This window comes from Schistocerca gregaria, chromosome 11, assembly GCF_023897955.1.
Source record: "Schistocerca gregaria isolate iqSchGreg1 chromosome 11, iqSchGreg1.2, whole genome shotgun sequence".
In the NCBI taxonomy this organism is placed as follows: domain Eukaryota; kingdom Metazoa; phylum Arthropoda; class Insecta; order Orthoptera; family Acrididae; genus Schistocerca; species Schistocerca gregaria.
Genome location: NC_064930.1, coordinates 97,045,845 through 97,117,933, shown reverse-complemented (window position 1 = coordinate 97,117,933; position 72,089 = coordinate 97,045,845). Strand labels below are relative to the sequence as shown.

The following is a 72,089-nucleotide window of genomic DNA, read 5'->3' as shown; positions in this document are numbered from 1 at the left end:
ATGTTGAACATAAAATGAATTGAGAAAGTGACTTGAGATTTCAGCTACTTGACTGAAAACAGATGCAGTCGATTAGCACAAATTTATTTTAACTCACGACCTTCAGTCATCACATTACACGGCTCTCCTACCAGGCAGTGGTAATAAACTGCGTTTGCATGGAGTAAAGCGTGATAACTCAAAAGTAATTCCTATCATCTGACCCAGGCGTAATGCGAAGAGCGAGAAGAATTCTACAATACACGACCCATGAAACCCTCCTGGAAACTTTGCCGCCATGACCCAACAAATTAATCGATGGCCAGAGTGGGCGCAATATCACCGAATACAGCGTGGTGGGGCGACGTCGTTTTGCAGGCGTCGGCCGACCTCGTGGTACTGCAAGGCTGTGCTCGTCTATTCACTCCTAGTTATCTTGCTCAGTACATAGCTGAACGAAAACTTTCTATCTAAAAGCTCAATCGTTCCGTTTGCATAGTCCTAAACTGCAGAGATGCTCACACTCTCCCTCAGGCAAGCTGAGTAAAGAACGCCACGTCCACACTCTAGGCAAACTGTGAACGGAAGACCCCTATGGAGATTTCTGCCAGTCCGCTCTTCGCCTCGGTTTCCCCTCCAGCAAAATCACTTCCGCCAATTGCAGCGCAAGTCGCGTTAATTATGCGTCGCTTCCCAGCGCCGACGAATGCCTGCTCTGGGAAGCGAACAAATTCCCAAAAAAATTCCCTTCCTCTCAACGTCTGCTATTTTCCTCCTCCCAGGCCACCCATCAAGTTTAGCATCTGCACAAAATACCAATTTTTTCGGAATTCTGACTCCCAGGAGAGTACTTCAAATTCCTCGGTCCTACGTTCCCATTGGAGGCCGGCGTATTTTATTCTGTTGCGCTTCACCTGATTTACTTCACTCTGGAGACCGTGAATTCAGTGTGAAGTTGATATAGTCATGAACACGCATATTTTGACCTCTGTTGACCACTCCACTGTAGCTTTGTGCAGCTTTCTCGCATGTTTCACTGAAAACAGGACGACGGACGTTTATCATCAGGCTTACAAGTTCAGCATGGGGTCAACCCCCACCCCCCCCTCTCACTGTCACTCATCTTAAGGCAGCTGGAGGCCACGTCCCATTACTGCTTTCTCAAAGCTTGAGCCTCCATAAGCTGCCTATTGTCGCTTCCCTTCGCCGCTCCCCAGATGTCCACAGTCAACTATGAATACTTCCCTGGGATAAACTAGCCACCAGTAAATTGACGCATTTCCACAAAGTTTTCATACCGTGTGAATTACTTTAAAACCATCACCTGACATTAATTATTCCAATACATCCATACTATACCCTCTACAAGATGCATTGTGCCTTGTCAGTCATTTATGTTCAGCCCTACTGTTCACTCAATGTGAGTTTGGTCATCTGTAATGACTTCATGTAAGGGGCAAAGTTCTTGCCATCTTACACATTTACTTTGCAAATGTGATTAATGTTCAAACTGGTGGCCTTCAGCATCAATACATTTCTGAGTACGAGTCACCACCGATTCCATAGATTGCACCAAAGTGTCTGACGAGATTTTTGCGCACACCACCTGAATCTCGTTCCGAAGTGTGTCCAGGTTACGTGGTTCACGTTTATACGCCTCATCTTTTACTGTGCCACATAAGAAGAAATACAGCGGCGTGAGGTCTGGAGAGCGTGCAGGAAACTCGATTGGTCCCCTGCATCCTGTACACTGGCCTGGCACATTGTGATCCAGGTATGCTCCTACCTCCCTACGACAGTGCAGTGGGGCGCCGTCTTGTTGGAAATAAAACTCATCGTTACCGTATAATGCACGAATGGCAGGGAATATGGCGTCAGCAAGCATTGTTAGGTACGTTTCTCCAGTAACAGTACCTTCAAAGAGGAAAGGCCCAATGAGTCCCCTTGCATACAGACCACACCACACATTTACACCAGGCAAATTCACAGCCTTTTCAACTGTAATGTGACGATTATCTTCAGCCCAGTACACACAATTGTGCCTATTGACAGCTCCATTGAGTCTGAATTGGGCTTCATCCGACCATATTATGCTACCCATAAATCCCGGTTCACGTCTCACCATCTCCTGAACCCATTCACAAAATTCTAACCTTCGATCTGGATCGTCGTCACTTAGCTGCTGCACCAGCCTCGGAATGTAGACACGAAACTTGCCTTTTTATTCAGAATCCGTAGCACACTACTAGCACTTAATTTCCTCTCACGTGCCGCTTGCCTTGATGAAGATTTTTGAGGCGAACGCTGAAGCAGTTCCAAGACCGCAGTTGTGGAATCGTCACTTGTAGCTGTACGAGGTCGCCCTGATCGACCTTTATGCACATCACACACTGTTCCATGAATTTCGAATTTGTCTCGTAGACGTGTAATTGTTAACCTTGAGGGTGGTTCTCTACCATACTCACTTCTCCACTGTCTTCGAGCCGCAGCTACACTCTCAAACTTACAGTACCACTTAATTATCTGCTTCCGCGCTTCAAACCTCAAACGCACGTCCGCCATGTTGCAGTTACTTCCTTGCCACTGCCGCCACCTGTTCAAGAAACATAACATTACTTTCTCACAGATATTTAACCTTATATAACGGGAAATAAATTGTCTATGACAGTTCAAATTGTGTACACATTTTTTTACGCACCCTGTATGTATACACCTGCAGTGTGGAACGGAAACGCCCTTTTGACTGTTCACCTACTGATAGAAGTCACTATAAATCTATCGTATACACAGAGTCGTCCATTGATCGTGAGCGGGCCAAATATCTCGCGAAATAAGCATCAAACTATATAAAAAAACAAAACGAAACTTGTCTAACGTGAAGGGGGAAATCAGATGGCGATATTGTTGGCCCGCTAGATGGCGTTTCCATAGGTCAAACGGATATCAACTGCGTTTTTTAAAATAAGAAACCCCATTTTTTATTACATATTCGTGTAGTACGTAAAGAAACATGAATGGTTCAGTTGGACCACTTTTTTCGCTTTGTGATAGGTGGCGCTGTAATAGTCACAAACATATGGCTCACAATTTAAGACGAACAGTTGGTAACATGTAGGTTTTTTACATTAAAATACAGAACGTAGGTACGTTTCAACATTTTATTTCGGTTGTTCCAGTGTGATACATGTACCTTTGTGAACTTATCATTTCTGAGAAAGCACAATGTTACAGCGTGGTTACCTGTAACTACCACATTAATGCAATAAATTCTCAAAATGATGTCCGTCAACCTCAATGCGTTTGGCAATATGTGTAGCGACATTCCTCTCAACAGCGAGTAGTTGGCCTTCCGAAATGTTCGCACATACATCGACAATGCGCTGACACATGTTGTCATATGTTGTCGGTGGATCACGATAGCAAATACCCTCAACTTTCCCCACAGAAAGAAATCCGGGGACGTCAGATCCGGTGAACGTGTGGGCTATGGTATGGTGCTTCGACGACCAATCCACCTGTCATGAAACATGCTATTCAGTACCACTTCAACCGCATGTGAGCTATATACCGGACATCCATCATGTTGGAAGTACATCACCATTCTGTCATGCAGTGAAACATCTTGTAGTAACATCGGTAGAACATTACATAGGAAATCAGCATACATTGTACCATTTAGATTGCCATCGATAAAATGGGGGCCAATTATCCTTCCTCCCATAATGCCGCACCATATATAAATGCGCCAAGGTCACTGATGTTCCACTTGTCGCAGCCATCGTGGATTTTCCGTTGCCCAATAGTGCATATTATACCGGTTTACGTTGCCGCTGTTGGTGAATGACGCTTCGTCGCTAAATAGAACGGGCGTGCAAAAGATCTGTCATCGTCCCGTAATTTCTCTTGTGCTCAGTGGCAGAACTGTACACGACGTTCAGAGTCGTCGCCATGCAATTAATGGTGCACAAAAATATGGTACGGGTGCAATCGATGTTGATGTAGCATTCTCAACACCGATATTTTTGAGATTCCCGATTCTCGCTCAATTTGTCTGCCACTGATGTGCGGATTAGCCGTGACAGCAGCTAAAAAACCAACTTGGGCATCATCATTTGTTGCAGATCGTGGTTGACGTTTCACATGTGGCTGAACACTTCCTGTTTCCTTAAACAACGTAAATTATCCGGCGAACGGCCTGGACACTTGGATGGTGTCGTCCAGGATACCGAGCAGCATACATAGCACACGCCCGTTGGGCATTTTGATCACAATAGCCATACATCAACACGATATCGACCTTTTCCGCAATTGGTAAACGGTCCATTTTAACACGGGTAATGTATCACGAAGCAAATACCGTCCGCACTGGCGGAATGTTACGTGATACCACGTACTTATACGTTTGTGACTATTACAGCACCCTCTATCACAAATCGAAAGAAGTGGTCCAACTGAAACATTCATATCTTTTTACGTACTACACGAATATGTAATAAAAAAATGGAGGTTCCTATTTTAGAAAACGTTGTTGATATCCGTTTGACCTATGGCAGCGCCATCTAGCGGGCCAACCATAGCGCCATCTGGTTTCCTCCTTCAAGCTGGACGAGTTTCGTTCTTTGCAGTTTTTGTGTTGGATGTGTATTTCGTGAGATATTTGGCCTGGTCACTATCATTGGACCACCCTGTATACTTACGCGAAATTTCTCGAAATACTGTAATTTGTAATAAATGTACGGTCCGTTGAGGTACGTTTATATTTGACAGTTGTTGGATGAGATATACAAATGTGTGCTGTATCGTGCATCTGTCTCATTCTGCGCGCCTTGTTGAAAGCGTCGAAACCCATACTCGAGGCCTGTGTAGTTACAGTAAAGACGTCAGAGAAGGAGACAAAAACCCTCTATCTGGGTTCGCGAGTGGATTTTGAGATGTGAAACTTCAGTGCCCACAGTCAATGTCACAAACAGGACGCTGGTGCGACCTATACTTGAGTACTGCTGGAGAGTTTGGGATCCGTACCAGGTCGGACTGAAAGAAGATATCGAAGCAATTCAGAGGCGGGCTGCTAGGTTTGTTAGCGCTAGGTTCGAGCGACACGTAAGTTCTATGGAAATGCTTCGCGAACTCAAATTGGAATCCCAGGAGGGAAAGCGACGTTATTTTCGAGAAATGCTATTTAGGGAACCGGTATTTGAAGCTGACTACCGATCGAGTCTACAGCCACGAATATACGCTGCCCGAAAGAACCACAAAGATGACACGATAAATCAGGGCTCATATAGAGGCACGCAGACAGCCGTGTTTCCCTCGGTCTCTTTGCGAGTGGAACAGGAAAGGAAACGGCAAGTAGTGGTATATACTACCCTCCGCTACGCACCGTACGGTGGCTTGCGGAGTATCTGTGTGGATTTAGAAGTATGCTGTGAGCTACATATCCGATTTTGTTACGAAACCGAGAGACACGGGAAGCTTTCAAGCATCTTTTTTATTCCGAATTTTGCCTCTCGACCACTTCGAGGAGCGAGTTTAAAGTTATTAGAAGTACAACCAGAAGAGACGTGTTTTTTCGCAAAATTCTTGCACCGTAGCGATGCGATAAAACACCTATAAATTTTCAAACCTTCGAATCTAATGTCTGAAAACTGTACATTATTTGTAGGAGAGGTGAGCCCTGTTGTGTTAGTTTGGTACTAGAGTGTTTTGAGACGCCAAGCGCACTTGGTGTGACGTCAGAGTTGCGAGCACGGCAGTCGTACAGTGGAGTAAGCGGCTCGTTCAGTCTCGCACCTCCAAGTTTGGAACAGCCAGTGAAAGCCTTCCGACATTTCGCATTCCTAAAAACGAGGGCTGTCCTAGGGCTGCGATACGTGGTTGGGATGACATGCGACAATAAATTGGTAAATCAAATGTTTCTGGGCACTATGGGACTTAACATCTGAGGTCATCAGTCCCCTAGAACTTAGAACTACTTAAAGCTAACTAACCTAAGAGCATCACACACATCCATGCCCGAGGCAGGATTCGAACCTGCGACTGCGGCAGTTGCGCGGTTCTGGACTGAAGCGCCTGGAACTGCTTGGCCACCGTGGCCGGCAAATTGTTAAATACTTAAGATGCCGAAATTAGTGTGAAAACGTTCCACATTATTTATACACAAAGAGAGACGCACTCTTTGCAGGTCGCAGAGACCTTGATCCGGCCGGCACTTATCTGGAAACATCAATGGGCACCTGGCAGTCAACACTGCAAACCTGTGATAAGCTGATAAGCGAGTCGCAGATATCGGATGTCGACACTTGCGCAATGGGGCCAGTAATTTGCGATTCTGCGTCGTTCGGAAATAGTGAGGGCCCAAGGAGAGAAACGGCTCCATATCGGGCGGTTTGGGAGACGGAGCAGCTGAGATGTGTGTGAGTGCAGGAGGGCTGCGTGTGGAGTAGCCTGGCTTTTGGGGGTGGGAGAGCGTGGGATACAGGGGGAGGGGGTCTGGCGGGGTGCGTGGGGGAGGCTCTGCAGGGGAGTCTGCAGTCTGACGTGGAGACCCTCTGACGGGATTAAATCCCCCTCTGAGACATTGCAAACGTTAACAAAATAACACTCACGTGAGACATCGTACTCTTCTATCATACACGACAGGTGGCTAATAACACACGCAGGCCAACGTGTACACCTTCTTACACTACAGAAATGCTGGGGTAGCTCATTGTAAGTTGTTTATTACCTTCTCAGGCATGGGCCTAGCTCAGAGAATTTTCGACTTGCTGAACACAGCACGATGTGCTGAAGGCGAAAGCTCTATAGAAACTACAGTCTACATGTGTCCTCCCCAACAAGCTACAATAGGTCGGTGATATTCTCGACACGCTAAACACTCTATCGGAGAACACCGCCTGCACTCTAAGATGATGAAGTGGCCTAGAGGAGACGGTAACTTCAGGATGACTGCAAGGAAACCTGGAACAAATCTGACGGTATTTTTTGCTTCATTTGCAAACAGAAACCTCTCTTTAAATAGGGATTAATGAAATAATGATACCTAGTAATCAGGAAAACAGTGTCATGTTAGCCAGTTTGCATGATAAACGATAGTATTTGTAGAGATACATTATAAAACTACGCGTACATCACTACTTCGCAAGCAACTGGAGAGTATTTCTGGGCTCACGGACTGACCCTCCCGTCTCCTCGTGCACTGGCGGGTGCCGCATGGGAAGAGCGGCCTTGGCTGAGACATGCACTGGCTCTGATTTATAGAATTTTCGCGCTCGCTGATATCGCGAGATGTACGTGACAGGAAGCATTCTCTCGGCATTTCAGTAGCAAACCTCTGTGAGATAGGCAGCACCTCTCCTGTAGCGTCTGCCGCTGGAGTTTGTTGATGATATCTGTACCTCTCGTGCACCGACTAAACGAACCCGTGACGAAACACACCGCTGTTCGTCGCACATTCTCTCTCTCTCTTCTATCAGACCTACCTAATGCGCGTCCCAGGTTGACTAACACCACTCAAGAACGGGTCGAACAAGCGCCTTATAAGCCAGGTTCTTCGCGGATACGTCGGCAGGAGTGGCCGTGCAGTTCTAGGCGCTACAGTCTGGAATCGCGCGACCGCTACGGTGCAGTTTCCAATCGTGCATCGGGCATGGATGTGTGTGATGTCCTTAGGTTAGTTAGGTTTAAGTAGTTCTACGTTCTAGGGGACTGATGACCTCAGAAGTTAAGTCCCATAGTGCTTAGAGCCATTTGAACCATGAGTTACATTTCCTTCTTGTTGTTGTTGTGGTCTACAGTCCTGAGACTGGTTTGATGCAGCTCTCCATGCTACTCTATCCTGTGCAAGCTTCTTCATCTCCCAGTACCAACTTCAGCCTACATGCTTCTGAATCTGCTTAGTGTATCCATCTCTTAGTCTCCCTCTACGATTTTTACCCTCCACGCTGCCCTCCAATACTAAATTGGTGATCCCTCGATGTCTCGGAACATGTCCTACCAACCGATCCCTTCTTCAAGTTGTGCCACAAACTCCTCTTCTCCGCAATTCTACCCAATACCTCCTCATTAGTTATGTGATAAACCCATCTAATCTTCAGCATTCTTCTGCAGCACCACACTTCGAAAGCTTCTATTCTCTTCTTGTCCAAACTATTTATGGTCCATGTTTCACTTCCATACATGGCTACACTCCATACAAATACTTTCAGAAATGACTTCCTGACACTTAAATCTATGCTCGATGTAAACAAATTTCTCTTCTTCAGAAACGCTTTCCTTGCCATTGCCAGTCTGCATTTTATATCCTCTGTACTTCGACCATCATAAGTTATTTTGCTCCCCAAATAGCCAAATAGCAAAACTCCTTTGCTACTTTAAGTGCATCATTTCCTAATCTAATTCCCTCAGCATCACCCGTCTTAATTCGACTACATTCCATTATCGTCGTTTTGCTTTTGTTGATGTTCAACTTACATCCTCCTATCAAGACATTGTCTATTCCGTTCAACTGCTCTTCCAAGTCCTTTGCTGTCTCTGACAGAATTTCAATGTCATCGGCGAACCTCAACGTTTTTATTTCTTCTCCATGTATTTTAATACCTACTCCGAACTTTTCTTTTGTTTCCTTTATTGCTTGCTCAATATACAGATTGAATAACATTGGGGAGAGGCTACAACCCTGTCTCACTCCCTTCCCAACCACTGCTTCCTTAAGATTCTTCAAATGAATCTCAGTCTGACGTCTGATTTTCCTGCTATTTGTTTCTTGCGGTCGTTCCAATTCAAGTCCCTCTGGATGCTTATCACCTAGATGCTGCTTTCCGTAACTGTCACCAACATTGTAGTTGTGCGATACGGAATTTCTTTTCCTACATACGCACAATGTCCTACATTTATTTACGTACAGGGCCAACTGCCAGAGCCTGCACCATTTATCACTGCTCTGCAGACGATTGTGGAAATAGATACTGCATTGCTACCGTGTTACAGACAACCGCACTACCTGCGAACAGTGAAAAAGAACTTCCGATGCTTTCTACTAGATCATTTACAAGCACTGCTAACAGCAACGAACCTATCTCTCTTCCTTAGGGTATTCCGAACATTACATGTGAGGATTGCGTTCCATTCAGAGTGAACGCACTCGCGAATCTGGTCCGATACTCGGTAATCTGGTATTTTTTCCACAAGGCGGCAGTATCAGATGGCTTCCTAAAGTCGAAGAACGCGGCATCAACCTCAGCCCCGTTGCCTACAGTGCTGTGGAGCTGACTTAGGAACAGGAAGAGCTTGGGAGTAACACTGTGCACTGGTATGAAATGAAAGAAGATGTAAATTAAAAGTTGGAAGAACTCCATTTAATTACCTGCATTTTTATGCTATAAGTGACAGAACTACTGACGGCCTTGGGAGAGCCAGTCCTCACAAAACTCTACCATCTGGTGAGCAAGATGTACGAGACACGCGAAATACCCTCAGACTTTTAGAAGAATATAATAATTCCAGTCCCAAAGAAAGCAGGTGTTGACAGATGTGAAAATTACCGAACTATCAGTTTAATAAGTCACAGCTGCAAAACATTAACGTGAATTCTTTACAGACGAATGGAAAAGCTGGTAGAAGCCGAGCTCGGGGAAGATGAGTTTGGATTCCATAGATATGTTGGAACATGTGAGGCAATACTGACCCTACGACTTATCTTAGAAGCTAGATTAAGGAAGGGCAAACCTACGTTTCTAGCATTTGTAGACTTAGAGAAAGCTTTTGACAATGTTGACTGGAAAACTCTCTTTCAAATTCTGAAGGCGGCAGGGGCAAAATATAGGGAGCGAAAGGCTATTTATAATTTGTACAGAAAACAGAGGCAGTTATAAGAGTCGAGGGTCATGAAAGGGAAGCAGTGGTTGGGAAGGTAGTGAGACAGGGTTGTAGCCTCTCCCCAATGTTATTCAATCTGTATATTAAGCAAGCAGTATAGGAAACAAAAGAAAAATTTGGAGTAGGTATTAAAATCCATGGAGAAGAAATAAAAACATTGGGGTTCGCCGATGACATCGTAATTCTGTCAGAGACAGCAAAGGACTTGGAAGAGCAGTTGAACGGAATGGACAGTGTCATGAAAGGAGGGTATAAGATGAACATCAACAAAAGCAAAACGAGGATAATGGAATGTAGTCGAATTAAGTCGGGCGATGCTGAGGGAATTAGATTAGGAAATGAGACACTTAAAGTAGTAAAGGAGTTTTGCTGTTTGGGGAGAGACCAAGAGCTGAATACACGAAGCAGATTCAGAAGGATGCAGGCTGCAGTAGGTACTGCGAAATGAAGAAGCTTGCACAGGATAGAGTAGCATGCCGAGCTGCATCAAACCAGTCTCAGGAGTGAAGACCACAACAACAACAACAACAACAACAACATATATGCATCTGACTGGTGGAAAATCATTAAACACAGCCACTGCTTGTAAACTTAGGCAGCGCGACCACAGGAGCCACACCTGTTGGGCGGGTTATGGTAGAGTCCAGTGCGACTGTTGGGAGCGACGAATGCGGCGCTGTTGTGCAGCGCTGCCCCAGGGTCTGGCATCGACATCTGGTGTAATGTCGCCGCAGGCTGCCACAATACGTTGTTTCATATCCTCTGGGGTCGTAAGCACATCACGGTAAACATTCTCCTTTAACGTACCCCACAGAACGAAGTCCAGAGGTGTAAGATCAGGAGAACGGGCTGGCCAATTTATGCCTCCTCCACGTCCTTATAGACGCCCGTGGCCCATGTTTGTTACAACACGCAACTGAACGTCGGAGGTTTCAAGCATCAACTTTAGGTTACAATATCTCCGGATGTAATTAACCTTTCACAATGCAACGAACGGCACTGATTACGTATTTATTTCTATGTTCAGATGTGCTAACAAGACTAACGTGGTTCCATTCTTAAAAAAAACGTAGCTTTGTGTTAAAAAAACATACTTCCGTGCATATATATATATATATATATATATATATATATATATATATCACGATTTCAGTTTCGTTTACGAACAACATTTAAAGCGGGTTTTACTTCCAAGCCTTTCGGCTGCTTTCGTGTAATCATGACGCGCAATTTGTAGTGCCGGCACTGCAATTGGTAGGCGTGTCTTGACCCCCCCCCCCCCCAAACGTTCCCCTCCCCTCGCCAGCCAATGCTTGCTTCCTCCTCTTCCTCACAACTCTGCCGTCTTACAGTATATGTATATGTATATGTACATTCCTGGAAATGGAAAAAAGAACACATTGACACCGGTGTGTCAGACCCACCATACTTGCTCCGGACACTGCGAGAGGGCTGTACAAGCAATGATCACACGCACGGCACAGCGGACACACCAGGAACCGCGGTGTTGGCCGTCGAATGGCGCTAGCTGCGCAGCATTTGTGCACCGCCGCCGTCAGTGTCAGCCAGTTTGCCGTGGCATACGGAGCTCCATCGTAGTCTTTAACACTGGTAGCATGCCGCGACAGTGTGGATGTGAACCGTACGTGCAGTTGACGGACTTTGAGCGAGGTCGTATAGTGGGCATGCGGGAGGCCAAGTGGACGTACCGCCGAATTGCTCAACACGTGGGGCGTGAGGTCTCCACAGTACATCAATGTTGTCGGCGGAAGGTGCACGTGCCCGTCGACCTGGGACCGGACCGCAGTGACGCACGGATGCACGCCAAGACCGTAGGATCCTACACAGTGCCGTAGGGGACCGCACCGCCACTTCCCAGCAAATTAGGGACACTGTTGCTCCTGGGGTATCGGCGAGGACCATTCGCAACCGTCTCCATGAAGCTGGGCTACGGTCCCGCACACCGTTAGGCCGTCTTCCGCTCACGCCCCAACATCGTGCAGCCCGCCTCCAGTGGTGTCGCGACAGGCGTGAATGGAGGGACGAATGGAGACGTGTCGTCTTCAGCGATGAGAGTCGCTTCTGCCTTGGTGCCAATGATGGTCGTATGCGTGTTTGGCGCCGTGCAGGTGAGCGCCACAATCAGGACTGCATACGACCGAGGCACACAGGGCCAACACCCGGCATCATGGTGTGGGGAGCGATCTCCTACACTGGCCGTACACCTCTGGTGATCGTCGAGGGGACACTGAATAGTGCACGGTACATCCAAACCGTCATCGAACCCATCGTTCTACCATTCCTAGACCGGCAAGGGAACTTGCTGTTCCAACAGGACAATGCACGTCCGCATGTATCTCGTGCCACCCAACGTGCTCTAGAAGGTGTAAGTCAACTACCCTGGCCAGCAAGATCTCCGGATCTGTCCCCCATTGAGCATGTTTGGGACTGGATGAAGCGTCGTCTCACGCGGTCTGCACGTCCAGCACGAACGCTGGTCCAACTGAGGCGCCAGGTGGAAATGGCATGGCAAGCCATTCCACAGGACTACATCCAGCATCTCTACGATCGTCTCCATGGGAGAATAGCAGCGTGCATTTCTGCGAAAGGTGGATATACACTGTACTAGTGCCGACATTGTGCATGCTCTGTTGCCTTGTCTATGTGCCTGTGGTTCTGTCAGTGTGATCATGTGATGTATCTGACCCCAGGAATGTGTCAATAAAGTTTCCCCTTCCTGGGACAATGAATTCACGGTGTTCTTATTTCAATTTCAAGAAGTGTATATACAAGGTGAATCACCTAACATTACCGCTGGATATATTTCGTAAACCACATCAAATACTGACGAATCGATTCCACAGACCGAACGTGAGTAGAGGGGCTAGTGTAACTGGTTAATACAAACCATAAAAAAATGCACGGAAGTATGTTTTTTAACACAAACCTACGTTTTTTAAATGGAACCCCATTAGTTTTGTTAGCACATCTGAACATATAAACAAATACGTAATCAGTGCCGTTTGTTGCATTGTAAAATGTTAATTACATCTGGAGATATTGTAACCTAAAGTTGACGCTTGAGTACCACTCCTCCGCTGTTCGATTGTGTGTATCGGAGAGCACCGAATTACGTAGAGATCCAAAGGGAACGGTGATGGACCTTAGGTACAGAAGAGACCGGAGCAGCACATTACGTCCACATGCTAACACCTTTTTATTGGTCTTTTTTAATTCCAAAACGTAATGTACTTTGTGGATAACCCTGGTACTTGAGCAGTCAGTCTCATGCCATGATACTCACTGCAATCAGACAGAACTGGCTGACAATCACTTGTGATACATCCACGACCATTCCACATCCAGTGCCAAAAGGTACTGTTTCACGTCGTTCGAACTGATACCGCAAGAACAATTTCAATCTCGGAGTGTCGAGTGAAATCCAGTTATCTAGTATATTGCGACATATCGCACGCCGGGGGAATAGAACGTTCCTCTGGGAACCGAAGCAAGACTCAAGTTTCACACGGAAATCGCAGTCTCCCCTCCACAACGGCTACAGGCCGGTCACGTGATCCCACCTCCACACGGGCAGGAGGTAACTGCCAGCGCTCCTGAGTTTACCTGAGTGTACTATGTTGCATTTCCCGCAAGGAAACAAACACACTCTCGACTGCTTTGTGTCTGTAAGCAAAACCAGCAAAGTACACTACAGCCAGATTGCACAGATTCTTTTCAGGTTTATACTACGACTTGTTTAAAAACGTACAGCCCAAAAAGAGACTAGAAGATTGACCTATCAAAAGTTTGCACTGTTTTTCCGTTTTGTTTCACAAAATAAATATTTTTCTTATTAATTTTCGCGTGTAGCGAACATGAGTTTCTACTGTGATGTTTTTATTGCTCAAATTAAAATGTCTGTGACCAAATTGCCGAAGGAGTCGGCTTTAATTTCGTGTACGGCAATTAAAAAGCTTAAGTTCGTGAAATTTCCACTTTAACGTGCTGTAACGAGTTGGCTATTTCGTTCTACATAAACATTTAGCAGACGCAAACAGTTCATTGTTCGTTTCGTTTCTTTATTAAAGTTGCCCTCTGCTGGTGTTCTTGTTAGATTTTATTCCGCACACTTCAAGCATTATGTTCATAATATATCCGTGTCTTAGGCTGATATAACATTTAATTCATAGTTTGGCAATACATGGGATATGACTTTTCAGAGTTTTACAGTCGGCTGAAGAATGAGTTTCCAACATTTTGTTCATTTGCTGCTCAAATAGGATACAATAATTATTGAACTGTCAATATTTTCCATACAGCCGTCGTCAGCAAACTGCTGAATGCTTTTAAAGCTTTGTACAATAACCACATATATTTGCTGCCATGACAAACTCTGTTACCATTATTATGAATTACCTTATCTACCTATTGCATATCCGAAATATGTGTGTGTTATTAGTTTCGGAAACTTGTTCTTTTGAATAACATTGCCCAGAAGGTATGTTTCTAGTACACACTTATATTTATCTAAAGACATTGAAAGTGACTTGTAAGCAACATGTTCAAAAATTGTAGACTCTGACAATTGCGGGAACCGAAGGGAGGATTGTGCAAGTGTGCTTACGCGGCAAGGAACACTTATGACCTCGGACGCGACAGATAAGCAGGCAGGCGTGACGTCACCCAGTAGGTGTATAAAGAGCGGCTGCCGCCACCCGCGTTCCCTTGTCTGACGTCACTCTTCTCTGCTCCGCTCCGCCTGCAGGGTGAGTAGCGCTACGCTGGAGCCCTGTATAGTCTGTCTGTAAACTCGAGAGCGACCAGCGCTTTTGGTGGGGGATTTGGCCTTTCCCGGAAGAACGCTGCCACCGGCCTACAGGGCCACCCAAAATCTGTCACCCGTTACCTGTCTAGAGGTGTAGATCGGCGTGCCATGATATACGGCGTTTCTGTTCGTATGATCTTAAAAGTGCGCGTCATTTACGACGGCGGCCGAGTTTAGGTTCATTCTGCGCATCTGACGTCACAAAACATAGTCAGCCAATGAACAGAGAACGATGTTGCCAGAGCTTGGCTGCAGTGCAGAGCACGGACGAGTGTCTTTAGTGACTGATGACCATAGCTGTTAAGTCCCACAGTGCTCAGAGCCATTTGAACCCATTTGAGTGTCTCCAGTTTTAGAAACGTTCAGTCAGAAATAAAGTAACTGAACAAAAGCAATGTCTTGATACCAGACTTTCTTTTACAGAAAGTTATGAAAAAGCCTTCTTTATACCATTTGCTTCATATACTATTAATTAATTAAACCAAACAAGCAATAAGCCTCCTAATTCGGGCGATAGCAGGAAAGGTGTTTGTATCATTCTCACTAACCGCTTTTTCACAATAAATAACAGCAGTAATTGTTTATTTCCTATTGTACTTCGACGAAACGTGAGTAATTCATAATCATAAGAACAGTGTTGCTCGGTATTTTGTGTGTTATATTAAAGTCCTCCGGGAGATACATGTTGAATAACAAGCTGCGTTAGCGTAGTGGTTAAAGTGTATGGCTGCTATGTGAAATGTTCTGAGTTCAAACCTTGTTCATTGCTTAATATTTAATTTATTTAAAAACAGTATCGAAGTGTCTTACTTCATGAATTCTATTCGTTTGAATGTAATTTTTTGAAATTTCTAATGGCAACTAAAATCGACCATAGAGAAAGTATACGCTATGGATAATGCAAACTTTGAAAACTCTTCAAAATTTCGTGCAAATGGTTTACTACATCTAATGCTGCACAATAACTGCGTTAAACATCGAAACAAAATTAAGTAATTTGTGGGGGGAAGGTATCAGTCAAGAAGATGTGTAAAAATCAAATTTTTGAGCCAAATAGATTTTGTGAAATCGAATGATAAAGTGTGTCAAAGCAGTCGAAACACCATGTGTCTGCAAAGGCGAGCAGTGCAATGATGATAAAATCGCACACATCGCGGAATGCAGGGAGCACGTCTCTGTAGCAGCGAAAGGGTTAATGCGGCCGTGGTGGCTTTACTTCACAAACTGCGCGCTCCCCCCTAAACATAAGTTTGCGGACTGTACTATACTACGGGCGCTGCTTCTCTTGGAGCGTACAACTGGCAACGCAGCAATCTCCCGCGTCTGGGCAGGCATGCGCGAGGGGCCAAGATAAAAGAATTCAACTATAGGTGGCAGTGTGGCAGTCAGTTAACTTTATATACTTACTGATATACTTCGATTTCTGGAAGAGATGTATAATCGTCTAGCATCGCAAGAAAATGTGCAGAATACGAGGAAGAGGAGGTATTTGCGGAGTAACGAGCGTTCGATGGCTTCTATGTTATTACATCGTGTATTAAAGAGGCGACCCAAGAAGAACTGTTGACTAATAGTTCCAGTCACAATCAAAGGGCTGCAATTTATGCAAACGTTAGCCTCGTCCTATAGGACGCATAAGGAAGGAACGCGAAAATAAGCGGCATGGTTTAGTGGAATCGCCACGATGGAAAACTAATAACCTTGGGAGGAAACCGATCGTTATAGACAGTTTCTAAATCACGTAAAAACCTTTGATGCTTAGGGAACATTAAATCTCTATCTCGGTCACTATTCATTTGATACTGAGACATATTGCTTGAAATTTGTGCGCAATAGCTATTCTAAACACTGCTGAAGTTTTCTTCGAAAAATGTACATCGATTGTGGACTTCTAAGCATAAAGCTTGGCGTAAGAGATGCATTCACGTATTAATATTTATTTTTTTGGTAAGAACTTTATTTGTTAATCTACAGCAATGTTATCCTCTTCAAAATATTCCCCATTACATACTATATACTTGTGCCAGAGCTTTTCCCAATTCCCGAAATGCTTTAGGAACTGTTTCTTCGGGGTAGTTAATAGATCTCTTAACTGTGTATTTTTAATTTCATCCATATTTGTAAAACCTCTGCTTTTTAAGGCCTGCTTTGAAATGTTTATACCACTTGTATGCCCTTGGTTCACTTATAACAGGCTCACCAAAAGCAATATTTAACATTTCTAAAAATTTCAACACTTCATTCCATTCCTATGACAAAATTTAATACAGTTTCTCTAATCTATTTTTATACAAAACAAATAATCGTTGATGCTACCAAAGCACATGTAACCTTTTTGACTGCTGACAACAGAGTAAATACCCAATGTGCATAACATTGTACATATACCTTTTAGACATGTTCACGAAGACAGTGACAAAAAATTTGTGCAGATCGGACTAATACAACATGCAAAATTGTAAATTTCTTCTTACTTTTTAAACACTCTTCGTGTTGCAAAAATTGTTAAGTTTCAATGCAGCCCTTCAAAGAAAACATCTACCTTTTAGTGGAAACACAAAGTAAGAACAAGCCTCAAACTGTACAGACTGACTGCATTATATGGGGTTCGTTTTACGAACAGCAATAGAGGAACATACATTCATATGAAGAGGCATTCGGTTCTATGTTCGTAGTAGAAGCCTGACTTGCGTTCTTATGTTAATATTATTGACTCTGTAGCGTTTTGTTTCGAAGAAGCTATCGTCTTTTGTTTTCCTTATAATCTTAACGCATTTATCTAAAAATGAATGCAGCCGAGACGTATCTGTACGCGGCACCGCCACAGATTTAAAGCGCGCTCCGCGGCAGCGCCGTTACTGCGTTGTGAAACAGCCTGTAGAAGCGCCCCGTGACGTAGCGGGGTTGGCAGAGTGGGGAATCGCCAGCTCGCTCTTCAGTAGAGATGCGCAAACAGAAACACGTAACTGTTTCGAAACAAATGAAACAGTACAACGTAATGTTTCGATACGCTGTTACGAGACAGTGAAACGTTTTGTGTTTTGTAATCTAATAAACCTACACATTTTATCATCCTGAATGTCTACTGTATAAGTATGTCCATACAAACGCAAATGAGATGCGAGAGCGTTACACTTGGGCGTCTTGGCAGTTTCGTATTTCCTGCAGCAAATGCGCTGCTTTCGTGTCGTGTGACTTTCATACTTTTCAATTGATTGAGGACGGCCATAGCTGAAGACAGAAGAGCCACCACGAACGGAACTGGAGGTGGGAGCGAACTGCAGAAACAACAGATATGCTACTGGGATTCCCACATTCCGTTAGTATGGGTAATATACCCATCCTGCTAATTTCCATGCACACAAAGGGAATCATTGTGGATAATAGGCACAGTGGCTATAGACTCACAATTAACGCCAAATAATTCGAATAAATAACAAAATATAACAGAAAAAAATTTTGTCTTTCAAGGTGTTTCGAACCGTTACTATAAATTCATCATGCTCCCCATCCCTACCCGTTCACCATTACGCTGATATGTCAAACAGATTGCTTGCAATTATACCTACATCAAATTTATGTATATGTCACTCTATGCCTTTTTTTATTCAAAATGTTGTAGGCTTACTTGCGTTTATTAATATGATTACTGTACATGGAAAGAGAAGCGTATGTTATAAAAACATGTAATTTAATCGAATGATTTGCATATATTTATTATTTTGAATGTGAATAGTATGTGTTTTATTGTTTGGTTAGTGTTTATGAAGCAGATGTTACGCCATTTCGTAATAGGACAGTCAGCTAGAAACGAAGCTTTATTTTCGGATTTCTTAAGCTTCATGACATTGCTTGTCAAAAAGATTACGACACTCTTGGAAGTGTCTCATGAAGTGTTATGTTGCCGGCCGCAGTGGTCTCGCGGTTCTAGGCGCGCAGTCCAGAACCGTGCAACTGCTACGGTTGTAGGTTCGAATTCTGCCTCGGGCATGGATGTGTGTGATGTCCTTAGGTTAGTTAGGTTAAAGTAGTTCTAAGTTCAAGGGGACTGATGATCTCAGAAGTTGAGTGGCATAGTGCTCAGAGCCATTTGAACCATTTTTGAACTGTTATGTTGTGTTTCAGTATCTGTGCCGAGCCCGAATCTCGTCCGACACAGAGCGGAATGGAACATCACTGTTTCGATACAATTAGTCCGTTCCAAGCACATATGGACTGAAGCAGCCTTATTTTGAAACAACAATACAGTTTCTGTGTCTGGCTCGAGATCGAATCTGGTGCAGTTATCCGAGAGAGGGGCGGAATGAAACACCACTGTTTCGAAACAGTGAACCACAGCCATTCCGAAACACTGAAACACTTCCACGTATCGATACACTGTATCGAAACATAGAAACAGTGGCCAAGTCTACTCTTCAGTTTACCGACAGACTGAATACAGGAGAATACCGCCAAGAAGGATCCTTTATTGTATTATTATTTGATAGCGGAACAAACACTGATAGCAGTTACTTCTGTAAAATATCTGGGAGTATGCGTGCGGAACGATTTGAAGTGGAATGATCATATAAAATTAATTGTTGGTAATGCGGGTACCAGGTTGAGATTCATTGGCAGAGTCCTTAGAAAATGTAGTCCATCAACAAAGGAGGTGGCTTACAAAACACTCGTTCGACCTATACTCGAGTATTGCTCATCAGTGTGGGATCCGTACCAGATAGGATTGACAGAGGAGATAGAGAAGATCCAAAGAAGAGCGGTGCGTTTCGTCACAGGTTTTTTTTTTTTTTTTTTTTTTTTTTTTTTTGTAAACGTGATAGCGTTACAGAGACGTTTAGTAAACTCGAGTGGCAGACTATGCAAGAGAGTCACTCTGCTACGCGGTGTAGCTTGCTCGCCAGGTTTCGAGAGGGTGCGTTTCTGGATAAGGTATCGAATAAATTGCTTCCCCCCACTTTTACCTCCCGAGGAGATCGGGAATGTAAAATTAGAGAGATTAGAGCGCGTGCGGAGGCTTTCAGACAGTCGTTCTTCCCGCGAACCATACGAGACTGGAACAGGAAAGAGAGGTAATGACAGTGGCATGTAAAGTGCCCCCCACCACACACCGTTGAGTGGCTTGCGGAGTATAAATGTAGATGTAGAACCTGCCGGCCGCCGCCATTTTAGGCCTACTGCGCAATGGCAGCCCTGTGGACGGAATTGTAAATTTCGCCTTTATGAAGAAGGGAACCGGCCTGGATATAACAGTGCGTTAAGTGAACAAATCAGTATCGTCATTAATCGTTACATCCTTGAGAACTCGGCATCTACTGTGAAAATTAATGAAAATTTCCTACTCTGTCACTGAGATATAGACGCTTATAAATATAACCAGCAGTAATTTTTTTCTCACGCTGACCTTTGTGAAAAGCATTACATGCTGTAATGACAGACTCCAGTCAAGGTCTTCCGAGGTACATACATGACTTACAGTACATATTAAAATACAAATGCATACTTCGAGTTGCATAATTCCCTTTTTAATGTTTGTTTGTTACAAATAATGGTAGTAATTTCTAATTAAAAATAAAAAAACACAAAATTACAAATTACCGGTGCATCAATTTAGCTAAAACATATGAAATACAATAAATTTCTTCTTGTTAAAATTCCTTTACTGCATTTCTCATACCAATACTTATACTACCACACTTTGCTTAGGCTTCCTACTGTACCTGGCAGTTATATTTCCTCAGAAGAATGTAAATTCGAGTCTTCAAAAATTCATCTACAACTCTGTCCACGACACTGTGATAAGAAGGAATATTCTGAATGAGTTCCCCGATTGATTTGTGTGCAACTGACTCCAGAGCTTGGAGGGACAACTTGGATTCCAGGAATAGTTTTTCATCCACACGAAAGACTTTATCTGTCATCTCAATAATGCGAAATATTTCTTGGGGAATGCATTCCAAGCTGTCTCGAGCTGCGTAATTTTTTAGCTCAGTGAGTCTTCGTACTGCTTCACATTCAGACTTATCCTTTGCTGAAAGTGATTCTCGGCACGCTTCACAAAGTAAATACTTTTGCTGCACTTGCTTTGCTGTCCTGCCTGCTATATAATGCAGAGACTGTGCTTCCCTGGGTGGCATTTCTTCAACATCGCTTACATGTGAATCAAGACTGCATCGTCTGTGCCTTCTGTTTCATCATATGTCCGTCTCTGTTCCAAGTAATCAACAAGATATTCAGCATCTTCTGTCTGATAACTTCGATGGCGACTGCGACGAAAATACTGTGACACAGCAATAACCTCGCAGTATCATCTTGAAACTGAGACAATCTGGAGCAGGATTACTGGCTCGAACCATACTGAAAAGGTTTTGCAAAGCATCCTGTGACAGCCTGCAAAACAGGACACACTGGAAACCTTTGTCGTTCAGAAGGTAACCCTGGACATTAACAGGTGTGCAAGTTGCTAGAATAAATCCAGATTGTACAGGTTTCCAGATACCCCTGTTCCCAATTTTCAAACAGCAAGATGACACTTTTAAGGAACTGTACAGCACCATCGTGTTTGTCCTTAACGGCTCTACTCATGGCAGCTTTCCTGTTCCTTTAGGTCATTAATTCAAACCAACGGAAAATTGTGGCAATCGAAAACGCTGTCCTTTATTGCATAATGTAACGCTGCTGCAATGCTGCAATTTAAAAGTGCGTAAGCAGGACCAACCTTAATTTTATCATAATGCCCTGGCCTTATGACATTATCTTTTAAATCCCAAGCAATATTATATTTCTTTTGCTTGTACAGTTTCTTGATAGGCTCAATCTAGACTACCGGTCCCGCCAAATTATTGTCTGCAATTCCTTGCCATGGTAGGATAATGTGGTCGGAATTAGTTAGGTGATTCCTCACATTCTTTAAGATATGAGCTACGTCAGGCATGAACAGATTCCGCTCTGGAGAAAATGGATGTTGGCAGAAATTCTTTGTTTCAAAAAAATGGTTCAAATAGCTCTGAGCACTATGCGACCTAACTTCTGAGGTCATCAGTCGCCTAGAACTTGGAACTAATTAAACCTAACTAACCTAAGGACATCACACACATCCATGCCCAAGGCGGGATTCAAACCTGCGACCATAGCGGTCGCTCGGCTCCAGACTGTGTCGCCTAGAACCGCACCGCCACTCCGGCCGGCCTTTGTTTCATTATAACGACCAGCAATAAATTACATTCGTGTCACAGTGCCTGATTTTCTCCACCCATATCTGACACAGTAACTTCTACCATCAGACCAAGCGCTTCACACTTCACGATTAGTTGTCACAGGAAAGACTTTAGTTCTTTACCTGAAATTGATTTCGCAGTGAAATGGTAACCAATTATTTGTTTCCATCGCGTACTTAGACCACCAAGCATAAATACCAGAGCATGACAAGCATGTTTTTCATACGAACCATTAGCTGCTGGAAGTGTTGGATAGCCAATTACGAATTTCTATGAAATGTGGCGTGAGACTCATCTCATCGATCATTATTGCAACATGTCTTTCAAAAGGATTCATGGTGTCTACTTTCACTTAAAGAGTGGATACGAAATCCTCCATAATACCTTGACTGGATGCCAGAGACTCAAGCTTCCTTTGTACAAGGTGCATTCAAGTTCTAAGGCCTCCGATTTTTTTTTTTCTAATTAACTACTCACCCGAAATCGATGAAACTGGCGTTACTTCTCGACGTAATTGCCCTGCAGACGTACACATTTTTCACAAAGCTGACGCCATGATTCCATGGCAGCGACGAAGGCTTCTTTAGGAGTCTGTTTTGACCACTGGAAAATCGCTGAGGCAATAGCAGTACGGCTGGAGAATGTACGACCACGGAGAATGTCTTTCATTGTTGGAAAAAGCTGAAAGTCACTAGGAGCCAGGTCAGGTGAGTAGAGAGCATGAGGAATCACTTCAAAGTTGTTATCACGAAGAAACTGTTGTGTAACGTCAGCTCGATGTGCGGGTGCGTTGTCTCGGTGAAACAGCACACGCGCAGCCCTTCCCGGACGTTTTTGTTGCAGAGCAGGAAGAAATTTGTTTTTCAAAACATTTTCGTAGGATGCACCTGTTACCGTAGTGCCCTCTAGAACGCAATGGGTAAGGATTACGTCCTTGCTCTCCCAGAACGTGGACACCATCATTTTTTCAGCACTGGCGGTTACCCGAAATTTTTTTGGTGGCGATAAATCTGTGTGCTTCCATTGAGCTGACTGGCTCCAGAAACAAAGCGATGCAGATTGAAAAATGGCATCCACGTCTCATCCATTGTCACAACCGACGAAAAGAAAGTCCCATTCATGCTGTCGTTGCGCGTCAACATTGCTCGGCAACGTGCCACACGGGCAGCCGTGTGGTCGTCCGTCAGCATTTGTGGCACCCACCTGGATGACACTTTTCGCATTTTCAGGTCGTCATGCAGGACTGTGTGCACAGAACCCACAGAAATGCCAACTCTGGAGGCGATCTGTTCAACAGTCATTCGGCGACCCCCCAAAACAATTCTCTCCACTTTCTCGATCGTGTCGTCAGACCGGCTTGTGCGAGCCCGAGGTTGTTTCGGTTTGTTGTCACACGATGTTCTGCCTTCATTAAACTGTCGCACCCACGAACCCACTTGCGAACATCCATAACTCCATCACCACATGTCTCCTTCAACTGTCGATGAATTTCAGTTGGTTTCACACCACGCAAATTCAGAAAAAGAATGATTGCACGCTGTTCAAGTAAGGAAAACGTCGCCATTTTAAGTATTTAAAACAGTTCTCATTCTCGCCGCTGGCGGTAAAATTCCATCTGCCGTACGGTGCTGCCATCTCTGGGACGTATTGACAACGAATGCGGCCTCATTTTAAAACAATGCACATGTTTCTATCTCTTTCCAGTCTGCAGAAAAAAAATCGGAAGCCTTAGAACTGGAATGCACCTCGTATAGTTTGTTTACTTGTTAATGATTGTCCCAGTTCTCTTACCGCATTATATTCAACGCTTCCACACGCTAAGCGATTTTTCAAAGCCTTCTTAATAGTTTCCGGTGACCACTTTGTCCCTCACATAGTTTTTTTCTGCAGTGCCAAGATCTGATCGTCGTTTCAAAAAGGTTTCACAGATGCAGCCATTGTATCAATTTTACCATTCGCACTGTGTAGTTGCTTCTGCAATAACTGGATTTTCCTTTTCAAACTTTCTAGTTCCGTTTCAGTGTCATTCTCAGGAGGCAATCGGACGTCAGAACTGTGAACATCTGGCAAAACTTCTTGAGGAAGTACGCAAACTTGCTAATTACCTGAGAAGAAATAATATTAATAATAATAACAAAAAATGTTTTGTCGAACTACAACGCGGGAAATTTAAGTTTCATAGAAAGATAGTAGTGAATAAGACAGTTTCTCTTTAGTTACATATATTTAAACAGTACCTAGCTCTGTCTGTGTAGTGTAAGTGCACTCAGGTTCCCTTTGCAAACCCCTGCCCTTTGGTGGCTTTCGTTCCTTGAGGTCGATGGCTAAATATCGCGGGTACCACATTAGGTTTCAGTTTTTTGACACCATCCTTACGATTTGATTCAAACTGATCAGGTGTGAAGTGAAGCTAAAAATGACAATCCAAATTACACTGTTAAATAAAGTTCGAAACTAATACATGTAAAGCAGTAAAGATGGCATTATGAGTAACTAACAAAATAAACCTTTTCAAATTGGATATACATGAAGTACCTCCATATTTGAAGATCTGATTCTTCAGGTTCCGTCTCTTATTCAATGGTGATGGTAGGCATTATTGTAAAAATGATGTGGATGTAGGTTTATTAATACTATCAATAACATTGTTAATGCGTTTAGAGGTATTTCTATATGGATATGAAATGATGTGGATGTAGGTTTATTAATACTATCAATAACATTGTTAATGCGTTTAGAGGTATTTCTATATGAATATTACTACGAAAATTTATAAAGTGAAGAAACATTTTTTTGGTTTTCAGGTGGACGTGGACCCAGGACCCACATATCATAAATCAAATGCTACACCGATTTTTTTTTAATAAATCTCTTTTTTTTGTTCTTCTTCGTTCGGTGCATTTGTTCATGGCGGAAGTCCTAAAACACCCATTTATGTTCGTAGTTGATCCATTAATTCAGTTTTTTTCATTACAGAGCGTAACTAACCCTCCGACCAAAAACACTGAGCTACCATGCCGGCGACTGAGCTATATTTGCAATGTTACATTGGGCTTTGTAATATGTAATACACATAATTATCCAATACAAATATAAGGTTCCTTACCTCACACAATTTAGCTGTTTTGCATTTTCTTCCAATACGGTGTAGCCACAGTTCGTGTCTTTTCGCAATCCTTTCGCGCCCTGTGGAAAGCTTGCTACCTCGAGCTGGTTTCGTATAACAATTTACAGCGCAGGATTGCAGCATTTTCACTATAGAATAGTGGAACTTGCCATGTTAAGCTCTTAATTTAGTACACAAAGAGTATATATATTTCCAACACCTGTAAATACTTAAAAATATCGGCTAGTTAATTCAGATTTGCCACTTACACTCACGTATTGCTTAGGCTGAAAATGGCTGTCCCCTTCCGCTGGCCTCAACCGACCAATAGCAGCCGCCGATTGTTGGCAATCCGCACATAAAAGGTTGGTGGCGCTCTCTCTCATACCGACTCCCCCTCCCTGATGATGTCCTACTCCCCTCCATCTACCCCTCCTACCAACTTTGAAAATCCCCATCCACCCCCCACCTCCCCGCTTCTAGGCGCTTCAGTGCGGAATGGCGCGACCGTTACGGTCGCAGGTTCGAATCCTGCCTCGGGCATGGATGTGTGTTATGTCCTTAGTTACGTTTTAAGTAGTTCTAAGTTCTAGGGGACTAATGACATCAGATGTTAAGCCCCATGGTGCTCAGAGCCCATCCACCCCCTGTGCTTTTTTCCCAAGGGTACACTCTCTCCCTTCTCTCCATACTCCCTTCCTCCCTCCCTCCTCTCCCCCTGGGCCACCGCTACCCTCCCTACCCTCTTTCCTCCCCCTCCCATCTCCTCTGCCACTGGAATCTACACCCTCCCCCTCTCCCTCCTCCCCCACCTTTTCCCGTTTTTTGGCAGGTCCCCGGAAACGTACACGTATAGTGAACTTTCGCGCGCAGGAGATCATAGCCTAGTGTTTGTGTGTGCCGTCGTGTTCGTGTTCGAGTGTTCCAGTGTTTAATCGTTTGTGCTCCATAGATCACGTGTGTCATCTGTATCTTCTCTGTGAGTGTTCACGTTTCTGAACGTTTTTATTTTGGGCACCACGGCCGTGAACGACTCCGTGTGCTTTAATTTTGTATGCCTACGTTTGTATACCCACCATGTCTGTTCTGCAAGTATCTCCTTTTGTATCATTAGTCATATCAGTGGCCGAAGAGAGGCGTAGTATGACCCTGCTGGACTACCTGTACCAGGTGTGAAAATGACAATAAAGGAAAAAAAACCACTCTCATCCCCCACGCTCATGAGGGCGGCTCAACTGCCTGTCGACAGCGACTCCCTCCACATGTGTACTCTGTGCGGCGCTCGGCCACAAGTGAAAGTGACGAAAATGGGGGCTGCAGAACGCCAAGCGTTTAGCGAACGTTAGGTTCTATGGCGCGGGTCGGTCGAGAAGTGAGTCATTTATATCAGAAAAATTCCCAGCTGGCGGTTGGCGTGCCAGAAAGAGACCAGAGCGATAACCCGAAGGTCCCGGTGTCGAGTCTCTACTTTGCAGCCTTTTTAGTTTTGTTCATTTTGTATGTCACACTGCGAATAAACCGGAATAAGACTGCAGAGATTGTATTTATTAATATTTTAATGAAACGCATGAAAACGAACGGGCAAGTAAAATTTGAGATTGCAAATATTAGTGCTTGCTGAAAAGTAATGCCTCCGATTTTTTTTATCTGAAAACTCTTGAAGTTCTTTAAGTAAATCAAAACTTTATAAACATTCTACATAACTAATACATGTCTACGTATCTACTAATCAACTCAGCCACCCTTGTGACGAACACAATTCTCCCAACAAGAGACCAGTTTCTCGACGCTGCCACTGTATAATGTTTGACTCTGTTGACGAACCCACAACATCAACTTTAGACGCACCGCTTCACCACTACCAGAGTCCGCACCTTGTGGCCTAGTGGCTAGCGTTGCTGCCTCTGGATCACGGGTACCCGGGTTCGATACCCAACCTCTACATGATTACTCTGCAATTCACATTTAAGAGCTTGGCAGAGGGTTCATCGAACCACAATAACACTATCTCTCTACCATTCCACTCCCGAACAGCACACGGGGAAAACGAACGCCTAAAGCTTTCTGTTCGAGCTCTGGTTTCTCTTATTTCATTTTGATGATCGTCCCTACCTAATTAGGTTGGGCTCAACAAAATATTTTCTCATTCGGAAGAGTTGGTGACTGAAATTTCGTAAATAGATCTAACCGCGACGAAAAACGTCTTTGCTTTAATGACATCCATCCCAATTCGCGTATAATATCTGCGACACTCTCTCCCCTATTACGTGATAATACAAAAAGAGCTGCCCTGTTTTGCACCCTTTCAATGTCCTCCGTCAATCCCACCTGGTAAGGATCCCACACCGCGCAGCAATATTCTAACAGAGGACGAACGAGTGTAGTGTAAGCTGTTTCTTTAGTGGACTTGTTGCATCTTCTAAGTGTCCTGTCAATGAAACGCAACCTTTGGCTCGCCTTCCCCACAATATTATCTGTGTGGTCTTTCCAACTGAAGTTGTTCGTAATTTTAACACCAAGGTACTTAGTTGAATTGACAGCCTTGAGAATTGTACTATTTGTCGAGTAATCGAATTCCAACGAATTTCTTTTGGAACTCGTGTGGATCACCTCACACTTTTCAGTATTTAGCGCCATCTGCCACCTGCCACACCATACAGCAATCTTTTCTAAATCGCTTTGCAACTTATACTGGTCTTCGGATGACCTTACTAGACAGTAAATTACAGCATCATCTGCGAACAACCTAAGAGAACTGCTCAGATTGTCACCCAGGTCATTTATATAGATCAGGAACAGCAGAGGTCCCAGGACGCTTCCCTGGGGAACACCTGATATCACTTCAGTTTTACTTGATGATTTGCCGTCTATTACTACCAACTGCGACCTTCCTGACAGGAAATCACGAATCCAGTCGCACAACTGAGACGATACCCCATAGGCCCGCAGCTTGATTAGAAGTCGCTTGTGAGGAACGTTGTCAAAAGCTTTCCGGAAATCTAGAAATACGAAATCAACTTAAGATCCCTTGTCGATAGCGGTCATTACTTCGTGTTGTCCTCGTCACTTCATAATCATCGTCATTCGTGATATTGGCTGAGTAAGGGAATTCGACTGTGTGGAATATTGGGACTTTGGACGGGAGCTGACGACCGAACAGTTGAGCGCCCAACACAACCAAATCGCATCATCCAACACCACTACCAGAGCTAAGCTCTCGACGGCGTTTCATTAAATTTCGCGAACAGATTAAAAAGTCGGGACTGTACGGAGTGAACTCATGGCGTCGGATGGTCGCAAGAGTCGCAGTGCTCGTGTGAGGTGTGGCATCGTCGCTCTGAAGGAGAGCTGACTCCGCGTGCGGACAGACTCTTCTGCAGTCAGACACTGAATCACACCATACTGTTTCTCACGCATTAACATAGTTAACATTACAAAGCGCCATGTCACACGCTGCAAATCAGAGCTCTCTAGCGGCAGAGCGTTGTAACATGCGTCAGCGAAGAGACAAACTGGACTGAGTAACATGTTTGACGTGTCATACATCAGCCGATGTTGAGAACAGATGAAAAAATTAGGAGGTGTTGCTTTTCTGCACGGTCTCGTAAGTTTCCTGGAATGGACTGTAAGGCATGCACGAGGAATTTGTATGTAAAATTAGATACTTTTATCATTTTACAGTTGATGCTTCATACGGCCTGGGGCGATATTAATCATGAAAACAGGAAAAGCAGTAATAGTCTCAGATTCTTACACATGCTACAGACGCCGACCTTTTTCAATTACATGCTTGTTTTAAGAATTTCAGAAAAAAACAAACTTGATTTAGATGCATTGTCGAAATAGGTCTGGACTGTAGAGTGACTCACACTACAGAATAGTAGAAACGTAACACGAAAACAATAAGAGAACTCACAATCAGTCTATAAGTTTACCCACTTGCAAACCTTCCAGTGTTTCAGACACATACGTGGCTTGTCTTGGTATAACCACAATCCTAGATCGAAGCATTAGTTGTACAAGTGTATAAAAAAAAGAAAATGTCTAACATAAACAAACTTGTCAGGTAGCATGACTTTGCCTCCGTGAAGGAAGTCACACAAGATGGACAACAAAGTTATAATGTGGTATAACACCTGTTAGTCGTCTATCAGAGGTGCTTTCGCTTGTGTGTAATGTCTATGTGACACGATTATCGGAATTGGAAAGTAGTGGAACATCGCATTAAATGCCAAGATCCCGTGATAATAGAGTTAATAACACCTACAGTACACTAAACCACACGTTCTGACGTCTAGTCGGTGAACTGCGTCCTCCGATACTGCAGTAGTGTTCCTGAACTGGCATAGCCCGCCACTGGAAACTGCGAAATATTGAGTCAGAAAATTCTCATTGATCCCAAGTTTGCGAGTTCCTTATGAGTGTCTTGAAGAACATGTGATTTGACATTGAGGCAGAAATAGTTTCCTATGTTTATCAGTTTTAGCTGTTATGTTAACGCTAAGATGTGTGTTTACACACACACACACACACACACATATATATATATATATATATATATATATATATATATATATATATCCGAATTTATATATATTTATTATATATTTATATATAGTTTTTGCTGTTATGTTAACGCTAAGATGTGTGTTTACACACACACACACACACACACACACGTATGTACCTACTCCGAATTGATATATATTTATTGTATATTTATTTATAGTTTTTGCTGTTATGTTAATGCTAAGATGTGTGTTTACACACACACACACACACATATATATATATATATATATATATATATATATATATATATATATATGTGTGTGTGTGTGTGTGTGTGTGTGTGTGTGTAAACACACATCTTAGCGTTAACATAACAGCAAAAACTATATATAAATATATAATAAATATATATAAATTCGGAGTAGGTATTAAAATCCAGGGAGAAGAAATAAAAACTTTGAGGTTCACCGATAACCTTGTAATTCTTTCAGAGACAGCAAAGGACTTGGAAGAGCAGTTGAACGGAATGGACAGTGTCATGAAAGGAGGGTATAAGATGAACATCAACAAAAGCAAAACAAGGATAATGGAATGTAGTCGAATTAAGTCGGGTGATGCTGAGGGAATTAGATTAGGAAATGAGACACTTAAAGTAGTAAAGGAGTTTTGCTATTTGGGGAGCAAAATAACTGATGATGGTCGAAGTAGAGAGGATATAAAACGTAGACTGGCAATGGCAAGGAAAGCGTTTCCGAAGAAGAGAAATTTGTTAACATCGAGTATAGATTTAAATGTCAGGAAGTCGTTTCTGAAAGTATTTGTATGGAGCGTAGCCATGTATGGAAGTGAAACATGGACGATAACTAGTTTGGACAAGAAGAGAATAGAAGCTTTCGAAATGTGGTGTTACAGAAGAATGCTGAAGATTAGATAGGTAGATCATATAACTAATGAGGAGGTATTGAATAGGATTGGGGAGAAGAGAAGTTTAGGGCATAGCTTAGTTAGAAGAAGGAATCGGTTGGTAGGTCATGTTCTGAGGCATCAAGGGATTACCAATTTAGTATTGGAGGGCAGCGTGGAGGGTAAAAATCGTAGAGGGAGACCAAGAGATGAATACACTAAGCAGATTCAGAAGGATGTAGGTAGGTTTCAGTAGGTACTGGGAGATGAAGAAGCTTGCACAGGATAGGGTAGCATGGAGAGCTGCATCAAACCAGTCACAGGACTGAAGACCACAACAATATATATATATGTGTGTGTGTGTGTGTTTAATGTGCAGTTCAGAGATTGTTTGACAGTGGATCTTCAGTCTCCATGTCTCTCTCATTCCAACCGCTGTGTTCCTCTGGTTCTTTCCCCATGGACAGATTCGCCAGTTATGGTTTCCAGGAGCGCTTTATGTCTCAACAGATAAGAGAACTAACATTCCTCCTGAGATTCTGTTTTGTCTGCTGCAGCTATAGGAGGTGGTTACGATGTCGACGTTTTAAACCAAAAGCACAAAGACATGCGGTTGCGTTGGTAAAATTCAGACACTTTTGTTTCCAGTGATCGTGTAGTCTAGTTGGCAAAACTACCGACATAAGGTATTTATCATCATTCCCTGACAAGATGACATTTGTTCGTCTAACTGAACGAATCTGCAGGTTGGCAGCTTCATAGCTTCTTGTACCCTAATGATGTGGTGCAGGTACAACCCCGCTGCCTCTGCGAGGCTTCGACGGCAGTCTTGCTGTATTTGTCGGACCTTCTGTGTCTAGTTTCACGCGTCCGTTTAAAGTCACGGATGAACACTTTCGGCTGTGTTAAGGGCGTGGCCGCTTCTGGCGACCCCTGTTTGCGTACATGGCGGTTGCTGTTCTCCAGTCTGGAGGTACTCGGCTGTCGCTGGAGCAGTGTCAGTGTGGTGTGTGTGTGTGTGTGTGTGTGTGTGTGTGTGTGTGTGTGTGTGTGTGGTCCATGTAACCACCACCAGCCCCACATTTTTTTTAATCTGACCTTTTTGAGGAAATAAAGTTACTATTTCCGCTGGCTGGACAACTGCCTTAAATGTTCATTCTCCTTTCTATGGATGAAAATTCAAATGTCTCTTTCAAGATTCGTGGACAGTTTCCCTCGTGGAGCAGTGTGATGGCAGCGTGGTGTGTCTGTGTGTGTGTGTGTGTGTGTGTGTGTGTGTGTGTGTGTGTGGTCCATGTAACCACCACCAGACCCGCACTTTTTTTTAATCTGACCTTTTTGAGGAAATAAAGTTACTATTTCCGATGGCTGGACAACTGCCTTAAATGTTCATTCTTCTTTCTATGGATGAAAATTCAAATGTCTCTTTCAAGATCCGTGGACAGTTTCCCTCGTTCACTTATATAACATATAAGAGTATAGAGCCAACCTTTCACCTTCATTGCTACACAGTCAGTGTAGGCTCGAACTGAGAAATTCTTCAGCGAAAATTAGACCTCGTTGTTGAGAAACTGTATCTTCGAGTGGTTATGTACTATTATCAGCACCATCTGCAACACCGACGTTCTGTGACTTCTGCTATAAAATGATAGTATATGTGTTAGTTGGAGGGCTCTGTGGCCGGCTCTGGCATATCGTGCTGTGTGTGGTCGGATGTTGTGCTGTTGGACTATTTGAGAAGTGTTGAGAACGAGTTGCAGGCTGCACACGTCTGCTTGCCATAGGCAGTTTTTGGCAGAAACATGCTCCAGGTTTTAGTAGATGGTTGATGCCATGTCTAAAACAACCCCATGCATGGCTACATCCACAACTATTGGTTAAATGAGGAATAATACAGATTCCAGCCATAAAATAAGGTTGTTTTCTTGAAGAACAGAAGTCAAGAGAATATGTTGTGATAGGCAGTAGAGCCAACACCGTGTTACTAGAGGAGACCGAAAGGCACGCATTTTAGCTCACGCAGGCTGGCGTGAGGTCTGGAACAGGACAAAGAAATTAGAATTTAGAAAAACGGACGTAGTTGGTGGAATACTTAACTTTAATACATTACTGACAAACGTCGCTCTTGACGGTACATGATTCACAATATCAATAGTAACTGAATATGGTGTCTTGCTAGGTCGTAGCAAAGGACGTAGCAGAAAGCTATGCTAAACTATCGTCTCGCGCAAATGAGAGGGTAATTTGTCAGTAAAGCATCGCTAGCAAAGTCGGCTGTACAACTGAGACGAGTGCTAGGAAGTCTCTCTAGACCTGCCGTGTGGCGGCGTTCGGTCTGCAATCACTGATAGTGGCGACACGCGGGTGCGACGTATACTACCGGACCGCGGCCGGTTTAAAGGCTACCACCTACGAAGTGTAGTGTGTGGCGGTGACACCACAGAATATCTAGTTGAACAATGTACTGCTCACAGTTCTTCACAACCTTCTTAACGTTTTGGTAGATGTCCACTTCGAACAATTTCCAGGTCAAGTAAAATCGCCCTGTATAAAAAATTATGAAAATGAGGGCAGCGCCCCCTCTGGAGCTTGTCGCGCAAATAAAATGTGCTGAACGAAAAACGTAACTACACTCCTGGAAATTAAAATAAGAACACCGTGAATTCATTGTCCCAGGAAGGGGAAACTTTATTGAAACATTCCTGGGGTCAGATACATCACATGATCACACTGACAGAACCACAGGCACATAGACACAGGCAACAGAGCATGCACAATGTCGGCACTAGTACAGTGTGTATCCACCTTTCGCAGCAATGCAGGCTGCTATTCTCCCATGGAGACGATCGTAGAGATGCTGGATGTAGTCCTGTGGAAAGGCTTGCCATGCCATTTCCACCTGGCGCCTCAGTTGGACCAGCGTTCGTGCTGGACGTGCAGACCGCGTGAGACGACGCTTCATCCAGTCCCAAACATGCTCAATGGGGGACAGATCCAGAGATCTTGCTGGCCAGGGTAGTTGACTTACACCTTCTAGAGCACGTTGGGTGGCACGGGATACATGCGGACGTGCATTGTCCTGTTGGAACAGCAAGTTCCCTTGCCGGTCTAGGAATGGTAGAACGATGGGTTCGATGACGGTTTGGATGTACCGTGCACTATTCAGTGTCCCCTCGACGATCACCAGAGGTGTACGGCCAGTGTAGGAGATCGCTCCCCACACCATGATGCCGGGTGTTGGCCCTGTGTGCCTCGGTCGTATGCAGTCCTGATTGTGGCGCTCACCTGTACGGCGCCAAACACGCATACGACCATCATTGGCACCAAGGCAGAAGTGACTCTCGTCGCTGAAGACGACACGTCTCCATTCGTCCCTCCATTCACGCCTGTCGCGACACCACTGGAGGCGGGCTGCACGATGTTGGGGCGTGAGCGGAAGACGGCCTAACGGTGTGCGGGACCGTAGCCCAGCTTCATGGAGACGGTTGCGAATGGTCCTCGCCGATACCCCAGGAGCAACAGTGTCCCTAATTTGCTGGGAAGTGGCGGTGCGGTCCCCTACGGCACTGCGTAGGATCCTACGGTCTTGGCGTGCATCCGTGCGTCGCTGCGGTACGGTCCCAGGTCGACGGGCACGTGCACCTTCCGCCGACCACTGGCGACAACATCGATGTACTGTGGAGACCTCACGCCCCACGTGTTGAGCAATTCGGCGGTACGTCCACCCGGCCTCCCGCATGCCCACTATACGCCCTCGCTCAAAGTCCGTCAACTGCACATACGGTTCACGTCCACGCTGTCGCGGCACGTTACCAGTGTTATAGACTGCGATGGAGCTCCGTATGCCACGGCAAACTGGCTGACACTGACGGCGGCGGTGCACAAATGCTGCGCAGCTAGCGCCATTCGACGGCCAACACCGCGGTTCCTGGTGTGTCCGCTGTGCCGTGCGTGTGATCATTGCTTGTACAGCCCTCTCGCAGTGTCCGGAGCAAGTTTGGTGGGTCTGACACACCGGTGTCAATGTGTTCTTTTTTCCATTTCCAGGAGTATATTTGAAATGGCATTATTAAAGGTTTTTGGCTATTCAGCAATGGCATCAGTCTGACACAGCAAGGATATGACGGTACTGCAATTAGCTGGTGATGGATCACTTTTATGAGCGGTCTGCCTGTCGCAGAAGTATCGATAGTCACCTGTAAGCTGAAAGGGTGATGCCATGTTTCAGAATCGTCCGCAATGGAAGTGGTTAAGGACGTCACGGAGAAGGCGGCCGTGGACCTGGGGGACCTGCTGGACGCCGCGGACGGCGCCGTGGTGACGCTGACGGCGGGCGACACGCGGCTGTTGGCGCACAGGGCCGTCCTGGCGGACAGGAGCCCCGTGTTCGCCGCCATGTTCGCCCACGACACCCTGGAGGCCAGCAGCGGCGCGGTGAGCATAGCCGACATCGGGGGCCCGGTGCTGAGGCAGCTCGTCTCCTACCTGTACACCCTGCGGGCCCCCCAGCTGCCCGCCACGGCCCCCCAGCTGCTGGCCGCAGCGGATAAGTACGGGGTGTCGCCGCTGAAGGCGGAGTGTGAGCGACAGGTGGCCGACCAGCTGAGTGTCGAGACCGCGGCGGCCGCAGCCGTCCTCGCAGTCCGGCACTCCTGCAGTGACCTCAGGCGCGCCGCCATCGAATTTATTAAGACTCGTACCCACGAGGTGATGGCCACTCAGGGGTGGGCAGATGCGATGCTTCATCAACCGAAAGACTTGATCGAAGTGAGCCGGTTGCTGTACGAGCCACGACCGCAAAGCAGGTAAGTGCGAGACAACCCACTCATTTGTGACTCTCAGTTTTGGATGTGTGCGTGTGTGTGCATGTGCGTGTGTGTGTGTGTGTGTGTGTGTGTGTGTGTGTGTGTGCACTTACTGGTCTATAATTTTTGCTGCTGAGTTTCCTTATGTGTGTCTCCGCTGTAAAATACACAATCATTGACTGTCATTTCCTGATAGCTCATGATGCTATCACTGTCCTCTTGTAGCAGGTTCATTGAGTCCCTAAACTGAGTCCAGATCCTTAAGCGGTATGTTATCTGACAAAAATAATCAGACAACCAGTTTCTACACATTATTCTGTCGAACTACGTGTGAACAAATGTTGTTCGCTGACTCTGAGCACTATGGGACCTAACATCTCAGGTCATCAGTCCCCTAGAACTTAGAACTACTTAAACCTCACTAACCTAAGGACATCACACACATCCATGCCCGAGGCAGGACTCGAACCTGCGACCGTAGCAGTTCTGCGGTTCCGGACTGCAGCCCCTAGAACCGCACGGCCACTGCAGCCGGCTACAAATGATGCTATTTAGGTTTTGGCATGAAGTGTCAGGAGAAAAGGGTACATTCACAGTGTGAATACAACGTGATCCATTCTTCTGTGCACACAAAGCTGTATTGCCCAGCACAGGATCAGGCACAGCGATGCCTGCATCCTGTATGTATCGCTGTAAGCCTGATCACATAAAGTAGCATTTAAAATTGTTCAGTGCTTGTTTGGCTGATGAAAATGAGACACCTCTGAATAGTGATCCAAAATACTAAAAATTTGACAGGAGGGTTCCGAAAGAAGGGGCTGATCAACATGAATCCCAAGCCACCTAAAAGAGAAGTTAGTTTAAAGCTCATAAGTTAATTCACCCAATTCGCCCTATCGTTGACAATACGGGAAGTGCCTAGCACAAGCTGGCGAAATATTTGCATACTAAGATTAAAGAAAATTTAGTTTTTAGTAAAACCTATTCCGTTAAAAATTGCATTCATTTAGCTACCAGTTTACATGAGGTATCTTGTTCTGAAGATTCTAAACTAGTATCATTTGACATTGTTGTTGTTGTTGTTGTCGTCTTCAGTCCTGAGACTAGGTTGATTCAGCTCTCCATGCTACTGTATCCTGTACAATCTTCTTCTTCTCCCAGAACCCACTGCAACCCACATCCTTCTGAATCTGCTTAGTGTATTCATCTCTTGGTCTCCCTCTACGATTTTTACCCTCTACGCTGCCCTCCAATACTAAATTGGTGATCCCTTGATGCCTCAGAACATGTCCTACCAACCGCTCCCTTCTTCTGGTCAAGTTGTGCCACAAACTTCTCTTCTCCCCAATTCTATTCAATACCTCCGCATTAGTTACGTGATCTACCCATCTATTCTTCAGCATTATTCTGTAGCACCACATTTCGAAAGCTTCTATTCTCTTCTTGTCCAAACTATTTATCGTCCATGTTTTACTTCCATACATGGCTACACTCCATACAAATACTTTCAGGAATGACTTCCTGACACTTAAATCTATACTCGATGTTAACAAATTTCTCTTCTTCAGAAACTCTTTCCTTGCCATTGCCAGTCTACATTTTATACCCTTTCTACTTCGACCATCATCAGTTATTTTGCTCCCCAAACAGCAAAACTCATCTACTAGTTTAAGTGTCTCATTTTCTAATCTAATTCCCTCAGCATCACCCGACTTAATTCGACTACATTCCATTACCCTCGTTTTGCTTTTGTTGATGTTCATCTTATATCCTCCTTTCAAGACACTATCCATTCCGTTCAACTGCTCTTCCAAGTCCTTTGCTGTCTCTGACAGAATTACGATGTCATCGGCGAACCTCAAAGTTTTTATTTCTTCTCCATGGATTTTAATACCTACTCCAAATTTTTCTTTTGTTTCCTTTACTGCTTGCTCAATATACAGATTGAATAACATCAGGGAGAGGCTACAACCCTGTCTCACTCCCTTCCCAACCACTGCTTCCGTTTCATGTCCCTTGACTCTTATAACTGCCATCTGGTTTCTGTACAAATTGTAAATAGCCTTACGCTCCCTAAATTTTACCCCTGCCACCTTCAGAATTTGAAAGAGAGTTTTCCAGTCAACATTGTCAAAAGCTTTCTCTAAGTCTACAAATGCTAGAAACGTAGGTTTGCCCTTCCTTAATCTAGCTTCTAAGATAAGTCGTAGGGTGAGTATTGCCTCACGTGTTCCAACATTTCTACGGAATCCAAACTGATCTTCCCCGAGGTCGGCTTCTACCAGTTTTTCCATTCGTCTGTAACAAGTTTCTATACTAATGTACCGGTCGACCACACACTGCAAATAGTAGAGAGCAATTTGCGTCACTACAAAAAACTTTTGGATAAAGAGATCAATGAGTTGATGATGCTGCTACGGATGAGTTTAAGACACAACTACTTTACATTTAATGAGAGATTTTACTTACAACCAGCAGGTTTGTCTATGGAGAGCACCTAGCTGGGATTTTATCAGAAATTTTTATGAACTACTTAGAGTCTGATTCTTTTGCCAATGACAGAGACATTCTTAGGAGAATAAAATTTTACAAAAGATATGTTGACGACATTCTATTAATCATTGATGGTTCTCAAAGTGATGTAGACCATATTTTTTCGATTTTTAATGAGCTTCACCATAATATCAGTTTTACAATTGAGCAAGAATCCGATACTAGGTCATTAAATTTTTTGGACCTCAGTTTAACTGTGGTTGACAACAGCATTAAATTTGATATTTTTCGGAAAAATACGTTTTTCTACAATATTATACCTGCAGACTCGGCCCATCCGTACACCCATAAGATGGCCTTTTAACATTCTAATATTGACAGAGTTACAGCTATCCCTCTTGCACCAGATACGGTAGAAACTGAACTGGTCACACTTGAGAGTATTGCTACAAATAATGGTTATAGGCCTCAGTTGGTAAGACAGATGTATAACAAGAAAATAAATAATAATAATATTACGTCTTCCACCCTAGGGGATGCGTCAGATGACAAACAGGTGGCAACGATCCCTTACACAGGCTATATAAGTTACAAATTGGGGTGTTTACACAGAGCCCATAATTTCAGAGACGCCTATTCTACTAATAACAGTTTACATAGGAATTTAATCCACTCCTTGCACAATAAGAGCTATAAACTTTCCCAATCAGGAGTATATAAAATTACATGCGGGGTTTGTCCAAAATTTTACATCGGTAAAACGGGGCGATCTCTTGGTCTCAGGTATAAAGAGCATATACCTACTAGAAGCGGTGACGGTACTAAGGGCTCTACTTATGCGGAACACCTTGTGCAAACGGCTCATGCGCCGAGCCCTCCAGTTAATGTCGAGTTACTTCATGCTGAGGTTAAGGGCTTAAAACTGGATGTTTTGGAAGAAATGCAGATCTTTGAGCACCTGCAACATGATAAAGACAATATCCTTAACGAGCAACTCCTACTAAGAAACAGAAAATTTTTTGATGGTTCCTCACCTTTAATTTGTTCTTCATACTCGTAAATCTGATGATCTGGGTATTTTAACATGCGTGCACTGACTGGCGAGCGCGGTTGGTCAAGCTGTTCATCTTTTTTTCTTTTTTCTTCATTTCCTTTACGATGAAGGTGATTTTAGCCCGTTGAACACCTCACGTTTTATCCCTATATCTTTATTACCACGACGTCTTTAGATTACGTCCCCCCCCCCCCCCCCCAGGCTAACTATTGGCTTTAGGCATAGTTTTTAAGAGTTCCTCCTGTTGTCATAGGTAGCTTCATATATGTTTCTTTCCTGGCATAAGCAACCGTGAGCGGTTATTTTTAAGCTTCATCTCCTATTTAGCTCGTCACTTATTCTATCCATTCTATTTTTTGATATACGTTGATCCACGGCTGGGAATGTAAGGGCTATTTAGCCCCGACCCAGGTATAAACTTTCTCGTATTTGTATGCACATACGCATTCAAGTAACTTACCTTGTCTTGAGCATGTTGCATAGATAGCGGGTCGGGCTTGTAAGTGGGCGACCGTTTGTAGCTGCAGTTTATGGCGGGTCGTGGCCAATCGAACATAGGCCGGTGTGAGGTGGAGCGTACACCATTAAGTTAAGTAGTGGTTTAGACTTTGCACATATGTACTGTCTGTGTTTTTCCTTTTTACGTTTATAAATGTATAGCTTAATCTACATCTACATTTATACTCCGCAAGCCACCCAACGGTGTGTGGCGGAGGGCACTTTCCGTGCCACCGTCATTACCTCTCTTTCCTGTTCCAGTCTCGTATGGTTCGCGGGAAGAACGACTGTCTGAAAGCCTCCGCGCGCGCTCTAATCTCTCTAATTTTACATTCGTGATCTCCTCGGGAGGTATAAGTAGGGGGAAGCAATATATTCGATACCTCATCCAGAAACGCACCCTCTCGAAACTTGGCGAGCAAGCTATACCGCGATGCAGAGCGCCTCTCTTGCAAAGTCTGCCACTTGAGTTTGTTAAACATCTCCGTAACGCTATCACGCTTACCAAATAACACTGTGACGAAACGCGCCTCTCTTCTTTGGATCTTCTCTATCTCTTCCGTCAACCCGATCTGGTACGGATCCCACACTGATTAGCAATACTCAAGTATAGGTCGAACGAGTGTTTTGTAAGCCACCTCCTTTTCTAAGGACTCTCCCAATGAATCTCAACCTGGTACCCGCCTTACCAACAATTAATTTTATATGATCATTCCACTTCAAATCGTTCCGCACGCTTACTCCCAGATATTTTACAGAAGTAACTGCTACCAGTGTTTGTTCCGCTATCATATAATCATACAATAAAGGATCCTTCTTTCTATGTGTTCTTTTAATCATTGACAAAGGTCTTCTGAGGCACTTGTGGGTTTTATTGTTCTGAAGAAGCTGTAGTTATATACGCCGAAACCTAGGTTAACACTAGGTGCTTTTGTCGCAACCGAAGCGGCTTTCGAGTTTTTTAATATATTGACCAACGATTGCTGACGCGCTGCGATGTTGAAGGTTCTTAAACCTCTCAATAGTGTCACGCTGCAGAAAGATGACGACCAAGTACGTCACTTCTGACTGACACATCGAGCAAGGTAGCGTACTGCACAACGGTTCGAGGAGCCCGGCAACATATTTACAGTTTTCGACGGCTGATGTTGATCTGTGGAATTTTCATCGTGTAGTAAAGCATACTACTATCAGAGCAATCGCTATTGACACCTCAGTACTACAGCTTCGTTCTCTGTCACTTTCTTTCTACGTGCAAACCATGCGTCAATAGCTTTCCCAACATAATTCTTTGTTCTCTTCAAATTCACACAGCACACAGGAGATGTTGAATTGCTCTAAAGGCACATTATACGAAAGAAAAATGCCACGCTGCCTGGGCTTGTACGGAAGATGTTCAGAAAACCAGGTGAAGTAAGCATCGGTCCTCCAGTGTATGGCCAGGCACACCTCTCTCAACCTGAGACCACCTTACGGGAGCACAAGCCAGGCCTCACGGGGGTTCGCGCTGGTGGCATAAAACCGACTCTTCCCATCTCATTGCCTTCTCATCACTATTCAGCCGTTACATAAAGTTCACACCGTACTTGGATCCGTTTCCTTCTGTGACACACAGAATAATATGCTGTACTCCACCCTCAGTGCATAGGCCTCTAACGTCTGCCTGCCTATCTCGACTGCTCTATGACTTTACTACAGCCACCCAGTGAACGCCACAGACTTTCAATCCACTGTGGCAATACCTGTCATATTGTCTGTCCCATCTATTGCTGTGGCTATTCCACCTCTGATAGTCTGAACTTTAAAGAGTCTCTGAGACCAAAAACCCCTTCTTCCTGCACCATCTGACAGTTACATATGCCCATACAAGCCTAGTAGCAATTAACACCAATAAATCGTCATTTATTTTTCATACAGATTCTGATACTTAGGCAACTTTTGTTTGGCATTTGACGCACGGGAAACGTTGTGTTTGAGATGACACTACTAGCATTCCCTCAACCAACTTATAACCTGTATTGTAAATCATTCAATCTACTTCTCTTTTATTCCTACCCTTATATCCACGCTGGTCATTGTAGACATCAGTTTCTGCTGCTCGGAGTGGCCGTGCGGTTTGAGATGCCGCGTCACGGATTGCGCTGCCCCTCCCGCTGGAGGTTCTTAGCATAAGTTTGTTTAAGTGGTGTGTAACTCTAGGGACCGATGACTTCAGCAGTTTGCTCCTATAGAAATTCACACACACATTTGAACATCGGTGTCTCGAGCAATTTACCATTCATTTCTCTGGTATATGAAGAACAAATTTCATCAGCGTAACACCGGCACTGCAGTATCGTATTTCTCTGCCTACACCGGGCAGGCAACTTTCAACCACAATGTCTGACCTGTACCAGAATACACATCATGGATGTGCGAGTACAGTTCGGTCGTGCGGTAGCGTTCTCGCTTCCCACGCCCGGGTTCCCGGGTTCGATTCCCGGCGGGGTCAGGGATTTTCTCTGCCTCGTGATGGCTGGGTGTTGTGTGGTTGGTTTAAGTGGTGTGTAAGTCTAGGGACCGATGACCTCAGCAGTTTGCTCCTATAGAAATTCACACACACATTTGAACATCGGTGTCTCGAGCAATTTACCATTCATTAGTTAGTTAGGTTTAAGTAGTTCTAAGTTCTAGGGGACTGATAACCATAGATGTTAAGTCCCATAGTGCTCAGAGCCATTGGAACCATTTGAATTTTGAAGTACAGTTCGTGGGTGTATTTTTGACAACACACGGAAGTTAAGGCCTGGCTGTGACTCGTCCACAGACAGCCGAATGGTGTGGCGACCGCCCGCGATAAGTGGGAAACGCGGGTCCGAGTCCCAGTCCAGAACATATTTTCCATTCTACAGCATTTTCCATTCGCAATTGCGAATTCATCTGATGTGTTTCGTAACGGCTGTGGTCGCCGCACCGTATCGTTATCAGCATAACACCAGCACTGCAAATATCGTAAACTTATTTTATTTCAGTAGCAAGTCCACAGCACAGGTGTGTTAACTGTAAGACGGCAGAGTTGTGAGGGAGAGGAGGAAGCATGCATTGGCTGGCGAGGGGAGGGGAGACGTTTGGGGGGGGGGGGGGGGACAAGACAAGCCTACCAGTTTCAGTGCCGGCACTACAAATTGCACGCACGTCATGCTTACACGAAAGCAGCCGAAAGGCTTGGAAGTAAAACCCGCTTTAAATGTTGTTCGTAAACGAAACTGAAATCGTCATATATATATATATATATATATATATATATATATATATATATATATATATATATATATATATATATATATCCTCCTGTTACGAGTATACAATAACAAGGAAGAAGGAGACACATATGCAGATTTACCAAAATCCTTATTAGCCAATTCTGAAATATGATAAGTGCGAAAAGCAATAATGTCTCTGTCAACAAAACTTTCCAGTCCAGGAACACTTGGTACTCCAGTACCTCCTCGAACAATGGCAACGGTAAACCATCCGTTACCACGGCCAAACGTATCGTTTATATCTAAACTAAAATTAAGTCTACAACCGACGAAAACAGCAGGACCATCCAGCAGAGCTTGTGCAGCGACAGACTTAAATGGAATACGATTCTTCTTGTCTCCAGCTGTTGTAGCAAATTCGATGTTCTCGATGGTCTTGTAGACTGTTTGTTTAGAACCGCCGCCGTCAATGTCAGCCAGTTTGCCGTGGCATACGGAGCTCCATCGCAGTCTTTAACAATGGTAGCATGCCGCGACAGCGTGGACGTGAACCGTATGTGCAGTTGACGGACTTTGAGCGAGGGCGTATAGTGGGCATGCGGGAGGCCGGGTGGACGTACCGCCGAATTGCTCAACACGTGGGGCGTGAGGTCTCCACAGTACATCGATGTTGTCGCCAGTGGTCGGCGGAAGGTGCACGTGCCCGTCGACCTGGGACCGGACCACAGCGACGCACGGATGCACGCCAAGACCGTAGGATCCTACGCAGTGCCGTAGGGGACCGCACCGCCACTTCCCAGCAAATTAGGGACACTGCTGCTCCTGGGGTATCGGCGAGGACCATTCGCAACCGCCTCCATGAAGCTGGGCTACGGTCCCGCACACCGTTAGGCCGTCTTCCGCTCACGCCCCAACATCGTGCAGCCCGCCTCCAGTGGTGTCGCGACAGGCGTGAATGGAGGGACGAATGGAGACGTGTCGTCTTCAGCGATGAGAGTCGCTTCTGCCTTGGTGCCAATGATGGTCGTATGCGTGTTTGGCGCCGTGCAGGTGAGCGCCAAAATCAGGACTGCATACAACCGAGGCACACAGGGTCTGTGTGTCTTGTCAACAACAATAGTTGGCGTCGGTTTGGACTTGGCCACATACCAAACTTTTCAGGGCATCATTCCAACTTAAAACTTGTTACTCCTAGCGAATGGCTAAAAAGAATTCGAAATGACTCTTTGTGTAAACCCAACAGAGATGCTAGGTGCAGGGCTAAATTTCCACTGCACATGGACGTTTTTGTGACATTATTTGCAGTTCAGATGTGTGTACGCCTCGCCACTGGTGAACTAAGCCGATATTTTACATGTATTTGTGGCTAGAACACGACACTGGAGACTGACTCAAACCCCGGTAAAGTAACAATTTGTTTTGTTTTGTCATTTCTGTTTTTCATATCGGTACTGGAGAAATATTTGGATAAATAACATATTATTGTGCTTAGTTGACACTCCTATTAGGAGCTGTGTTCATATCCTCATCCAACACAAAACATTATGGAACGTCATTTAAAGATTTCAGTGTTTAAACATGTGCACGCTAGCTTAGCTGTGGCTGAAACGATATTTAAGATCTTTGGTATTTAGCTAACAGAGACAATGGTTGTTCGATTTGAGTCCTGGATGTCAGTGTGTACTGAAGTTTTCGTCACGTAATTTCAAACTGAAAGTTCGTTTTTTAAATGTCATTTATTGCAATAATAACATTCTTTCTGGTGTCATTATTGTGATATTAGTCTGATTGTGCACTGACAGTCTTACTTATCAGTTTGCTCAAGTGAAACGCCCTTACCAGAAAAGAGAGCAGAGGGACTGCAAGACAGCAACACTACAAGGGTGCGTACAAATCAGGTGGAGTGGAATTCGGGCCGTTTCGATGATTTCGAGGGTGATAGTACCTGAGCTGACCTGTCGAGTACTTCCATAATTACGTTTTCTGCAAGTCTTGGCCATTGTACGTACCTTACGCCCACACTTGGTTTTGAACTACCTGTTGCATGGTGTTGTGATTAACTGCTGTGGGGCGCTCAGGTGGTGCAACCTAATGTTATTGGCTCACTGATAAGTCACTTGTATTATCTGGAGCGCTATCCTAGTGTTCGGTGCGTGTTCTGTGGCGGTTGCCAGTGTGTGGACGGTCCCTCAACAGTGCTGGCCCCAGTGAGCCACCCCCACTTCCCCACGAGGAGGCGCACGCCAGCTCACAGTCTGCCTCTCCCTGTATGTGCAGCATACCAGCCGCCACCACCGCCACCACCGCCACCACCGCCGCCACTGCCGCCGCCACCACTGCCGGTGCACGCCACCAGACCAGTGTCGCAGCTGCACCACCCACGTCTCCTCCACCTAATGAGGCCACTGTCTCTCGCATGCGGTGAGTTCCCTCACTACACACACACACACACACACACACACACACACACACACACACACACACACAGACGCACACATACACGCATTAGCACTCCATTGCAGAGAAGGTATAAAAACAGGAAAAGGAAATGCAAAGGCACAGCCTACATTCAAAGAGCGTCAGCAAGTTGAAATGAAAAGGAAACTGGAACATACAGTCAGATGATTAAGGGAAGGGTATCCACAGAATGAGAAAGTTCTATAATGAGAGAAAGGTCAATTAAAAATGGTTCAAATGGCGCCACTGCCACCGCCACCACTGCCGGTGCACGCCACCAGACCCCTGTCGCAGCTGCACCACCCATGTCTCCTCCACCTAATGAGGCCACTGTCTCTCGCATGTGGTGAGTTCCCTCACTACACACACGCACTCACACACGCACACACACACACACACACACACACACACACACACACACACACATACACGCATTAGCACTCCATTGCAGAGAAGGTATAAAAACAGGAAAAGGAAATGCAAAGGCACAGCCTACATTCAAAGAAGGTCAGCAAGGTGAAATGAAAAGGAAACTGGAACATACAGTCAGATGATTAAGGGAAGGGTATCCACAGAATGAGAAAGTTCTATCATGAGAGAAAGGTCAATTAAAAATGGTTCAAATGGCTCTGAGTACAATGCAACTTAACTTCTGAGGTCATCAGTCGCCTACAACTTAGAATTAATTAAACCTACTTCAGAGGTCATCAGTCGCCTAGAACTTAGAACTAATTAAACCTAACTAACCTAAGGATATCACACACATCCATGCCCGAGGCGGGATTCGAACCTGCGACCATAGCGGTCGCTCGGCTCCGGACTGTAGCGCCCAGAACCGCACGGTCACTCTGGCCGGCAATTAAAAATGGGTTGGTAAGGAAAACAGTGATCTACTATGAACATTTCAGTGACATATTCGCGTCAGAATCAGTAAACCAATCCTACAATAACTCTAGCACGTGAGGCGACGTCACACACAGAAAATCCAGTCACACAGAGCGATTATGAGAGCACTGTATGCATAACACTGTATTCAAAAAGATATAAACATCTAAAAATCATGGTGTATTGGAATGCCGTAGCAGGGCGCGAGTAGACAGATTTATTTATGAGACAATTTAGGGTCGTTGGTAGAAACAGAGCAAGGATTCTAGACCTCTGGGTTAAAGTTGTGCTGGTAACAAGAATTACTCTGTTCAAGAATCCAAACAAAAGCAACAGCTGGCAGAGGTGGTCTGTTCTGCCTAAGCCCCTCAGGGTTTGGACCAACACGTTTGCACCACTGTATTTTTTCGCAGGAGGTAGTCCGAGTAACAACACACATGCAAAGCAGAATCTCTCCCTACTGTAGATCGTATTTCTGTCTGTCAGCACATGTAGAGTGCTCAGATCCACTCATTTATTTCTGGGAGGAGGGGGTGCAGGGCTGGCCTCTTCACCACACAGTAGCATTTGCATCCAAAGTTTACACATGTTCGGTTTGGTTCATACTCCATCGACATAACAGCGTTTGGCACCGATCTCAATGTCTGATATCTGGAGTGTTGGGTGTTTATGTGTTGTCATCCTTGCATTTAATTTCACTGAAGGATCTTTGGGCTTTGCTATGTGCTGAATGTGTGCACCCTACGATAAATTTTTATTTATGTATTGTGAAACTTACTGCAGTCATTCCACTTTATCGTCCTTCGAACTTGGACATGCATTTTTAGTGACCTATAATACTGTATACTTGTCATTACCTGACTATTGTTCTTCTTCTTTCTTTCATCAATGAATTCATGTATTTTTTTTCCGTTTGCTAAGATTTCTTCACAGTTGCTTTCCTTGCTGAAACACTAGCCCGATCATCTTCCCTGTTTCGCCTTTTCAGAGACATCTGCTACTGTTCAAATGGAATTCCAGCTGAGACATTCATTATCGCTTTATCTACAGTCTCACAGAAGTTCAAAAACCCATTTCATTCCTCAGCATTTCAGTATTCCATTTACCTACACACCGATTGCTCCTAACGGTTCTCTCAAGCTTCAGTTTGTTCATCACCATAACTAACTCGTGTTTTGACCCTGCGTATGCTCCAGGGTACATCTTACAGTTCATTGAGTAAAACAGAAGTGATTTCTGGCGTTCCCCGAGGTAGTGATATAGGCCCTTTGCTGTTCCTTATCTATATAAACGATTTTGGAGATAATCTGAGCAGCCGTCTTCGGTTGTTTGTAGATGACACTGTCGTTTATCGACTAATAAAGTGATCATAAGATCAAAGGAAACTGCAAAACGATTTAGAAAAGATATCGGAACGGCAGTTGACCCTAAATAACGAAAAGTGTGAGGTCATCCACATGAGTGCTAAAAGGAACTCGTTAAACTTCGGTTACACGATTACATCTACATCTACATCTACATTTACACTCCGCAAGCTACCCAATGGTGGGTGGCGGAGGGCACTTTAAGTGCCACTGTCATTACATCCCTCTTCTGTTCCAGTCGCGTATGGTTCGCGGGAAGAACGACTGCCGGAAAGCCTCCGTGCGCGCTCGAATCTCTCTAATTTTACATTCGTGATCTCCTCGGGAGGTATAAGTAGGGGGGAGCAATATATTTGATACCTCATCCAGATACGCCCCCTCTCGAAACCTGGCGAGCAAGCTACACCGCGATGCAGAGCGACTCTCTTGTAGAGTCTGCCACTTGAGTTTGCTAAACATCTCCGTAGCGCTATCACGCTTACCAAATAACCCTGTGACGAAACGCGCCGCTCTTCTTTGGATCTTCTCTATCTCCTCCGTCAACCCAATCTGGTATGGATCCCACACTGATGAGCAATACTCAAGTATAGGTCGAAAGAGTGTTTTGTAAGCCTTCTCCTTTGTTGATGGACTGCATTTTCTAAGGACTCTCCCAATGAATCTCAACCTGGTACCCGCCTTACCGACAATTAATTTTATATGATCATTCCACTTCAAACCGTTCCGCATCCATACTCACAGATATTTTACAGAAGTAACTGCTACCAGTGTTTGTTCCGCTACCATATAATCATACAATAAAGGATCCTTCTTTCTATGTATTCGCGATACACTACATTTCTCTATGTTAAGGGTCAGTTGCCACTCCCTGCACCAAGTGCCTATCAGCTGCAGATCTTCCTGCATTTCGCTGCAATTTTCTAGTGCTGCAACTTCTCTGTATACTACAGCATCATCCGCGAAAACCCGCATGGAACTTCCGACATTAATCAGTCTAATCTAAAAGCTGTAAATTCAAGTAAATACCTAGGTATTACAATTACGAACAATTTAAATTTGAAGGAACACATTGAATATGTTGTCGGGAAGGCTAACGAAAGACTGCGTTTTATTGGTTGGACACTTAGACCTACTAAGGAGACTGACAACACTACGCTTGTCGGTCCTCTTTTAGAATACTGCTTCGCAATGTGGGATCCTTACCAGATAGGACTGACGGAGTACATGGAAAAAGTTCAAAGAAAGGCAGCACGTTTTGTATTATGGCGAAATATGGGAGAAAGTGTCACAGAAATGACACAGGATTTGGGCTGGACATCATTAAAAGAAAGGCGCTTTTCGTTGCGACGGTATCTTCTCACGAAATTCCAATCACCAACTTTCTCCTCCGAATGCGAAAATATTTTGTTTACACCGACGTACGTAGGGAGGAACGATCACCACGATAAAATAAGGGAAATCAGACCTCGTACGGAAAGTTATAGGTGTTCATTCTTTCTACGCACTTAACGAGATTCGAATAATAGAGAATTGTGAAGGTGGTTCGATGAACTGTCTGCCAAGCACTTAAATGTGATTTGCAGTGTCCATGTAGATGTAGATGTAGACCGGATTCTCTGTCTGAGAATGATACAATATATCTGGGATCTTCCAATACTACAAGGTCTTTACCAAGTATAGACCACCACCTCCTCCTTAACCTTCTTGAAAGCCAGAACCACCGAGGCACTGAAGCAATCATACAAGCATCACAGAACAGAGAGTGTAGACTTGCAGCAACTCCGCCATGGCAAATGGCAAATGTCGTGAAATTTTTTTCTGGAGCTGCTGTCCTACAGGCCATACATGTTTCAAAGGTGGTTCTTATATTAGGCAGTTTAGTATCAGCTCGAAGTGTTAATCATGACATTTTTCAATGTTTGGAAGTGCCAGTTTCCCTTACCATTTGACTGTCTGTTACCATTATAACAACTATAAAGACGGACAGACGTACAAATGCCCGCATCTCGTGGTCGTGCGGTAGCGTTCTCGCTTCCCACGCCCGGGTTTGATTCCAGGCGGGCTCAGGGATTTTCTCTGTCTCGTGATGACTGGGTGTTGTGTGATGTCCTTAGGTTCAAATGGTTCAAATGGCTCTGAGCACTATGGGACTCAACTGCTGAGGTCATAAGTCCCCTAGAACTTAGAACTACTTAAACCGAACTAACCTAAGGACAACACACACATCCATGCCCGAGGCAGGATTCGAACCTGCCCTATAGCGGTCGCGCGGTTCCAGACTGTAGCGCCAGAACCGCTCGGCCACCAGCGGCCGGCTGTCCTTAGGTTAGTTAGGTTTAAGTAGTTCTAAGTTCTACGGGACTAATGACCATCGACGTTAAGTCCCATAGTGCTCAGAGCCATTTGAACCATTTGAACGTACAAATGCCTCTACCTGTAGCACATACTTTTGGTCTGTACGGGTCTCAGATGCCACTCATCATGGATTGGTACCCAACCGGTCCTAGGATGTTCATTATGTATAGCGAAACGACAATATAGAAAAGGGATCACACGAACTGCGAGGGAGTTAACTAGTGTGGGTTACATACAAAGAGGGACAATCCAGGTCAGATCGTTCAGATATTTCTGAGAACGATAGTACCTGAGCTGACCTGTACAGTAACTCTGTAATTAAGTTTTGTGTAGGTGTAAGGCACCGCACATACATTTCGTTTGTGCTTGATTTTGAACTACTTGTTGCGTGGTACGGTGAGCAACTGCTGCGGGGAACACAGGAGGTCCAACTGAAAGTGATTATGTCACTTGTAATTCATTTGTATTAACTGGACCGCTACACCTGTTGTCGGCGTGTGTTCTGTGTGTGTGAGTGAGTGTATGAGTGTGTGTGTGCGTGTGTGTGCTACAGTGAGATGCCCACAGAACCCCACGAGGACACACCTGCTCACACTGTGCCCCTCTCTCACTCTCTCTGTGTGTATGCAGCCCACCAGCCGCTACACAGCTGAGGCCCACCACCACCTCCACCACCACCACCGCCACCACCACCGCCACCACCACCGCCGCCACCACCGCCACCACCGCAGCCGCCGCCGCCACCACCGCCACCTCCTGCGCCGGCACGACCCACCAGACTCCTGCTGTTGCTGCTGCACTGCCCACAACTCCTGCAACCCATGAGGCCACTGTCTCTCGCTTGCGGTGAGTTCCCTCACCACACACACACACACACACACACACACACATACACAAACACACACACACACACACACACACAACTATTATATGGTAGGTAAGATATAAATACCAAAAAGCGAAATGTATATGCTCACCCTAGATTTAATGAGGGTCAGCAAAGTGAACTGGGAATGAAATTGCAACAATACAGTCAGATGACTAACGGTGCAGTATACACAGGATTAGGAGGTTGTATCATGAGAGAAGTAAATTAAGAACAGGTTGGTGTGGAAAATAGTGAGTTATTATCAAGACCTCAGTGATTTATCCACATCAAACCAAAATCAGCTATAATTCAGGCACATACGCCAACATCACACACAGTAGTTCTAGTGACAGGGAGCGACTGTGATTGCATTGAATGTCTAACTCTCTATGTCAAAAGAGATAAACGCCCAGTACTCTTGGCGTATTGGGATGGTCCAGCAGGGGTCAGATAAACACATGTTTGCGACACCATTTGCGGCAGTTGGACCAAAAACTCAATGATTTGCCATAATATTTCCGCTAATGACAACAAATATGGTCGTCAAGCACCAGAGACAAGCTAACGTCGGGAGGGCCCCAGCTTGTCAGTATGTGGACCACGTTGGTCACTCTGCCACGGTATGGAGTTCAAATGGTTTAAAGGTGTGTGAAATCTTACGGTACTTAACTGCTGTGGTCATCAGTCCATAAGCTTACACACCACTTAACCTAAATTATTCTAAGGACAAACACGCATACAGCCACGGCCTGAGGGAGGACTCGAATCTCCGCCGGGACCAGCGCACAGTCCACGACTCCATCGCCCTAGACCGCTCGGCTAATCCCGCGCGGCGCAGTATGGAGTAACAGCCAGTAACAGTAACAATGCATATGCAAAGCAGAAACTCTGCCTGCTGTTGACGACGTTTCTGTCTGAACAACAAGTTTACAGGGCTGTAGCCACCCAGAGTCCACAGTTACTTGTGCAGTGCAGTCCCATCTCTGTCCTGCCCTACAGGTTTTACCCTCTACAGCTACCTCTAGTACCATGGCACTTGTTCTATGATGACTTCAGATTAACCTATTACGCTGATCCTTGTACATGTCACAGTTTTCCACATATCCCTATCCTCGCCTATTCTGGAGGGATGTTTCGGGGTTCCTCTGGTATGAGTTCACCAAATCTCGACATCCTCCTATAGCAACGCATTTAGGATGCTTCGATTTCCTTCTTGTTTTCTCCTGTAATCCATGATTCATTTACATACAGTACTGTGTTAAAAACGTTCATTCAGATGTTTCTTCCCCAATTAATGCCTACCTTTTGCACCAGCAGCCTTGTTTTGTGAGGAATGTCCTGTTTTCGTGTGCTAGATAGCTTTTTGTAACAACCTCGCTTTGTTCCTAAGTGTAAATTGGCTTCACAGGTAGCAGAATCCCTGCAATTTTTCTACTTCGTGGTCCTTAATTCTGATATAAACTTTGAAATCAATCTTATTTCCGCCACTCCTTAATATTTTGTTCTTTCGTTTGTTCCTAATTCAGTGATCATTCGACTATTTACACTCCTGGAAATGGAAAAAAGAACACATTGACACCGGTGTGTCAGACCCACCATACTTGCTCCGGACACTGCGAGAGGGCTGCACAAGCAATGATCACACGCACGGCACAGCGGACACACCAGGAACCGCGGTGTTGGCCGTCGAATGGCGCTAGCTGCGCAGCATTTGTGCACCGCCGCCGTCAGTGTCAGCCAGTTTGCCGTCGCATACGGAGCTCCATCGCAGTCTTTAACACTGGTAGCATGCCGCGACAGCGTGGACGTGAACCGTATGTGCAGTTGACGGACTTTGAGCGAGGGCGTATAGTGGGCATGCGGGAGGCCGGGTGGACGTACCGCCGAATTGCTCAACACGTGGGGCGTGAGGTCTCCACAGTACATCGATGTTGTCGCCAGTGGTCGGCGGAAGGTGCATGTGCCCGTCGACCTGGGACCGGACCGCAAGGACGCACGGATGCACGCCAAGACCGTAGAATCCTACGCAGTGCCGTAGGGGACCGCACCTCCACTTCCCAGCAAATTAGGGACACTGTTGCTCCTGGGGTATCGGCGAGGTCCATTCGCAACCGTCTCCATGAAGCTGGGCTACGGTCCCGCATACCGTTAGGCCGTCTTCCGCTCACGCCCCAACATCGTGCAGCCTGCCTCCAGTGGTGTCGCGACAGGCGTGAATGGAGGGACGAATGGAGATGTGTCGTCTTCAGCGATGAGATTCCCTTCTGCCTTGGTGCCAATGATGGTCGTATGCGTGTTTGGCGCCGTTCAGGTGAGCGCCACAATCAGGACTGCATACGACCGAGGCACACAGGGCCAACACCCGGCATCATGGTGTGGGGAGCGATCTCCTACACTGTCCGTACACCTCTGGTGATCGTCGAGGGGACACTGAATAGTGCACGGTACATCCAAACCGTCATCGAACCCATCGTTCTACCATTCCTAGACCGGCAAGGGAACTTGCAGTTCCAACAGGACAATGCACGTCCGCATGTATCCCGTGCCACCCAACGTGCTCTAGAAGGTGTAAGTCAACTACCCTGGCCAGCAAGATCTCCGGATCTGTCCCCCATTGAGCATGTTTGGGACTGGATGAAGCGTCGTCTCACGCGGTCTGCACGTCCAGCACGAACGCTGGTCCAACTGAGGTGCCAGGTGGAAATGGCATGGCAAGCCGTTCCACAGGACTACATCCAGCATCTCTACGATCGTCTCCATGGGAGAATAGCAGCCTGCATTGCTGCGAAAGGTGTATATACACTGTACTAGTGCCGACATTGTGCATGCTCTGTTGCCTGTATCTATGTGCCTGTGGTTCTGTCAGTGTGATCATGTGATGTATCTGACCCCAGGAATGTGTCAATAAAGTTTCCCCTTCCTGGGACAATGAATTCACGGTGTTCTTATTTCAATTTCCAGGAGTGTATTACATTCACCTACTCCAGTGATTCTTTCTCACTTTCAGTGAACACAGAAATATCTGCAGGAAATTTTATCAATGAAATTCTTTTTACCCTGAGTTTTAATTAAATTCCTGGAAGTTTCGTAAGTTCCACCAACGATTCTTTAGTGTTTAGACTGAACATCTGTGGAGACTACCTGCATTCCTGTCTTTAATCGTCTTTAATCAGAGTACCAATCCTTCCTGATTATTGTACATATTTTATGTTTTCTGCTGTTCCCTATGTTTTATACCTATTTTTTTAAAAAGTTTCGTACACTTTCACTATTTCACATTGTTAAACGCCATTTAAAGATCTGCAAATCGCATAAAGATCTCCATTTTTCTTACACATTCCTTCCACTATCAGGTCGAAGGTCTGAGAGGCATCTCTCGATCCTTTACTCCAAATTTAGCGTCCTCGAACAGATCCTTAGTTTTGTCTTTGATTCTTCTGTATGTTACAATTCTTGTTGTTAGTAATTTGAATTAACTAGCTCCTTAGCTCACTGGGTGAAAGCTATCGCAATATCGACCCTTGCCCGCCTCTGTAGTGTCTGGATGGTGTGTTTCTGGCAGTCTGTAGTTATGACTCCTGTCTCGTGGATTCTACAGACAAACTTGAATTGTCATTTGATTTTCACCTTCCCTAATGATCATGTAAGTTCCGAGGGAACATTAACTAACCATTCCACCTTGTTTGTGTCAAGTTTTTCAGACCGTTGTGAAATTCTGTGTGTAATGGCCAGTCCTCCACGTTTTCCAATTCGGCTTCGACATCTTCTTCTGTCACGTCATATGATAGTTTCCCCCACTCATAGAGGTCTTTAATGTACTGTGTTCTGCTATCTGCTCTCTCCTGCGCGTTTAACACTGGGATTCCTCTCGAACCCTTAGTATAGCCATCCTGGCATTTCACTGAAGGTTGTTCCGACTTTTCTATGTGCTGAATGTGTCCTTCATATGTTCCTTTCATTTTCGGTTCCTTCTAACTCTGCCTGCAGTCATGATACTTTTACTTCCCTTAAATTTCCGACTGATTTTATTTCAGCACTGTGACTTCAGACTTAGTTCCTGGAGTGGCAGAGAATCGTCTTGACACATCCACTTGATATTTTCCTGTCATTTTCGGTAAACATCTTGAATGGTTGTTAAATAAGGGATGGTATAGGTTATAAAATTTATGTTTCCGAGTCCAGAATGCTCGTTCCAAGCTGAAACTTCAACCACTTTAACCTTTTACACCGAAAATTACCCAACTTCGCCATCATGGGGTCAAGGATAGAGACACAAGTCACGGTTGTCCGATAGCTCGGGGGTGAAGCGTTAACCCACCAAAGGGGTGACTCTGGTAGATGTAGGCTTAAATCTCGCTGGGAATACTTTTTTTTATTTCTTCTGTGACAAAGTTATTCTCGGGCAGACCCAAAAGCAATTAAGAAGTCCTTAGAAAACTTCTCCCACATAAGTTTTTTTAGCTATCTTGATTCAGTGCACTGTAAGTCTAAAAGTGAAAGACTTACGGATTTGAAAATGTAGTTGCTGATGGTTCGTCCTGTGCAGAGATAATTTCTAGTTTTTTCATGCAGAAAAAAGTGTAGCGACTTATTTCGGGCACTGAAAAACATGTGAACATGATTGCATTATATGTCTGCACACACTGCTACTTTTCCATACACACTTTCGTGGTAGTTCTGCAACACAGTTTCCATTATGACGGCGGGCTGCACTTAGTCACAGCCTATTTTTGCGCAGGGACGGCACAAATATCTCGGCAACTCATGATGATTAATGGGCGTTTTGTTATGAAAATTTTGTTGTGCTGTAGAATATTTTTCTTGTAAGGTTAACACGGTAAGTTGCAATTCATTTATGTTTGTACAGCGTATACCTCATTGGTTTCTTTGTTGGTTTATTGAACACGATAGGTAAATATAAGAAATGCGTTATTGTGAGGAATGTAGTCTCCCACATTATCTAACGTTATGGAACTTGTACTGTATTCGTTCGATTGGTTCATTTTCTTACTGAATGCTTTTTCGCTGGTCATTGATAAGATTTTCTTGTACTGTTTGCTTTTCTGACTGGAAACAGTGTGTTTTCGAGCCTTATGAGAAATGTCTTGTAATCGGTGTTACGCTGTCTTTTGGTGATGCCAATGAACGTATCTGTAAGGAACAGCGCTTTAAGTGAATAATCTTAAAAATAAAGTTATTAAGTCATAATGTAAATAGTGTTCGAAAATGGCTCTGAGCACTATGGGACTTAACATCTATGGTCATCAGTCCCCTAGAACTTAGAACTACTTAAACCTAACTAACCTAAGGACAGCACACAACACCCAGCCATCACGAGGCAGAGAAAATCCCTGACCCCGCCGGGAATCGAACCCGGGAAACCGGGAGCGGGAAGCGAGAAGGCTACCGTACGACCACGAGATGCGGACTAAATAGTGTGAGGTGGTGCTAAAAAAGCGAACCACTCCTGGTTGAATGAGCTTCTTCTCTACAGCACATGTAAGGCATAAAAACAGAAATAGATGCAATAGCTACTGAAGATTACGACAACCCGAATAATTGCCCCTGCTCTTTATTTACGACGTTAGACTTACAGTAGGTGAGTCTGGATATTATTCGTAACAGTGCTTTCGATCAAAATATAAGTTAGAGAAGTGCAAATGAAACTCTGGGATATGTTTCACGTATTTTGGCCCCTGGTCAGTGCTGCAGCAGACAACTTCTTCGCGTCTTCACGAGGCGAGGGCAGCAGATGAGCGAACGTATTCTCCGTGTCGCTAGTCTAACGCAGAATTGGCAACGTCACAGGATACATTTGGCAACCATGTAATCACTGATTTGCTTCTTGGTGTGGTTAAGATCTGGTCAATTCACTTGATAATTTGTTGTCGCTGCCGATAAATAACGTGACTGATTCTCACTTCGGGTTGAACAGTGGGCCGTCAAATTTATTACTTGATTAGAGAGAGGTCATTCCACGCAGAGCATGTAGGCTAACTAATCTCATAATTTAACGCTACGACTATTGACGAAGTATACCGCAGTGGGAGAGCGGTAATAGTGGCTGTGGCTCGTCAGCTGAATGGCGACCCAGATGCTTTGACTGGGGAACGCTGCATTAGCTGCAGCCAGTAGCCATGCTGTCTCCTTCCTGCACCTCCTCTTATTGAGTTACAGGCTTCCAGATCGAAAACGATAAAGCAAGTCGTACCGTCACCATCTTAATCCTCATCACAATTTCAGTTTCCTGCCTCAGTTGATCCGCAAGTGAAAAATTAAAACACTGTGAATCTGTATCCTTTTTATAAATTATATTTTCCTCCTTGTACCACATGCAGCACAGTTCCTTTGACTACAGGTGGCACTGAGTAATTCCTTAGCTGTATTTCTTTCGCCATTTACGGCGCGCGTTCTTGCCCACAGAGTAAAAATGATACTGCATGATGTAACGCTCGTATCAGACTAGTGTGGGTAAAGAGACACCAGCTATCCAGGCTGTTTGTGAGTACACAAACTCGGTAGCTACGGCACATGTTCCCATGCTTCAGTGCGCTGTAATGCCGCTCGATTTGGAGAAGGTTTTCTGCAGGGTGAGCCACCAGCAGCGCCTCCTGAAAACAACGGATTTTTTCCCAGTGTTTTGGCGACATCACTGGTAGAATTTCGAAGAGCTGCACTTTCTAAATCATGATCAATGGTCAGCTAACTTGCGTTCGCCCGCATCTCGTGGTCGTGCGGTAGCGTTCTCGCTTCCCACGCCCGGATTCCCGGGTTCGATTCCCGGCGGGGTCAGGGATTTTCTCTGCCTCGTAATGGCCAGGTGTTGTGTGATGTCCTTAGGTTAGTTAGGTTTAAGTAGTTCTAAGTTCTAGGGGACTGTCATATAGTGCTCAGAGCCATTTGAACCATTTTTGAACTTGCGTTCAAGAGTTGTTTGCGACAGGTGTTCCTGTAGGACGGCCTTGTTTGCCACTGTCACTGAGCCCCTGCTGGCCGCCCTGCAGGAACAGCTACAAGGGCCGCACACACACACACACACACACACACACACACACACACACACACACACACACACACGGCCAGTATATCGTGTGCAGGGCACACGCAGGTGGCGAAGGCACTGCAGGGCACCAGCAAATACCAACTTGCATCAGATGCAAAGCTGAGCTACATTAATGGTTTAAATGGCTCTGAGCACTATGGGACAACTACTGTGGTCATCAGTGCCCTAGAACTTAGAACTACTTAAACCTAACTAACCTAAGGACATCACACACATCCATGCCCGAGGCAGGATTCGAACCTGCGACCGTGGCAGTCGCCCGGTTCCGGACTGCGCCCCTAGAACCGCTAGACCACCGCGGCCGGCTAAGCAACATTAAACCACACATTATGAATGTGGGGTGTGGAATACCTGTGCGTAACACGCTAAACCTCAGTCCAAGTTTTGGCTCTGGACTACAGGTCTAACATAAATCGTACTGCAACTGCGAACTCTAGGAAAGGACCTGCCAGAGTCCCAGCTGGAGTCAAAGAACACAGGGCGAGAAGACCTGACAACATCCATATGCACGTGGTCTCTGAAGTCAACGTGAAGTTCTACCCACACCACGTGAAACAGTAGCAAGATACCTGTCACCTTTGGGTCATTTTTTAACTCGTGGTAAAGGTAAAGTTTGACACGTTGACCCATCTCAGGCGGAAACGGGGACGGGGGGGGGGGGGGGGGGTGATTAAATCTCACTGTCTTTGGGAGAAAGTCAGAGACTATATTCGTCTGTTCCACATACTGTCTGTGTAAGAAGAGTCCCACGATCCTTACGTCACACTTACCAGACGAAATTACTCCCACTGTCTTGAATCCACACATAGATGTACAGCACGTCGCCAATGGCTTTTATCATTTCGAACAATTTCGATTCGAACTCAGTTATACTCAAACCAGAGTTGGCCGTCGAATATCGTAAGAGTCAAGAACACCGATGTGGAATTAATGAGAAGCAAAAGCAGAAATGTGACTGTACAAAAGTACTACGTCTGGGAGGTCATTTGCGAAAACATCGGCAGCCTACACCTAGCAACTAGCGTGAAAACTACTTGGTACAGGAAAGTAGGAACCAGGGCGAAACTTGTTGCAATGCATCTGGGTCATGCGCCAGCACTGGAGAATTGCGACCTGATAGACACTGAAGAACACAGGTTTACGTGCGCTCGGGTTAAGGACATCTGGTGCGTTATCACACAATTGCTAGCCGCAGCCGGCCGCTGTGGCCGAGCGGTTCTAGGCGCTTCAGTCCAGAACCGTGCTGCTGCTACGGTCGCAGGTTCGAATCCTACCTCGGGCGTGGATTTGTGTGTAGTCCTTAGGTTAGTTAGGTTTAAGTAGTTCTGAGTTCTAGGGGACTGATGACCTCAGGTGTTAAGTCCCATAGTTCTTAGAGCCATCTGAACCATTTTTTGTTAGCCACAATAATACAAACTCTATCCCCAATACGTTGCCTTCCAGTATTTTGAATCCCAGCGACATGCCACGTCCATTTACAATGAAGAAATGCTGTAAACTGGCTAAAAGGACAAACGACGTACCGCCTGCCAGCAGGAGGAAACGAAACAGGCGGCCGCTGGGTGAGGCGCCGCACGCAAAAATGGTTCAAATGGCTCTGAGCACTATGCGACTTAACTTCTGAGGTCATCAGTCGCCTAGAACTTAGAACTACTTAAACATTGAGGCGAGAAACTGCGAGACAAACTTCGCAGAATTTTTTAGTACATATCTGAAACAGTATGCAAAGTGAATAGAAAAAGACGTAAACGCAAGAACAACATAATGAATCGTCCTTAAGCTCCTTTGTCTTAAACGGTATTTTTTTACTTATTTATTTATTTTTAATAAAACAGAAATCTACTCTAAAATACATAGGTCAGAAGCACCGTATGTGTTGAAGGAATCTCGAAGGAAATGTTTGTCCTCAAGACTGAAGACGCTGAAAAATTTTTTTTTTACGTTTTATTTTAGCTCATTGCGTACGTGAAAACTCATTTTAAACAGAAAAAGGTACTCTTCTGCCGGCCGCGGTAGCCGTGCAGTTCTGGCGCTGCAGTCCGGAACTGCGGGACTGCTACGGTCGCAGGTTCGAATCCTGCCTCGGGCATGGGTGTGGGTGATGTCCTTACGTTAGTTAGGTTTAAGTAGTTCTAAGTTCTAGGGGACTTCTGACCTAAGATGTTGAGTCCCGTAGCGCTGAGAGCCATTTGAGCCATTCTTTTGGATTCTCCTGATTTGTTTTGTTCTGCGTTACATTCATCATTACTCGAAGAAGCATCCAAAATGGCAGCACAGAGCTTCCAGTGAGTGGAGCACTCAGTGATAGCAGAAGACCAACTTTCGAAACAAGCCTCGGGAACTGATGCATCGGGCGACTTACAAGATATTGCGAAATAAATCGGGAACGCAACCATCGAGAACACGGAACTCTGAAGGCGTCGCTCACAGCTGAGATAGTTTGTGTGCATACATGGTCTTCTAGATGAAGCGCTAAAAATAAAAAATTAAAAAAAATCGTACGCGAAAATAACGCAGCGGCTGGATGGCAGGTATGTGGGAGGCATCGTGGCCGACCTCGGAATAGTTACAAAAAATTAAATGAAAGAAAAGGGGGTTAAGGGGGCCAGTTTCTAGTCTGCATATAGTGGATTCGAATACCGCAACTTACATGAATATTAATTCGTGATAATAGTTGCTAGTTAGAAAAACGTAGAAGTGATTCTTGCTACGTATGCTGGAGGTCTGGGTTCGTTTCTCACATCCGGCAATCATTTTTAACAAGCATAAGCAGCATCTCTCCCACCTCTGGTAGCCTGAAGGAGAGTCGGTACAGGCTGGGCCCTGACAGAGACGGAAGTCACGCCAGGTCGAAACTCTGTCACCAGTCGTTCTTCTCACGTGATATTTTTTTTTTAAATCAATGAGCCAATCGCTGTACAAGGCCGCAGGGCAGTTGGCTCTTACTGTATTCGAGCCTGAGATGTCAAAGATATTGACGCTGGGCTGGGATTCGAACTCAGATCTCCCTTTTCGTCACGTTTGATCACTTTCGAATGATGCATACCCACTGCTTCATTGTCTCCAGTTTTCTGCAAAGTCGTAAAGACGTTCACAAAAGACACATATCTAGGTTCGAATCCAGGTATGTCATTTTGAGTTGCAACATGCGCACACCAAAATACATGTGAGACATTGTTATGATTTTTTAACGAGTCCCTGGGGTTTGTTAACAATAGTGATGGTACTGGTTTCGAGTCCCAACTCAGACAGGCAGCTTTTCGTCCTGTTATGACAGGTTCAAACATACAACTCCTAGCTACTGGTGAAAGAGAATGGTACCGTCGACGTGTCTTTGTATGTAATCAACAACGATGTGTTTACGGTTCGATTCCTAGCCAGCAGAAAATTTTCATCATGGTATTTACAATTCAGACATGCACACATATCGCTGCTCATGAAGTAAACCAATATATAACGTCTGCGAGTGACTGTTATCCGTTAATCATAAGAATAAACCTGATGTAAACATTGCACTATGTATTCTTCGGCATTTGCTGGAACCTTATTGGATTTTCTTTTCACATACAACTGCAGCCGAGCTGTCTGAAGTACTGTCAAGTACCATAATATGGTACGTTTTGTGCTATGCGTCACGCGGACATCGGCCTAGCGACAATACGGGACAACAGCTTTAGCGGCGCATTTGACTTGGACAGCACTGGCCGGTCAGCTGGTGCAGCTAGCCTGGTGTGGCGTGCCCAGCTGCAGTTCACACGTAAAAAGGGACGAGCAGAGGAGCAATACAGCTTCGAATGTCATTTAATGTTTAAGCAGACTGAAATAATACACTGCAAATCTCCCACAATACGCTCCTTAGACGACTAGACGAAAACCGCAACACGTTATCGTTTTTAGCTAACGTACGATTGTAATTGAAAACAAGAATAATGAAAATTCGTGACTGAACCACAGGGTATTTTTTTTCTTTATAAGCTATGTGTAACGTGAGAGAGTAGTGAAGTATTTGATTGGAAATAGGTAAATGTTGAAGCCACTGAAGTGTTACTTATAGTCAGTCATCTGGTAATTTCTTAGTTCCTTCCTTATCCCAATCCGAGAAATACATTTCAGTTCTGGAAGTGTCACCTGCTACGTTGATAACCAGCCTATCAACAACAGAATCGACGAAGCCAACCAGGCGCAGCATTTTCTCCTCTTCTTTTATGACGAACCGCTCGACAGTGATGTATGAGAAAGCTGTGTGTGTTAGCTCTGGTAGCTGTGGCAGCTTAACAGTCTCGTTACTTCTCGGGCCAAATCTCGCAGCCTGGCTCCAGATCAGTTCTGTTGGGTTCATATTGCGTGTTTCTACGATACATATCTACCTCTGTGGTATAAAACGATGGGCATAGTCCAAATAAAGAGGATTTGGTTTCTCATTTTTGCCTTAAAAAATTAGATTGTTATATTTGCTTAATTTAAACAACTTTTATTAACAGTCTTTCATAATACATCGATAATTAAGAATTTGTATTTGAAATGTAAACAGGAATTTCGCGTCCATATGTAATTAGAAACAAGAGAACGTACATTATTCTTAAGAAAATCAGGAGTTTCATAGTTATCAGATGTAGGTTTCTAAAAATTGAATGAGAAAAATAAATGATACTGGGGAGATTCAAACAAATGCCCGAATAATCGTATTTGGTTTGCATTTCGTTACACTACCGACTACACTAGACGTTCAATTTGGATTTGTAAACAACTGCTTTATATACACATCTGGAGAAACTTCAAAGCCGATTGCCTCGGTAAATTTATGTAAAACATTAGGAACAGCCTATTTCTCGCCACTTTTTAACCGTGTTCTACGCGCATTTTTCACTCCGAAACAAAAAGCTTGCCTGAGCCATTATCATACTGCACATTAACAGCGCGACAATCTGAGTACAACGATGCAGAAGGTGTGACTGTATACGATTTTTGAAACAAAAAGTACGTAGCTAAAGCGTGATTAAGAAAAACGTTGATGGCTGTCAATACATTTGAATATCTTAAAGTTTCATTTAACGTAATAGGAGGGCGTGGTAACAACACCAGTGTACATGTGCTACGACTTCTCAACAATCATTGCGTTTGTGTTTGTTTACATCAGGTTTATTCTTATGATGAACGGATTATAGAAGTCAACATCGATAGGTGCTGTGTTCGAATCCGCATAGGGCGAAATACTGTCATCTCTTCATTTCAGTTTGTCATCTCGCTGCTGGTTAAAAATGAAGATTGCTAACGTTTGATTGTGCTTAGTTAACTATCCGATTAAGTGCTGGGTTGGAATCTCCAGTAAACACAAAGCTTTATGCCAGGTGATTTCAAGTTTCAACATGCACACTCTTTATTACTTCTGACTGAAACCATACTTGAGATATTTCGTCTTTACTTGCTCGATTGCACTCCAAGATAGTAGCACAGTAAAGAAACTTTCGTCATACAATTTCAAGGTGGAAGTTGCTTTCTGAAGTTTCATTTATTGCAATAAATATGAATTTGCAAGGGTAATGGCTGTGTAATCTGCAGTAGAGTGTGTTCTGGTATTTGCATCATCGTAGTATTAAATTTCATCTAATCTGGTAGTCACACAGAGCAGTGAACATTTTGTATAGGCAAAGGCTGTACCGAAAAGAAAGCACAGGACCAGTGTTATGTGGATGGCTTAAAAATCGGGCGAAATACAATTCAAGTGCTTCCACATAGTTTTGGCCGTGCAGGCTCATAAATTCAGCTTCTTCTCCTAATACACTCCTGGAAATTGAAATAAGAACACCATGAATTCATTGTCCCAGGAAGGGGAAACTTTATTGACACATTCCTGGGGTCAGATACATCACATGATCACACTGACAGAACCACAGGCACAGAGACACAGGCAACAGAGCATGCACAATGTCGGCACTAGTACAGTGTATATCCACCTTTCGCAGCAATGCAGGCTGCTATTCTCCCATGGAGACGATCGTAGAGATGCTGGATGTAGTCCTGTGGAACGGCATGCCATGCCATTTCCACCTGGCGCCTCAGTTGGACCAGCGTTCGTGCTGGACGTGCAGACCGCGTGAGACGACGCTTCATCCAGTCCCAAACATGCTCAATGGGGGACAGATCCGGAGATCTTGCTGGCCAGGGTACTTGACTTACACCTTCTAGAGCACGTTGGGTGGCACGGGATACATGCGGACGTGCATTGTCCTGTTGGAACAGCAAGTTCCCTTGCCGGTCTAGGAATGGTAGAACGATGGGTTCAATGACGGTTTGGATGTACCGTGCACTATTCAGTGTCCCCTCGACGATCACCAGAGGTGTACGGCCAGTGTAGGAGATCGCTCCCCACACCATGATGCCGGGTGTTGGCCCTGTGTGCCTCGGTCGTATGCAGTCCTGATTGTGGCGCTCACCTGCACGGCGCCAAACACGCATACGACCATCATTGGCACCAAGGCAGAAGCGACTCTCATCGCTGAAGACGACACGTCTCCATTCGTCCCTCCATTCACGCCTGTCGCGACACCACTGGAGGCGGGCTGCACGATGTTGGGGCGTGAGCGGAAGACGGCCTAACGGTGTACGGGACCGTAGCCCAGCTTCATGGAGACGGTTGCGAATGGTCCTCGCCGATACCCCAGGAGCAACAGTGTCCCTAATTTGCTGGGAAGTGGCGGTGTGGTCCCCTACAGCACTGCGTAGGATCCTACGGTCTTGGCGTGCATCTGTGCATCGCTGCGGTCCGGTCCCAGGTCGACGGGCACGTGCACCTTCCGCCGACCACTGGCGACAACATCGATGTACTGTGGAGACCTCACGCCCCACGTGTTGAGCAATTCGGCGGTACGTCCACCCGGCCTCCTGCATGCCCACTATACGCCCTCGCTCAAAGTCCGTCAACTGCACATACGGTTCATGTCCACGCTGTCGCGGCATGCTACCAGTGTTAAAGACTGCGATGGAGCTCCGTATGCCACGGCAAACTAGCTGACACTGACGGCGGCGGTGCACAAATGCTGCGCAGCTAGCGCCATTCGACAGCCAACACCGCGGTTCCTGGTGTGTCCGCTGTGCCGTGCGTGTGATCATTGCTTGTACAGCCCTCTCGCAGTGTCCGGAGCAAGTATGGTGGGTCTGACACACCGGTGCCAATGTGTTCTTTTTTCCATTCCCAGGAGTGTATATCGGCTGAATGCTGTCCAGCCATCTTTAGAGCGAGCTGAGGTCACTGACGATCCCCTCTTGCTCCGTCCTTTTAAACCCAAGGACCGAACCACTTCGTAAAACGACGAAGCAAGTGCGGCAGTGTCAGTCACCTCGGCTTCCTCTGAAGACGGCTGGACGGTGTTCAGCCGAAATATTAGAAGAAGAGGCTGAATATATGCGGCTGCACGCCCGAAACTTAATGCCGCGAAAACATTCAGATCATTCAGATGCTATTGAGCATGGTAGTACATCTTAAATACATGTGCATATGCTACCAGGTACACAAAATGTGCCACACACACACACACACACACGCACGCACGCACGCACGCACACACACACACACACACACACACACACACACACACACAGTTTTTACGGGTTGGAGTTGCCAATTTGGTGTTTGTTGCGTCTGAAATGTTTCGAAGACACGGTTGCCTGTGTGTCAGAAAGTATCAGTATTTGGTGAGGCTGTGTCAAGAAAACTGCCGGTAACTGCACTGACATTTTTGTGGCTGCATATCACGAAAGTGTCTCTTTGAAAACCAGGAGATGGAATTCTTCTTGTGTGTGACTTCTGGCAGTGAAGCTGCAGACAGAGACGCAGTATTAGCTGCAAGAAGCCTGTTCTGTAGTGGAGCTGAGCGACTGACTTCCAGGAATGAGTGTGACAAAATGTGACAACGTAATTCTTTCAGAGGTTGTAGAATGCTATTTGTAATGGACGATGAAAGAAGATTTTTTATGAGGGGGATAGAACAGATTTACTGTAGCTTAATACACACAGAGTTGCGCACTGTTTTGTACTGTAGGAGGGAGAGTACAGTAGGTCTGTTCCGGGACAGATTTGTATTCACAACAGTTGTGTTTCCTCCTGTGGCTGTTTTCCTCATTATGTGTGTTGTTTGTTTGTAGCAGAGAGTGGCAGATTGTGTGTTTTATGCAGGAGCCTCTCTGCAGAGGAGAGGGCCAGCAGGCTGACGGAGGTGGCTATGCGGGGGGCAGTGGGGCAGCTGAGGGCACTGCTCAACGCGGGGGCCGACGTGGGGGCGAGGGGCGGGGATGGGAGGACTGCCCTGCACTGGGCAGCGGCCAGGGGAGACGTCGAGGCGGCGAGGCTGCTGCTGGAGGCGGGGGCGGCGGTGGACGCCAGGGAGAGCAGTGGCTGGCAGTGGACGCCTCTGCACTTGGCTGCAGTGCGGGGCGCCGCCGCTGTGGCGCGGCTGCTGCTGCGGGCGTTAGCCGACCCCAACGCCAGGGACTGCGGTGGGTGGACGCCGCTGCACTGGGCGGCAGCCAATGGCCACGCGGAGGTGGCGGCTGCGCTGCTCGTCGCGGGGGCCGACAGGGGGGCCACAAGTGGTGGTGGGGAGACAGCGCTGGACATCGCCAGGCAGAACAGCCACAGGCGGCTGGTGGAGATGCTGTCATGAGGCAGCCAGTCCAGCGAACTGTCTGCAAAAAAAATAAACTGAAACAATTTCAAGCAATTGTCATCTTTTTTTTCGATAAAGAAGCAAAAAACTCAATCCTATTGTGACTCACTACTTTCGGCCCTCCTCCAGTAGCATACACCACACAAATACTCTAAGCAACGCTGTAGCGAAACCGAGACAACGCCAGATAACAGTAAAATAATTGAGGTAACATCGGACAATCCTTCTTTCAAGAAAAATGTCTCGAGTACACTTGTAGACTAAACTTGGCAAAAATCAACAGTCCATTGCGAACAAACACAACTGCTCTATAATATCTGATCGCTCAAAAGTATTTCACACCAGTCTTGAAGGTGCGTTCCAACTTGCAACATGCCGAAATTACTGCTATATCAGTTCTATCACCAGAATTTTCGCTTCTGATATCTGACTCAATTTACTTCTCCAGATTCAGCAAACATTCTACTCTACTGTACCTGTTGTGCTTAATAACAATGAGATATTAGGATCATTATTCCCACTACATAATGCGACTATGATCTGGAACTATACAGTGAGTCCACATTTAACTAAACACAATCAGAGCACGACATCAAATGCATACAAAATGTGAAGGAAATCCTGTCTATCTAGTATTGTTGTCTGTACTTGAGGTAAAAGATTGCAACAAGGAAAGTAATTCTAGTTGTATTCGAGACAGAACACTGAGCCCGAGTTTCAGCACACGAAAGTAATTTCACAATGACGCACACGAGTCTCGACACTCATCGGTCAGAACGGACCAGCTGAGACGGTAACGCAAGTCGTGGAACTACAGGTAATAAAATTACACTTACTTTCACTCATACATCGAGTAAATAAGTGTAATGGAGAGTGCGTACCTATCAAGTCAATTGCTATTACGTACTTAATTCCCTTATTTCTGTCTGTACAGTTTCTCTGACTTTAAATAGGTCTGAAGTCGGAATTATTCGTCTGTACTTTTTTAAAGTGTAGCTATTCCATATTGAAACTGCAACTCTGGCAGTTTGCATAAATTCGATACTTCACCAAACTGCACTTCCTCTCCAGTTTTTGTAGGAGTCAACTCTTTTATAATGCTAACATAACGCGATGACATGACAAACTGCAACCCTGCTGCAGTCGCAGCTCATCCAGCACGCGGCTCTGCCCCACTGCCGCTCTGTAGCAGTCTGTGACTCCTGCCACAACTCTCAGCGGTCTCTCTGCTTGTGAGACGCCAACAGGCCAACGGCAGAACAGTCCGTAAGGCCGTCACTGAAACTTCACTTACGAAGAATATTGAGAAGGCGCAGAAGAAATGCTGAGTCCCAACATTGCCTTCATGAATCTTTTCGACAGTAATATTTCTTCTCCGAGACCATCGTTATTAACGTCTACACTGTTAGGAAGATTCATCGTTTCCCACAAGCTCTTGGACCAGAGAATTCTGTTCGCTTATGTAGTTCCATAGTAAACGGGATTTGTCTGTTCAGATGGCTCTGAGCACTGTGGGACTTAACGTCTGAGGTCATCAGTCCCCTAGAACTTAGAACTACTTAAACCTAACTAACCTACGGACAGCACACACATCCATGCCCGAGGCAGGAGTCGAACCTGGAACCGTAGCGGTCGCGCGGTTCCGGACTGAAGCGCCTAGAACCGCTCGGTCACAACGGCCGGCAATGTGTCCGTGTTGTGTGTGGCTGCACATGGTACAGTCAAGTTCCCTACAGCTGTCTAATAACGTGGCAAACATATAGTTGAAAACTGTTTCTCGAGCTCCGTTTTACATCATCCTCTGATTCTTCATCAACAAATCCTTTTCTTCTGCCTTGCCGTTTCTCTCCATCATCAATCATTACATTCAGCTCAGTTGATATTCCGATATTTTCTGCTACTTCGAAACTTCCTGCGTAAGTAGTATCCCAACATTTCTCAGCTGATTTAATTCTTCCGCGAGACTCATATTAATACTACTTGAAACATATGTTTCTCTGATTTGAAGTACAACATTACGTATGTTTATTGCAGTTCATAACTTCAAATACTTTTGAATGCTCCTTAGTTCAATGTGTTGCTGCTGTAGTCCAAGTTATTAGCAAGTTCAACCGCCCATTGTAATCCTGGCAAATTCTCGACAAATGGATGCATGGCACCTACCCACATAGACCCTCTCGTTGCCGATATTTTCTTTTAAAACTTTCCATAGCTGCCACTTTCATTTTAAATGAGTTTCTTAGAAACGGCAAATGTCCTAAAAACAGAGGAGAAACGTCATCGGGAGGTATAGTAGTTAACTAGAGTGCTTCTTTTTGCCACATCTTCCCCACAGGTGGTGCTTGTAAGCTGACGTTTCGTTGCTCTGTGTGCAACTATGTCTTCCACATCAGACACAATATTACTCACCTCCGCCGCGATATTAAACGCTCTTCATGGAGGTAACAGAGCGACATGTTATGCATCTTGCCGAAAGTTCGGGATGCGCCTGACGCCCTTCATGTGGTGTTGTCTGCTATTAAGCTCACTGCAACGGAACAGCACGCTACAGCAGAGGGGAAACAGCCCAGAACTCCATCCCCTTTCCTCGTATCGTCAAACACGCGGGTATTCACCGCTGATATCGCTCAATGACCGGACGTCAAATATTCTGAAACGTGTTCCTGTTTAAACTGGTGTTTGTAAATGTCTGTTTGGTATCTGAGAAACTGGTAAAATTTATTTTGATATGTAAATAGGTTAATCTCAGAGCAGGGCAGCAGAACTGTTTTAAAATTAAATTTTGGGCGGAAGATGTGAAGCACACGCTACTCGATGCGAAATCCAGGCTAGCCAGCACGTCAAACAATTCGCCTGCGAGAGAGCATGCCATTTTCAATGACACTTACAAATGCTAATGGATTGTCAACAAACGACTCAGGTTAAAATGTTGGCCCTGAATGTTGTTAATGTTCATGTTTAGCCTTGCAAACAATCACTGTACCAGCAGTTTTATGGCAATTATGGAGCAAATGAACATAAAATTTTACACATCCGACTTTGTGTTAAAACTGTTTTGAAATTCACGAGGTAACACATTTCTCAAATTATTCATTTGAAACCTCTGAAATGATGAAATGGTGTATTTTCTCAGATCTCTCCTGACAATTACACTACCTGACGGTGAGCAACAACTTTGATGGTAATTAAATTTGCTGTCCTACCTGTGCAGCCTATTTACTACCCACCATTAAGATAATAATGGAACTGTCAAAAACCAAATTCCATTTACCGTACCTGCTAGCTATATGCAATGCCAGGGCCGGCCGTGGTGACCGAGCGGTTCTAGGCGCTCAGTCCGGAACCGTGGGACTGCTACGGTCGCAGGTTCGAATCCTGCCTCGGGCATGGTTGTGTGTGATGTCCTTAGGTTAGTTAGGTAGGGAACTGATGACCACAGATGTTTAGTCCCATAGTGCTCAGAGCCATTTGAACCACTTTTGCAATGCCAGGCGATATCTTACCACGTTTCATATTTGTGTTTCTGCAGCACACAACTCGATATGTGCAACGCAAGTAAGCGAACACATTCATAAAGCTAAAGAATGAAAAAAGAGGAATTGAATTTAACGACTGATAAATGAGAGAGCAAGTATAACTATGCTTTATTAAGGCACGTTAACAATACACCCTTTCATAAAGTTCTCACAGCTACACATGTCGGCACACTCACTGGTGCGACACCCTTACATACTACGAGTAAAATACTTAAAACGACTCAGCGGGCGCCAACCATAGAATGTATTCTGATTTTGCATGTTGCGTTGATAACTGCAGTGCTGTGCTGTTATCCAAAGTACGTGGTCCACCATGCCATCATGATTGTTTACATCGCTTCATATTTGAAATGTTTGCTGGTAGGTCATTAGTTTTGGGGTAGTTTCTGCGTTTCGTATTTTTACTTATACATCTGTCGTTGACGGCCCACAGTTGTTTCGGCAAAATATGTCTCCAGAACTGAGTCTGAATGCAGTGCTGGACGACCCACGCCCTACATGAGGAAATCATTACGAAATATTATCAGCCCATGTATCTCTTTACTTATAGCTGCAAAGTGAAGGCTGATATTAGGAAAAGTATTCCCCCATTGCCAGTTATAGAACAGTTATTGTAGGTGGCGACAATCTCTAGGAGACTACAGAACAATCAGGTGAAGAAAGGTTCAACCGTAATTTCGAAAATGTAATGACGCAACGGATTGTACAAAAAATGTCTTAGAGATGAAGTGGAAAAGTAATTAACATAATTGGTGTTGAGCGCACTGCCATCGAAAAAAAAATGGAAAAATCTACAAAGTAATGGCGCTAAAGGGCTCTGCAAATATTCCAGAGTTTAGTTTTAGGGGAAATCAAAGTAGCCAAACTCTTCTACAAAACACATCTAGCAGTTGAGTTTTTCTGACGAGCGGTGACGGCGCTAGAGCGTGCTTTAAAAACGGCGACTGCCGAAAATTCGGAACGCTCCTTTAACGCCCTTCGTCTGTTGTTCTCTGGTATTACGGCACTCTGCAACGGTATGACACGCTTCAGCATACGGAAAACAGCTGTGAAGCCCACGTCCTACAAGGCAGCAACCACGAAATTATTATTTAGTAGGCCATTCACAACATATATGTGGTGAGGAAAGGAACGTCATATATTTTGAAATGTGTTCCTATTTATTTATACTCGTCGTTTTAAGCGTCTGTCTGGTATCTGAGAAATTGTTGACATTTATTTTGATATGGAAATACGTAAATCTCAATACAGTGCAGCAGAAATGTGTAAAAATTAAGTTTTGACCGCAACAATGTGAAGGACACGCTACACGATGCGAAATCCAGGCTAGCCAGTGCGCGAATCAATTCGCCTGCAAGAGAGCAATCCGTTTTCAATGTAATTTATACACGCTTCTTGTCTACAAAACAAATGACTCAGATCACAATGTTAGCCCTGGAAAGTGTCAATCTTTATCTTTAGACTTGCAAAGAATGACTGTACCAGAACTGCTTTTGTATTTATAGTGCAAGTGAACATAAAATTTAACGCATCTGAGTTTGTGTCAAAACTGCTTGAAAATTCACAAGATAACATCATGCTGAAACAATCTACTGATCTGAAACCTCTGAAATGATATGATATCTTCACAGATTCATTCTGGTGTGCGACGGAGGATACTCTGAGTACCAAAGATGTTTCAGCCTTTTCCTGTTCCAGTCGCCGATGGGGTGTAGTTTTATCATGAAATCGACTGAAAAACTTCACGTCCACGTGGGTAAACAGCTTTCATATGTTTTAGGTCAAAGTATCAGTTCCCCCTTACGACCTGTGAGAAGAGCCGAGCGCATATTTTAAACAGTGATTAAGAAATTTCATTGTCCTCCTATTCCAAAAAGGTGCTTCGCAACTGTAATGGACAAGGGCCTTTCGAACACTAGGCTTTCTGTAACTCAGCAACCAATCGAGAACGGAGCTGAAATTCTGCCGTTTGTATTGACATGCTTCGCAGGTGTCAATGATTTTGGAACAGAGGACTCTGGGATATTTAGTAAGTAAAAGGCCGTCTCAGGTTAGTCGTCAGTGACGGTGGGAGAAATATCTTTGGACTATTCGTCTATTAAGAGCTCTGTCTGGTTTTTCGTCCTTTGGCGACAGACCGACGTCGGGCGCCCATTGCTCCCAGAATCCGCGCAACTCGTGACACGTTTATTACAACCGATCCAGCACCGTCACGCATGCCGCACGCCATAATCTGGAGAATTTGGCCTTGAATTGTTCTCTCTCTCTCAAAGTGGTATTAGTTAACTGCAGGAGCGTCTACAGAAAGTTATCAGAACTAATGTCGCTTATAAGCGGTAACAATGGTCACACAGTAGTAGGGACAGAAAGCTGAGTGAAACCCGAAGTCAGTAG

General features: G+C 44.9%; 1 protein-coding gene across 1 annotated transcript; it reads left to right on the top strand.

The window, feature by feature from the left end:
• Positions 1-14,585: 14,585 nt before the first annotated feature.
• LOC126294982 (poly [ADP-ribose] polymerase tankyrase-1-like) lies at positions 14,586-66,252 on the top strand. Its single transcript, XM_049987216.1, has 5 exons — positions 14,586-14,618; positions 34,641-35,217; positions 44,782-44,925; positions 50,196-50,411; positions 65,670-66,252. Exons 2-5 carry the CDS (start codon positions 34,652-34,654, stop codon positions 66,154-66,156), a joined length of 1,413 nt encoding a protein of 470 aa, XP_049843173.1. The 5' UTR covers positions 14,586-14,618; positions 34,641-34,651; the 3' UTR covers positions 66,157-66,252.
• The last annotated feature ends 5,837 nt before the right edge of the window (positions 66,253-72,089 follow it).

Bases quoted from the DNA above. Each gene is read 5' to 3' on its own strand.
- LOC126294982 (XM_049987216.1), top strand. From the start codon at position 34,652: ATGGAAGTGGTTAAGGACGTCACGGAGAAGGCGGCCGTGGACCTGGGG. The intron at 44,926-50,195 runs GTGAGTTCCCTC...GTGTGTATGCAG, and splicing joins GCCACTGTCTCTCGCATGCG to CCCACCAGCCGCTACACAGC. The intron at 50,412-65,669 runs GTGAGTTCCCTC...TGTTTTATGCAG, and splicing joins GCCACTGTCTCTCGCTTGCG to GAGCCTCTCTGCAGAGGAGA.